This window comes from Phacochoerus africanus, chromosome 14 (assembly GCF_016906955.1).
Source record: "Phacochoerus africanus isolate WHEZ1 chromosome 14, ROS_Pafr_v1, whole genome shotgun sequence".
Taxonomy (NCBI): domain Eukaryota; kingdom Metazoa; phylum Chordata; class Mammalia; order Artiodactyla; family Suidae; genus Phacochoerus; species Phacochoerus africanus.
Genome location: NC_062557.1, coordinates 25440799 through 25496695, shown reverse-complemented (window position 1 = coordinate 25496695; position 55897 = coordinate 25440799). Strand labels below are relative to the sequence as shown.

Sequence of the window (55897 nt, the reverse complement as noted above, 5' to 3'; positions counted from 1 at the left end):
GTTTGTTTACTATAGCACCTCTACCTGATAGGAACTATTTGGGGACAGGAAAGGAGAGGGAAAGGGGAAACGAGGCAGATGGAAATAAAACGAGAGATAGGGAGGAGTTCTATTGTGGAACAGTGGAGCGAGTGGGGCCTCAGCCGGTCAATGCGGGGCGGTTTTGGGGCGAAGCCGGCCTGGGGAGCTTCCATATAGCCACAGGCTTGGCCAAAAAAATAACAGGGTAAACCCTGGAGCCCTGCTCTTGAGCAGGGACGTTCAAAGAGTTCACCCTCTTCTTCCCGTTCCATTCTTCTCCCTCCTCCTCGTAGCTTCTGCCTTATTCTTCCTTTCCGTCCTCTTACCCCCTTCTTTTATCTTTACTCTTTCCGTTCGACGTCCACTTCCCTTTTGTCCCTCCTCACTTACATTCCCCTTGTCCTTCTCACCCATGCCATACAGAATGTCCCGCAGCTCAGATTTCTTCCTTTTCTCCTCCCTCCCCTACCCACCCCGGCCTTTCTTTATACACCCTCTGCCATTTTTTCAACTCTCTTGTCATCTGATATTTTTACATTCACCTCCCTGTTGTATCGTGCTTTGTTATGACCCCCTGGTTGCCACCCTTGCATTTTCGTCTGTTGCTTGTTTTTACCTCCACTTCTCCTTTCCATACCTTATTACTTTTTTATCCAGGATTTGGGCCAGAAGAGCCTAGCTGGATCCCTGATGCCTACTGGAGAAAGGTACTTGACTCTTGAGACGGGAAAGGGCACCAGATCCGGGTCAGGGCTCCCCCCCCCCCCCCCCGCCGCAGAACTCTCCATCGCAGAGTCATCCTCCCCTCCCTTCTGCAAAGGTGGTCTGCACCCCACCCCCTGCAAAGGAAGCAGCTGGCCTCATTGATTTGCTCAGCTGGGGAGGAATGGGGGGGGGGGGCTTTGGAAAAGGCATCTCCTGCCCCACTCCCTGCAGACTTCTCCCTAGTTGCTCCTAGAGTCTAGCATGCAGGGCGCCAGCATCCCCATGGTTCAGGAAGGACCATTCATGGCACCCTCCCTCCGCCCTGCAGTGTAACGCTGTACCCATACACCGGCCAGAAGGACAACGAAACTCTCCTTCTTGAGGGCACCGTTATCGCATCACCGCCGCTACTCTGATGGCTGGTGTGAGGGCATCAGTCCGCGGGTTCTGGATTCTTCCCTGGAGGAACTTGTGGAGCACCAGCTGCTGACAGCCAGGGATCTTGGGATGCTGACCCAGGCACTGCCAGGAGCCCCCATGCCAGAGCCAGTCTCGTGAAGCCTGGAACTAGACCTGCACACTCCTGGGGCCGTGAGTGTGACTGCCCTTCCCACCACCCCGTTGAGGGAAGGATCTGGGGAGAGAGGAAGTACACGAGGCTCTATGCGACAGGAAAAGAACTGGAAGCCAAGTCCCCTTTACCCCATCTCCGGATGTTTTTTCTTCCCTGTCTGTCGTTTCTTCGCCTGTACTAGCCCTGAGCCTTGTTTTTTTTTTCCCTTCTGTCCCTCTTTTCTTTTCTTCTTCTCTCTCCCCTACATTTCTCTCCCCACCCCACCCGTGACCACTCCCACTCTCCAGACCTGCGCACCACTTCCCCCCCCAGAGCCCATTCTACTGCCTTCTCTTCCCGCACCCTCCCTGTTTTTAAGTACCACTTTCCCACTTTCCTTGCTTTCCCCCTTTGTCCGCTAAGCTATTTGGCACCCCCACGCCCGCCCCCGTGTTTACCCCCCCCCCTTCCTTCCCGCCCGTCTTTTTCATCACCTGACCTTTTCCCTCGTCCCTTTTCCTCCCCCTCTCGTTCTCTTCACACTAGCTATTACTGCACACATCCTTTCCCCCTTGATCTTTTTATCATGTATTGCTATTAAACATTGCTTTGTGATGATTCGTGCTGTCCGGCAGCCGCTGACCCGGCGCAGCGCGCACGATTGAGTCGTCGCTGTTTTCGTCTACGATGGTCTCGTCAAAGTCAAAGGTCAGGAGGAAGCGAGGCGAGCCCTGCGCGGCCATCCTGCCGTCGTCCTGGGAGCAGGGGAGAGAGGAGCAGGAGGAGGAGGGGGGAGCAAGCGAGAGCAGGCGCGGCGGGAGCCGGCCGGGAAGAGGCTGGTTAGCGGGCCACGGCCAGAGACGCTGGCACATCCAAGACCTGAGGAGGACCCAAGGCTGGTTAAGCAATGCCGCTGTCCCCACCCCCAGCCTTCCCTGCCCATCCCCTAGCTCCTCTCCCTTAAGGGTGCTGGGGTTTATCCTCAGGGGACCGTCCCCCTCCTGAACCCAAGAGCTTCTCTGGCACCTGTTTCTGCTACTCTCTTCCGTGGCCTTGGGGGCTTAACGAGGGTCGATTTCAAAAGAATGGAGAAGTTCCCGAAGGGGCGCACTGGAAACGAATGTGACTAGGAACCACGAGGTTGCCGGTTCGATTCCTGGCCTCGCTCAGCGGGTTAAGGATCCGGCGTTGCCATGAGCTGTGGTGTAAGTCGCAGACACAGCTCAGATCCTGCATGGCTGTGGCTGTGGCTGTGGCCGGCAGCTGCAGCTCTGACTAGACCCCTGGCCTGGGAACCTCCATGTGCCTCAGGGTGTGGCCCTAAAAAGCAAAAAAAAAAAAAAAGGGAAGCAGCCCAAGGGGTCACTCCTTTGGGACCCCTAGTTTCTGGACTAGACCATCCTGGAGAATTCCAGTGGCTCCAGGTGGTTGGATAAAGAGAGTGGCAGTTTTTTCTACCCCTCTCCCCAACAAAGCGTGGGGACACCAGCCATTCACCCCACTGGAGCAGCTGCCTTGTGTCCCCCTTCCACCGGGCCAAGCCAATGGCTTGTGGGAGTGTGGTGGACAGTAGGAGCCAGGGAAATGTGTTGGCACCGTCCAAAGCATGTGACAGTCGGTGTCTGGCCTGGAGAGTTAGTCCCCTGAGTTTCCGCACTGGCCAGAGAACGGTTTTGGCTCTTGGAAGAACCAGGTAGGTGGACTGCCCAACCAAGACCCAGGCAGACCCTCTGGGAGCTGCTTCCAGCCAGATGGGATGCAGATGCTTCCAGCCAAGGATGGATGGGACAGCTTCTCCAGAGTTTTAGGGCCCTGTGCTGACAGCTCATCACTAATCACTTGCCAGTTCCCAGGGAGGAACGTGTCAGCGGGTGGGGTTTCTGCCAGAGTCCGAAGCAAGCGGGCAGCAGGAGAAGCAGTGGGGCTTGGGGAGGTAGAAGCCTCCCGCGCCAGGCCACGACATACCTGGGAGACAGGTGAGGGAGAGGAAAGAGCAGCAGTGGCTGAAAAGGCAGAGGATGGAGCATTTAGCGGGAACATGGGCAGAGGGCATGAGGTGGGAGTGGGGGATTAGAGGGCCAGGGGGAAGTCATACTAGGGGCACACGGGGGGACAGGAAGATGGGGCCGTGGGCGGGGGGGAGTTCCAGGAAGGGGAGACCTTGGGCTCGTCATGTTGCTAGGGGGACAAGGTGGCGGCGGGGGACAACGGGGCAAGCGCGAGGGCAAAAAGGCAGGCAAAGGGAGAGAAGTCCTCTGCAGCTTGTCCCTGCCCCTTTTCGAGCCAGCGGCTTTAGGTGACAGAGGGGCAGCAAGCAGACTATGTATGTAGAGCTTCAGAATACCCACGGTGCCGCCTTTCTCCCTCTCAACCTCCCACCACAATTAGTTGAGTCAACCGCTCCTCTTCCTGGTTTTTTCCTAACTCCCTCTCCCAAATTCCTGTGTTTATAACCGGGCACATCCTGTGAAACAGAAGTCCAGGCTCCTCATTTCAGAGCTGGGATTTGAACCTGGCTCTTCAAACGCATCCCTAGAGTCACCCTCTTGTCTCAACATCTCTGGGAGTCTCAGTGGCCTGGGATCCGTGGAGTCTGAGGATGTAAAGCATCAGGGACCCCCCCCGCCCCCCCCCGCCTGACCTGGGATGGAAGCTTCCAAGGATTCGTGGGGGCCCAGCAGAGGTGTGGGCATGCCTAAAAGGGGCTGGGTGGGGCTCCTCCCCCCATGATGGGAACATGGGGGCTGAGACCTCATCCTAGGAAACCCCTGGAGGGACCCACTTACCCTAGACAGGCATCGGAGGCCAGCAACTGGAAAACACCCGCTCATTGTCAGTACATCACCCTGGGCACCGCTTGTAGTGACTGTTGGCCTCCAGCCGTCGTCCAGGGCCCCTGACAACCAGACAAGGTCTGTTTGAGGACCAGCTGGCCTTGTTTCCACCACTAACACCCACCTGGATCCTATCCCCTTCTCCTGAGCCCAAGGAACCACTCCCAGGGCTTAGTGAAAAACAGCCCCTCATGGAGTTCCCATCATGGCTCAGTGGTTAACGAATCCGACTAGGAACGATGAGGTTTAGGGTTTGGTCCCTGGCCTTGCTCAGTGGGTTGAGGATCTGGTGTTGCCATGAGCTGTGGTGTAGGTTGCAGACACGTCTAGGATCCCGCGTTGCTGTGGCTGTGGTGTAGGCCGGCGGCTACAGCTCCGATTCGACCCCTAGCCTGGGAATCTCCATATGCCATGGAAGCAGCCTAAGAAATGGCAAAAAGACAAAAAACAAACAAACAAACAAACAAAAAACAGCTCCTCATGGACTTCCCCTTGCGGCACAGTGGAAACGAATCTGACTAGTATCCATGAGGATGCAGTTTTGGCCCCTGGCCTTGCTCAGTGGGTCAGGGAACCAGCGTTGCCATGAACAGTGCTGTAGGTCACAGACACACGGTTTGGATCCTGTGTGGCTGTGGCTGTGGCTGTGGTGTAGGCTGGCAGCTGTAGCTCTGATTGGACCCCTAGCCTGGGAACCTCCATATGCTGCAGGTGTGGCCCTAAAACCAAAAGCCAAACCAAACAACCAAAACAAATCCCAAAAACAAACAACAAAAAAACCAGCCCATCAAATAAGTGTAGCACTTACAGACCACAGAGCCCTTGCTAGGCATTCTCTTAATCCCCCACGATGCTGGAGAGGTAACAGATGATACTATTGGAGACCTAGAAAGGTTAACCAACTTGCGCAAACATCAGCCCCCACTACACATGACGGAGACAGACCTCGAAACCAGATCTCAGGGGCTGAGACCAGGGCTTGCTTTTCTAGTATGGTCACTGCCCCTTTCTTGTGTGTGGCACCCCATCGCTTACCAATCACCTTCATTCATTCTCTCCCTGCCCAGCACAATCCCATGAATTTGACAGATGACAAAGGCTCCGAGAGATTTCACTTGCCCAAGGCTCCTCCTCCATGGGGCAGAGTCTGGTTCATGCACGCACACCTGGCCTGCCCTCTGTCCTCCAAAGGGAAGGGGCACATGACCAGGCTCACAGCACCACAGCTGGAGGACCGGGACGCCTAGGCACCCAGGTGATCTGGGCCTGCCTCCCTCCTTGGTGCTTCCAGACACTGGCAGTCAGCCAGGGAGTCGGGTGGCAATTCCTACTGGACTTTGCTGGGTGGCTTTGGAGGCAGGGTGTGGCTTTGTGGGGGCTTCAACGCAGCTACAAACCCACAGCTCCCCGTGCCTCTCCTGCATCTTAGAGTTAAATGAAAGACGACGTGCTCCTGGGACAGATCTGGACCACTCCTGAGAGCCAGACTGGGCAGGCAAAGCAGCGGAGGTCTGGCTGGCTGCTGCCCTCTGGTGGTGAGAGTGGGTAACACTGGGTACCCCTCTGACTTGGTCAAGGTGACTCCCCAGACCATCCCAGGACAGCAAGGAGGAACTGTTACCCTCAAGACAGATACTGGGACACCCAGGAGGAAGGTGGTGGGCAGAAGGGGGGGCTCTATCACACTCCAACTTGAGGTACCCGATCCCTCCCCACTCCCTGACCTTACATGCATTAAACACTTTTGCTAAGGATGGGATGTAGGTCTCAGGCGTTTCCCTAAGGACTTGTAATCTAGGAACTGAGAGTGGTGGCCAAAGCTGAGTGGGGGCAGTGGGCTGAAAGGGGGTGGGGTGGGGAGAAGGGACACTGGTCAAGAATGGGAGAGAAGGGGAGGGAGGCACGTGAAGTGAAGGAAGGGCGTGTTTGGGGGTTAAGTGGGAGGGCCGGTCCCAGGCTGCATCTGGAGGGAGCTCCAGCCTTCCAGAATCCTGGCTGATATCACATGTGCCCTCCACCCTGGGCCAGTCCAAAGAGAAAAGGTCAGGGGATGCCACTCCCCTTGTGAAAGCAAACATGGACGGACACGTGCCAGGCTGATCCGAAGATAAAAGAGGGTCTCCAGGAGCCACCCAGAGACCGACTTTCATTGCTTTCTCTGTGGTTCTTTTTCCTTCTCAACAGTTGGTGGGATGGTCTGGTTTTTAATCATGTTCAGAACTTCTCATAGCAAAAACACTCTCCCCCCCCCCATCTAACCAGAGTATGTAGGGAAATCAATGAAAACATTTACCGTTTGGTGAGGTTGCTCTTGTTTCTTTTAGTCCCAGAGCAGAAAGCCAGGCACCCTGGGCTTCTCTCCAGAGTAGCTCTTGTGATACCCACCCCTGCCCCACAGGAGTCAGAGGGACCCTGGTCCCATTGGAACCTGGCTCCTGTGACATGCAAAAGGGTTCCTTACCTCTGGCGGCTTTGCCTTGAGTGATGACGTCCTTTCGTGGTCCCCAGAAAGTCCCTCAGAAGAAAGGGGGACAGGACCTCCGAGCTTCTCCTGCAGGCTAGAGCAGAGAGGAGAGAAGGGTGTCACTGGGCTGGCAGGGGGTCCCTATCCTAGTTCCACCTAAAAGCAGCACCTGCTCCCTGCCCACCCCCACCCCCGGGCCTTTTACCCAAGTGCTGTTACAGGACCTCTGTGGGAATGGGTGGGAGGGCCCCTGGGGATGGGGGAGGGAAACAAACTCAGGCCCTCCTTTGGAAGTCCCCCCTTAATGGATGGATGGGTCACAGGACAGTTTGGGGAAAGTTTTCCACAGGAAATGTGCAGGATGGGATGTGGCAGGGGCAAGGTCCCCAGAGATATTATGGTAGCAAGTGCTCTGCCCAAGACCAGGTCTCCTGGTATCAGTCACTAGAAATCAGATTCCAGCACTAGGCTGGAATTCTTTCCCTTCCCCACACAGCACTCCCAACTTCCCCATAGTCTCTTGTTTACCACCAGCAGCAGTACATAGGAAAAACGGAGGCCCAGAGAGGTCAGGCTAACATCCTGGGGGTCCCCCTGCATCAGAATTAGGATTAAAACTCAGGGCTTTCTGCTGCCTTAGGAAAACTGCAGCCAGAACTTCCCCACTTGCCACGGAGACTTCCATGGGTTGTGAGCTTGCTGTCCAGACTAGCTAGGGTAAAGCCCTGGAGCCCTGGTGCCAGTGAGGAAGCTGGGACAGAAGTCATCTCTGGGCTCGCCCTGCCTGGGTGGACAAGCTGGGGGGGGGGGCATCCTCAATGGGCAAGGAGGTGGCAGCTGCCGGTGGAGTGGTGGGGGGGGGAGATATTTTTAGAGGTGGCTGGAAAGCAGGCACTCTGGCACACCCCCAGCTGGCGGGTGCTTCGCTCCAGTGCGGGGCGGGGCGGGGTGGGGGGGGGGGGGGTACGCAGCTCAGGAGCCGAGGGGACTCGTGGGTGGCAGGGAGCAAGAGAGCAGATTCCTTCGCCTTGTCCGAGTCAGAGACAGAGCGGTACCCGGACATCCCATTCCTGGGCTATAAGAACGGGAACTCCTTCCTCCGCTCCAGAGATTCCCCCACTGACACGCGTGAAGGATCCTTCTGCCTCCGCGCAGCCCCCATCCCACACTGGGACCCCAGCCCTCCCCTACCTCTGGGAGCCCAGGACTCACGTGGGGAGCGGCGGCGGCCGTGGTCTATCCCGGCTGAGTTTGGAAGAGTGGGGAGAGGGGCTAGCTGAGGTATTTGGGCGCAGGATGGAGAAAGGGGAATTGGAGGGGACGCGATGTCTTATCCACCCCCAGATTTCTGGGCTCCGGCTCACGAGTTCCTCCAGTCCCGAGGGGCTGTGGATGATGAGCGTCTGAACGGTACCCTCCACCTGGCCCCCATCCCCCCGGGCCGCCGCCGCGTCCCCTTTAAATACCCGGGAGCCGGAGCCGGGTAAGAGGGTGGAGAAGGAGCGCATCCCTTCAGAGGAGCACGGGCGGCGGGCAGCGTCATTAGAGCACCTGCCGGGCCCCGCGTTAAGTCCCGCCTACACACCTGGAGGTGCCAGAGCTGTGGACTCTCTCCACCGCCGCCTCCAGAGCGCTGATCCCTGAGATTTGCACAAGTGCACCCCCACCTCTAGCCCTCATTCCGTTCTGCGCTCCCAAGCCCGGGGCTAGGCATCGGTGGACCCAGCCCAGGGAGAGCCGTTCCTCTCCCGCGTGCGCAAGGCTGGGTGCTCTCTCCCCTCCAAACCGAGTCCCTGCGCTTCGCTCCTTGGGACCCTTCCTCCCGCTGCAGGTTATAGACATTTGCCGGGAAAGAGACTCTCCCACTCCCCTACCCTGCAAACACTGAGTTGGGGACCAAACTCTGCGCCTTTGCAAATAGGGTTGTAAAGAAAAAACTTACTTTCTCCCCGTTTCCTAAGTCGGTTCCGAGCCCCACCCGCCCCACCCTTATGCCCTCCCACCCTGGTGGTGAGGAAGAGAGAAGCTTCTGTTTACAGAGGCAGAAACTTCTATTTACCGACAACATACTGTGAACCAGGCATGGTACTAGAACTTAGGGTTGCATGTTGACAGCAGGAGAAAACTGAGTTCAAACCCAGGCACACTTGAGTCTTGGGGTTAAAAAGGGGTTGGGGGGGGGGCAGCGGCATCCCCAGGCCTGCATCTAACTTGAGGCCTCCCTCCCTAGTCTCCCCCTCCATTCCTGGAAGAAGAGAGCCAGCGAATGCAAAGCCCCTAGGAGATCTGGAAATCAGCAGGGCTGGAAACCAGAGAAGGAGGGAGGGCCAGCCAGGGAGTGCCCTGATCTCTTGTGCCAGGGGCTAAGGGTACAGTGATGAAGGCATGTTTTCATATGTACAAAGGGGAGTGAATGCTTTGAAGCTGCAAACCTGATCCTTAAAACCCTTGCCAGCAACTCTCAGGGCCCCAGCTCCTTAAACGGGTTTGCTGCTCCGCTTCATCTCCTACTCCTGTCTCCACTCCTTGGCCCTTCCTCCTGCTCCCCTGCATCAGGCCTTTCCTCCTCAGGACCATGCCTGACCCAGTTTGCTGGGCGAGCTCAGCCTTGGCATCATCTCTTGCCCTGTTACACATCACGCAGCTCCTTTTATTATACGGATCACGTGTGTGCTAAGAGCCTGTGGTAGGTGCTGTGAATATAAGGCAGACAGGGTGAGGGGGTCTGGGGAGAAAGAGAACCAGGCTTGGCTTTCTGGCCATAAGAGGAGGTCGTTTGGGGGGAGTTCCCTGGCAGCCTAGCGTTTAAGGATCTGACATTATCACTGCTGTGACTCAGGTTGCTGCTGTGGTGGAGGTTCGATCCCTAGCCCAGGAACTTCCACATGCCATGGGTGTGACCAAAAAAAAAAAAAAAAAAAGGCTGGAGTTCCTGTCTTGGCTCATCTGTAATGAACCCGCCTAGTATCCATGAGGATGCAGATTTGATCCCTTGCCTTGATCAGTGGGTCAGGGATCTGGCGTTGCCATGAGCTATGGTGCATGTCACAGATGAGGCTCAGATCCTGTGTAGCTGTGGTGTAGGCCGGCAGCTGCAGCTCCGATTTGATCCCCTAGCCTGGGACCCTCCATACGCCGTGGGTAGGGCCCTCAAAAGCCAAAAAAAAAAAAAAGGGGCCTTTTTGACTTAAGCCATTTTGTGATCTAAGCCTGACCACTGCAGGTCTTAACAGGCCTCAGGAGTAATTAAAGGTCTTAAGGAATGGGAGGAAATGCAGGAACAAAGGAAAAGCAGTCAAGAAACAATGGTTCAGAGATAAAATAGAGTCCGAGTCCCTCCTCAAGGCATCCACAGCACAATCTGATGCTTATCTCTGAGTTCTTCGGGAGGGGGCTAAGGGCCCCACCCAGGTCGAGGATGGAACGAGGACGGGACTTTCTGACTTCAGTCAACTAAAGCTCGAGCTCGGTTGACCTCTGCCCCCGTTCTGTGCTGAATTCTCCATGGCTCAAGCCCCTTCGTGAATATGTGTGTACCTTTAGCTTGAAAATGCCCCAGTTTTGCTGGGGAGACACACGGCTTTGGCAAAGATCGCTCGTGTTCAAATTCTTCCTTCTCCCGCGCTCTCGTTTGGTTGTCTCTTCAGGCCAACCCAGTTTTTAGGTGACATCGTTTTCCATGGGTCCGTTCATGCAGTCCCTACCACCCCATCACGTGCGTGCACGGCTCACTTTACTGTTGGGAAGTCAAGGCACAAAGAATGGAGCTAGGGAGTTCTTCTGATGCAGCAGAAATGAACTGGACTAGTATGCATGAGGACGTGGGTTCGACGCCTAGCCTCGCTTAGTGGGTCAGGGATCCGGAATTGCTGTGAGCTGTGGTGTAGGTCACAGACGCGGCTCGGATCCCATGTTACTGTGGCTGTGGTGTAGGCTGGCAGCTGTGGGTCTGATTCAGCCCCTAGCTGGGAACTTCCATGTGCTGCTGGTGTGGCCCTATGAAGCCAAAAAATAAATAAATAAAAAAATAAGGGATGGAGCTGGACCAGGGCCACCCATCTGGTGAATGGTGAGCTGGGTTTCCAAGCCGGTGGCCTTGATCATCACCCCATACCACCCATCCTTCTCCCTCATTGTCTGCTACCCTACTTCCCATAGGCAACAAGAGGGAGGAGACCATGTTGGCCTTGTGTAATCCTATGTCCCTAGGAGTTCCCCGGCGGCTCAGTGGTTAAGGATCTGGCATGTCACTGCAGTGGCTTGGGTCACTGCTGGGGTGCAGGTTCAACCCCTGGCCTGCAAACTTCCGCATGCTGTGGGCATGGCCAAGAAAAAGTCAGAGTTCCCGCTGTGGAGCAATGGGATTGGTGGCATCTTGGGAGCACTGGGACACAGGTTCAATTCCTGGCCTGGCACAGTGGATTAAGAATCTGGCATTGCAAAGTTCCCATCGTGGCTCAGTGGCTAACGAACCCGACTGGTATCCATGAGGACTCGGGTTCTCCCTGGCCTTGCTCAGTGGATTAAGGACCTGGCATTGCCATGAGCTGTGGTACAGGTGGCAGACTCGGCTTGGATTTGGCGTTGCTGTGGCTGTGGCACATGTAGGCTGGCAGCTATAGCTCTGATTCGACCCTAGCCTGGGAACCTCCGTAAGCCAAGAGTGCAGCCCCCCCCCCCAAAAAAAAATCCAGCATTGCCACAGCTGTGGCTTAGAGACTGTGACTTGGATCTGATCCCTGGCCTGGGAATTCCTTATGCCATGGGGCAGCCAAAAATGAAAAAAAAAAAAAGAAAAAAGTCCCCCTAGACACTGGCACGCAGTAGGCCTTAGATACTTGTTGTTGAATCAGTGTCCCCTGCCATGGTCACCTTGACATCACTGCTCCCTCCTTAAGCGAAGGAATGAGGGGACGCATTCCGTCTTCACACCAATAGGTCACTTCAGTATTATCCCCATTTTACAACAGGCCAATTGAGATCAAATGACTTGTCCAGGGTCACATGCTTCCAGGAGGCCCTAGAATCCCTTATGATGCAATTAGCAGCACTTTTAACCTTTATTTGGGGCCAAATTCACTACTAGGGCTGGGGGAGGGGTGTGCAGAGAACTTCCTGGAGCTGCTCATAGTGAGTTCCTTCTGCCTGATTCTGCCTTCCTGAGATGGGAATACCAAAGCTCCCAGGGACTTCATGCAAATCACCTTTGTGGAATAAATGTAGAAACTCCTAATTCCCCCTGCACTAAAAATTTCAGGACACAGGAGCTCCCTGGTGGCTCAGTGGGTTCAGGATCACAGCTATAGCATGGGTTTGATCCCTGGCCCAGGAACTTCTGCATGCTGCAGGTACTGCTTTACCCACACCCCCCCCCCACACAAATTTTAGGACACAAAATTGTTTCTCTCTCTCTCTCTTTTTTTTTTGCGTTTTAGGGCTGCACATGCTGCATATGGAAGTTTCCAAGCTAGGGGTCAAATCAGATCTGCTGCTGCTGGCCTATGCCACAGCCACACAGGATTCAAGCCACGTCTGTGGCATACACTGCAGCTCACAGCAACACGGGGCAATTTACCCACTGAGTGAGGCCAGGGATCCGAACCCATGTCTTCATGGATACCAGCTGGATTCCATTATCACTGAACTGCAGTGGGAACTCCCAAACTTGTTTCTCTTTAAACGTGCCCCTCTCATTATGCCAGTGAGTAAGCAAGTTGGATGATCCGTTTGTGTGGGTGTCTAAAGATGGGGACAGAAGGAATGGGAATCCCACCTCCCACCTCACCCCATCCCCACCCCCAGAAGGTTGAGGCCTCTGCCCAGCGCCCAGGCTGCAGAACTTCCTCCCCGCCTGTAGGGTTCACCTTAGAACTCAGGTCAGTCCATCTGGCAGAGAGCTGGCAGGGACGGGAGTCATCTGAGGTGACACACAGGAGTCCCTGGTGAACCCTGACTCAGGAGGCCAGGGATGGAGCGCTCCAGCTGGGTCTTCACAAAGAGGGCGTAACTCTTGCCTGGGATTCCGGTGGTAAAGCCTGGGAGTCCAGGAGTCCAGGAAAGTGGCCTCTGGTGTTGGGAGGGGCACGGGCCAGAGAGAGGAGCAGATCCAGATTGCTGGAGGGACAATTGCATTCGAGCACTGACCGGGTGCTGGGCACACGATTTCCACAGCCATCCTGACAGATGGGTTTTAGGATTTCCATTTTTACAGTGAAGAAAGCAGAAGCTAGGAGTTCCCCTTGTGGCTCAGCGGTAAAGCACCCAGCTAGTATTCATGAGGATGCAGGTTGGATCCCTGGCCTCACTCGGTGGGTTAAGGATCTGGTGTTGCCATGAGCTGTGGTGTAGGTGGCAGATGCAGCTCAGATCCCACGCTGCTGTGGCAAAGGCTCCAATTCAACCCCCAACCTGCGAACCTCCACATGCCATAGGTGCAGCCGGAAAAAGCAAAAAGAAAAGAAAAGAAAAAAGAAAAGAAAAGAAAGCAGAAGCTCGAGGCCATTAAGAAAGCACCTTGCCCAAGGGTGCTGTGTAGCAAGTAGCGGTCAGCCCAGAGGTTTAGGTCCGTCCTTCTCTGTCTGCAGAAGACACAGGACCCCCGGGGATCTAGCAACAGACGCAGGTGGGCTTAGTGGAAGAGGCCACGGGGAGTGAGCCCGTTGAGGCAGTTCGGCAGGATCTCTGGGTCTAAGGCATTGGGCTGGGGCTTAGGAATCAGGGCTGAATAAATCCCTGGCCAGGCCTCTCATCTCCTTCCTAGACAATAATTACTGACATTGACAGAGCGCTTAATGTGTGCCAAGCAGTGTTCCGAGAGCCTTCATTCTCACATCAAGACTATGATTAGTTCCTGCATTTTACAGATGAGCAAAATGAGGCACAGGTGTTCCCTGGTGGCTCCGTGGGTTAAGATCAGTATTGTCACTGCAGAGGCTGCGGGTTGCTGCAGTGACGCGGGTTGGATCCCTGGTCAGGGGATTTTGGCATGCTGAAGACGCAGCCAAAAAAAAAAAAAAGTTACTGAGGTTTTGTTTTTTTTTTGTCTTTTTGCCATTTCTAGGGCCGCTCCCGTGGCATATGGGGTCCAATCAGAGCTATAGCCGCCGGCCTACACCTCAGCCACAGCAACACAGGATCCAAGCTGCGTCTGCAGCCTACACCACAGCTCATGGCAACACCGGATCCTGAACCCACTGAGCAAGGCCAGGGATCGAACCCACAACCTCATGGTTCCTAGTCGGATTCGTTAACCACTGCGCCACGATGGAACTCCGTTACTGACTTTAGAGTTGCCTTTCTATGGATTGGAATCGATTGCCTCACCTTTTTCTAGACCTTGGGAAAATCTAGCGACAACATAGATCAAGGCTCAGATCTTCAGAGCTGGGTCCCATCAGCAGTGGTGGTGGTCTCCCGACCTCCAGATCATTATCACAGCACAGTATTGGGTGTTGTGTTTTCATTCATTTGGTGAGTATTACCTGCACTAGGCACTGAGAGATAGGACGTTGAACAAGACACTGGCCCTGCCCTCCAGGAGGTATAATTTAGAGAGAAGACCCAGGAGTTCCTGTCGGGACTCAGCGGTAATGAACCGGACTAGGATCCATGAGGTTGCGGGTTCAATCCCTGGTCTTGCTCAGTGGGTTAAGGATCCTGCGTTGCTGTCAGCTGTGGGGTAAGCTGGCAGCTGTAGCTCCGATTTGACCCCTAGCCTGGAAACCTCCATGTGCCGCCAATGGGTTCAGCCCTAAAAAGACAAAAAAAAAAAAAGTCTCAGAGAATTACTGATAGATCTGCTCTACCTGTGACCATCAGAACCAGTCTGTCTTTCTTCTGAGAGTGTGTGTGTGTGTGTGTGTGTGTGTGTGTTTAGGGCCACACACACGGCACATGGAAGTTTCCAGGCTAGGGGTGGAATCAGAGCTATAGCTACAGGCCTACACCACAGCCACAGCAACACCAGATCCAAGTCGAGTCTGCAACCTACATCGCAGCTCACGGCAACACCAAATCCTTAACCCACTGATCGGGGACAGGGTTCGAACCCACATCCTCATGGATATTAGTCAGAGTAATCCTCAGAGATAGGTTCGTTACCCCTGAGCAACGATGGGAACTCTAAGGCCATTCTGTCTTGTCCTTCACCAGATAAAAGGCAGCTGGGACCTGAGGTGCCTCTAGGAAAGTGAAGAGACATAATCCAAGGGTAGGAACCACCTGAGATGCCCCATTCCCTGGCCCACCCAACTCCTATTCTCGGCTGCTGCTCGCTCTCCCCTGCCCTCTCTCGCCACCTTCCCTGAGCAGCCTGGAACCACTCCAGAACAACCTCCCCTTCCCTGCATCTTTCTTTTTCTTTCTTTGCTTTTTTTTTTTTTTAGAGCTGTACTTGCGGCATATGGAAGTTCCCAGGCTAGGGGTTAAACTGGTGCTGCAGCTGCCAGCCTACACCACAGCCACAGCAACACCAAATCTGAGCTGCGTCTGCAACCTACACCACAGGCTCAGGGCAACACCGGATCCTTAACCCACTGAGCCAGGCCAGGGATCAAACCTGCATCCTCATGGATACTAGTCGGATTCTTAACCTGCTGAGCCACCATGGGAACTCCACCCCCATCCCTGCATCTTTCTGTAAGCAGAGTAGACGGTCCCTGGAGAAAGACAGCCAGGCGTGGCTCTCTTGCCAAGGCCATTTTGTGATCTAAGCCTGGCCACAAGGCGTGCCCTTAAACAGTCTCAGTCATTTTCATGATTTGAAGGACAGGAACAAAGGAAAAGCAGTCAAGAAACAATAGATCATCTATAAAAAACTGAGTCCTGGTTCCTCCTCAAGAGAGGCATGGAACAATCTGATAGAAATCTTTTGAGTTCTGCAGGAACGAAGGCCCCACCCAGACGGCGGAGGGTGACTTACACGCTGAGACCCTAGACTGGTCCGAACAGGAGTGATGACACCGATCAATTCTGACTTCAATCAACTAAAGCTTGGACTCTGGGGGCCTCTGCCCCATTTCTATGCCCAGACTCCTCTGCCCAGGTCCCTGCGTGGGGAGTTCCCCTGTGGCTCAGCGGGTTAAGGATGCGGCATTCTCACTGCTGTGGCTCAGGTTTGATTCCTGGCCTGGGGACTTCTACATGCTGTGGTTGCAGCCAAAAAGAAAAAAAAAAAAAAAAAAAGGCAAAATAAGTCCCTTCCGGAATATGTAGACACCACCCAAGCCCCTTCCAGAGTATGCCTGTACCCTTCACCATAAAGCTTCTCCAACTGTTTTTCTTTTATTTTTTTTTAGAGCTCCCAGGTCTAGGGCCCAGGTCTTTTAGGGAGAGAACAGGAGAGCAGTGGGGGGGTCCGATAACCACCCTTCTGCTCCGGGAGGCTGTGTGATGAGGTGGCCAAAACCAAGCCTGGTGAGGACAATCAATCTAGTGGCAAAACATGCAAAGTGTGACCTCTGGTGGGTCCCAGGATCCAGACATGCTCCCACCTCAGGGCCTTTGCACTTGCCGTTCCTGCTGCCTGATGCATTTCCCCCTGGGTTTCTCTAGAGCTCCCTCCCATGGGTCTTTTTTTTTTTTTGTTTTTTTTTCTTTTTTTTTAGGGCTGCACCCAAAGCATAGGGAGGTTCCCAGGCTAGGGGTCAAATCGGAGCTACAGCTGCTGGCCTACATCACAGCCACAGCAACACAGGATCCTAGCCGTGTCTTGCAACCTACACCACAGCTCACGGCAACGCTGGATCCTTAACCCACTGAGCGAGGCCAGGGATCGAACAGGCAAACTCATGGGTTATAGCTGGATTGTTTCCGCTGCACCACGATGGGAACACCAAGAGTCCCTCATGTTTTTACTGGGCTTTGGAGCTTACAAAACACTCTCTCATTCACATTATTTTCCTGATGAGGAAAATGAGGCTAGGAGAAGTTAGGTGACAAGTCCAAGGTCATAGAGTTAGTAAGGTGGATAAGGCAAAACTTGAACCTGGCCTTCTGGAGTCTTCCAGTTTTCCTGAAGCAACTTCACCAGAGGAAACAGCAAAGATTCCAAGATTTTGGCTGTTTTTGGCAGTTGGCACTTTTGTTTTGTTTTATTCATGCGTGCGCTCATTCCTTGGTTCAGGAAACACAAGCTCCTCATTGCCTTCCAGAAAGCCACCGGAGTTCCCTTTGTGGCTCAGCGGTTAACAGTCCCCACTAGGATCCATGACGTTGCAGGTTCGATCCCTGGCTTCACTCAGTGGGTTAAGCATCCGGCGTTGCCATAAGCTGTGGTGTAGACCGGCCGCTGTAGCTCCGATTTGACACCCAGCCTGGGAACTTCCATGGGTGTGGCCCTAAAAAGCAAAGGAGAAAAGGAAAGCCATAGTCCAGTGCTAGCATTTCAAATCTGTGGTTCATCTGTGAGCAGCCTGAATTTATTATATATGCTTTTTCGTGTGTTTACATACCAATGTGTATTTTTTGTGTAAGCTTTCAAAAGGTTTCCAGACACCACCTACCCACGTGCAAAAAGGTTAAGCACCACAGGTGTAACACATGCTACTCAGTGTAAGTGGACAGCAGCCCGTATGCTCAGCAGTCTGTCCTGCTTATTCGGGTGCCGAAGGCCCCAGCACGTGATCATCTCTGGCCCAAGTGATAAACCCGGTATCTGGACCGCGTGAGCCATCCTGGGTACGGAGACCCTGGACAGCTCCTCTCAGCCACTTCTCACGGAGTCAACATTGAGAAACACAAGTACACACGTGCCACACACAGCTCTAAAACTGCTTCAGACGCCAGGAAGATACTTTGGTTTTTCCCTCTGGTTGTGGTAACCCACCGTCCTGCCCACAGTGGCTGCATTTATTGAGGGCTGTGTGGGTCAAACGCTATGATGCTCACACCCGCATCCTCATCTCTCTCTTTTCTTTCTTTTTTTTTTTTTTTTCTTTTTAGGGCCGCACCCGAAGCATATGGAAGTTCTCAGGCTAGGGGCTGAATCGGAGCTACAGCTGCCGCCCTACACCAGAGCCACAGTCACGCCAGATCCAAGCCACGTCTGTGACCTACACCACAGCTCAAGGCAACGCTGGATCCTTAATGCACTGAGCGAGGCCAGGGATGGAACCCGCATCCTCATGGGTGCTGTGAGGATTCCTTAACCACTGAGCCACGATGGGAGCTCCCCCATCTCTTTTAATCCCCATAACAGGAGCTTGCCCAAGATCGCAGAGCTGGGCAGAGGTGGAGCTGAATTATAAGAGGACAACATGGGGACAGGGTGGGGGTTGAGGGAAGCTGAGTCGGGTTCAGATCCTTCAGGGATATGGCAGTGGTCACAGCTATTAGCTCCCCATGAAAACTGACTTCTGCTGAAATCATTCCTACCTTTATGCTTTCATTCTACCACTCTTTCTCTCCTTCTTTCTTCTTTTTTTTTTTTTTGCCTTTTCTAGGGCTGCTCCCGCGGCATATGGAGGTTCCCAGGCTAGGGGTCCAATCAGAGCTGTAGCCACCAGCCTACACCACAGCCACAGCAATGTGGGATCCGAGCCTCATCTTCGATTGACACCACAGCTCATGGCAATGCCAGATCCTTAACCCACTGAGCAAGGCCAGGGATCAAACCCACAACCCCATGGTTCCTAGTCAGATTCATTAACCACTGAGCCACTGTGAACTCCGGGTTGGTTTTAAGCTACTAAAATTTGAGGGTCATCTGTTACACGGCCACAGAGAAGTAAGCCATAAACCAGAGATACAACTGTACAGAAAATGGCTTCTACCTTCTATGGAAAGGGGGCAGACAGTGGAAGTAAGGGAGGGAGAAAATGCTGGAGGGAGAGAAGGAACCCTGCCTGCGAGAGAGCAGTAAGTGCTGCGGAGAAAAATAAAGCCGGAGAAGGGAGTGGGAGTGGAGTTCCCGTTGTGGCTCAGTGGCTAACGAATCCGACTATGAACCATGAGGTTGTGGGTTTGATCCCTGGCCTTGCTCAGTGGGTTCAGATCCGATGTTGCTATGGCTATGGTGTAGGCCAGCAACTACAGCTCCAGTTGAACCCATAGCCTGGAACCTCCATATGCGGAGAGTGCAGCCCTAAAACCCAAAGAAAAAAAAAAAAAAAGAGAGAGAGACAGTTTGGGTCACATTTTCCAGTACCTTGCAGACAACTGCATTCTAGTAGATGCACTTTTTGTAGTGGCTTGTATACATTGTTGGTCCATCAAAAATCAAAAACAGGGATCTTCCCAAGACTTGGGGAAAGAGAGCATCCAGAAAAACAGGCCCCAGGTACATAAGAAAAAGGCCCCTAGTTCAGTAGCCAATAGGATTCCTCCTTTGTGAAGGTCACAGCGCTTCTCCTTCCTGAGCAGAGTGGGGGGGGGGAATAAGTTGCGGCAACAGAGTGCACTTGAGCTCCCCCTGGAGGCCCAAACGATTATTTGCACCAACTTGTCCTGGCTTTTGGAGTTGAGCGGGAAGAATCCGAGGGTCTTCATTCACCGTCCTGGAAGGATAGTTTCCTCAGTGGTTTGGTCCAGGCTGCTCGGTTGTGCCTGAAAAGTCATGGCTGAAGGGAGCGCTGTGTGACAGTTATTGTTTCTGCCTTGACTTTTGCTTCCAAATCAGCCCAAAAGAAACTCTTTTGCTTTTAGTTTTTTGTCTTTTTGCTATTTCTAGGGCTGCTCCCTCGGCATATGGAGGTTCCCAGGCTAGGGGTCCAATTGGAACTGTAGCCGCCGGCCTACCTCACAGCCTCAGCAACACGGGATCCGAGCCGCGTCTGCGACCTATACCACAGCTCACGGCAACGCCGGATCCTTAACCCACTGAGCAAGGCCAGGGATCGGACCTGCAACCTCATGGTTCCTACTCAGATTCGTTAACCACTGAGCCACGACAGGAACTCCTCTTTTTTCTTTTTAATGACTGCACCCACACCATATGGAAGTGCCTTGGCCAGGGGTCAAACTGGAGCTGCAGCTGCTGGTCTACACCACAGCCACAACAAACTGGATCCAAGCTGTATCTGTGACCTACTCCACAGCTCGCGGCAACGCTGGATCTTTAACCAAATGAGTGAGACCAGAGATGGAACCCGAATCATCACAGAGACTGTGTGGGGTCTTAATCCACTGGACCACAATGGGAACTCCGAGAATATGCCTTTATGGTAGGGAGTCTGACGCCTGGGAAACCTTTATTCTGGCAGGGCGTGGTTTACCCCAGTGATCGCCTCCCTCTAATTGCCTGCATCCCCCCTGTGCCGGGCTCCAGGTGAGCTGACTCCACAGAGCTCTCCTCACCTGCCGGGGCCCTTGTGACTTCTCCCTTCTCTGGTCCCCCAACCCTGGCTGCTCAATCCTACTAGCGGACTGAACCGAACGAGGCTGCCACCTCCTCAAGGCAAGGACCCTGGGTTCTTCACATTATTTGAGTCCACAAGGTAGGACCAAAGGAAAATTTGTGGAGGACAGTGATGCTGGAGATGATCTGTGATATAATTTCCAGCAAATAACCTTCAAGGACCCAGCAGCCATCTTTTTGACGGAAGATACACTCTTCCCAGTGAGATGGAATCAGATGATGGGAGATACTATATGTACAAATGCTTCCCACATAGTAAGCCATCATAACACAGTAATTTTTGTTTTTCTTTTTTGGTCTTTTTTTTTTTTTATGGCCACACACTCAGCATCTGGAAGTTCCCAGGCTAGGGGGCGCATCAGAGCTGCAGCTGCCAGCCTATGCCACAGCCACAGCAACGCCAGATCCTTAGCCCACTGAGCAAGGCCAGGGATCCCACCCGCATCTTCATGGATACCAGTCTGGATTGCTACCTCTGAGCCACGATGGAAACGCCGCCGTAATCATTATGAATGAAGTCTCCATTGCCCACCTCAGTGACTGGTCCATTTCTAATGACCCTGAACTTTTATTGGTACTTCCAGTAACGGAGTCAGACCCACCTGCCTACCCTGCTCCCTGGGCATTACAATGCTTATCTTATGAGGAGTTCAAATATTGGTATCCCAGCCACCACATCCGCTGTCTTAGATACTTGCAACCAGGCAGCCCAGCGCTTTTCCAATGCCCGGATACCTTAGGTGGCACACTGGAGATGGTTCTTGAAGTAGTGGAGAGCCAACTTGAATTTGATCTGGGCTTTGGTGTTGGCCCGATACCTGCTGTAGTTCCCCTCCAGGGCGGCCAGCTCTGGGTCCGTCACTGGTAAATGGGGCTGGTGACCTATGATCACGTGTGGGCAGGACCCCACGAGCAGGCTCCCGAGCCCATCAATAAAGAACTCTGCCAAGAGAGGGAGAGAGCGCGAGAAGGAAACGTGAGCTTCAAACCAGAGACCCGGGGCCAATACTGCGACTCTGGGAGGAGGGCCGGGGGAAGGGACATAGCTTCTATTCTGGGGAGGTTCAGTCCCATGCCAAAGCCACTGAGTTGGAAGATCAGAGAGATATCAGCAGAGAGACACAGATTAGCAGACCCCAGGACTGGGAGGAATGAGAGGGGAAGAGGTGGGGTGCTGCTCACCAGCTGCAGCTAAACAGAGAAGGATGTCTGGAAAAGGAGGAGCAGGAAATTCCGGTCATGGCGTAGTGGTTAATGAATCTGACTAGGAACCATGAGGTTGTGGGTTCCGTCCCTGGCCTCATTCAGTGGGTTAAGGATCTGGCGCTGCCCTGAGCTGTGGTGTAGGTCACAGAGGCAGCTCAGATCCCGTGTTGCTGTGGCTCTGGCATAGGCCGGGAGCAAAAGCTCCAATTCGACCCCTAGCCTGGGAACCTCCACATGCCATGGGTGCAGCCCTAAAAAGGCAAAAAAAAGGAGGAGCAGCAGCAAGACAAGGAAAGAGGGAAGGGGCAGAGCTGCAGGGAGAGGAGGTAGAAGGGTGTCTCGGAGAAGCAGGAATAGCCTATGGGAGACACGAAGGTGGAGGGAGGCAAGAGAGACCAAGAGCTCCCTAGTTTGGGGAGAAGGGGCCGCTTCCCTGAGCAGCGGGGCCCCGCCCTCCATCAGAAAGAGACTTCTGAAGCCAGCGCACAGCCCAGCTTGCTTCTTGCCCTTCCAGTCTCCCCACCTGAGTGCGCCACTCGCTGCAGGCGGGGGTCGAAGCCAACTCTTTGGAGTCGCTCTGTGTGAGCCAGGAAGAAGTTGACAACGCCGCTGGTCACCACGCAACCGGGGAAGCCATCCACGGGCCGGAAAAATCCTGGCTGCCTGTGGAGACAGTCCCCATTCTTCCCCTGCTCCAGCAACAGCTTGAACTGGAATGTGTTGTCAATCACGCTGCCACCTACCTAGCAGTGGGAGGAGAAATCTGTTAGAGAACAGACTCCATATCCATGTAGCCTCTGCCAGGAAGCCTTCCTGGACTGAACCTCAGTCACGACAAGAATTGCACTCCCTGGAGTTCCCGTTGTGGCTCAGTGGTTAACGAATCTGACTAGGAACCATGTGGTTTCGGGTTCCATCCCTGGCCTCCCTCAGTGGGTGAAGGATCCCGAGTTGCTGTGAGCTGTGGCATAGGCTGGCGGCTACAGCTCCAATTGGACCCCTAGCCTGGGAACCTCCATATGCTGTGGGAGTGGCCTAAGAAATGGCGAAAAGACCAAAAAAAAAAGTAATAATAATAATAAAAAAAAAAAAAATAAAAAGAAAAAGAATTGTACTCCCTCTCTCATCTACTCTTCATGCTACACTTACGCCAAGTCCAAAGGGCAGCAAAGTCTCTGCTGCACTCACCCTCCAGCAAGCGCACTCTTTCCAGAGGGCCACTCCCTCCCCTCCCTTCCGACAAGGATCAAGGATCGAGGATCGAGGATGGGGGATCGAGGATGGGGGATCGCGTTTGGGTGCAGGTGAGAGGCAGCCAGCGTGCAGCCGTCCCTACGTGGACTTCCTGAGCAAGCCTTTGTCTCAAGTTGTCTCCCTCCCATTCTCTGCCCTGGCTCACTTCTCTGCACTGTCTGTCCGCACACCACACACTCCTGGGAGCGCGCAGCTATGTGTGAGCCAGAGCACAGCGGGACAAGCAAGTACATCTATTCCTGAACCATCATAATCACCTAGGGAGGCAGAGCAGAATCTGCCAGTTGCCCCCCACCCCCTCGCCTGTTCCTTCCTTCCTCCTCTTAGGAAATGAGCCCCCTGAGGTGTTTTTTGGCTTTTGTTTTTCCTTTTTCAACTGCCCCTGCAGTTCCCAGGCCAGGGATGGAATCCAAGCCAGAGCTGCAACCCACCCCACCCCCACGCAGCAACGCTGGATACTTAATTTAACCCACGGCACAGGACTGGGGATTGAATGGGCACCTCCACAGAGACAAACTGGATCCTTAACCCCCTATGCCGCAGTGGGGACTCCACAAACTCCAAACCCTCTGAGATTTAAGTGGACTAAATTAAGCCACAACGATCCTACAAAAGATGAAATTTCCCCACTTCTCTGGAGTTCCCAATGTGGCTCAGCGGTAATGAACCTGACCAGTATCCATGTGGACGTGGGTCCACTCCCTGGCCTCCTTGAGTGGGTTAAGGATCCGGCATTGCCGTAAGCTGTGGTGTAGGTCACAAAATCGGCTCAGGTCCCATGTTGCTATGGCTGTGGTATAGATGGGCAGCTGCAGCTCCAACGGGACCCCTAGGTTGGGAACTTCCATGTGCCCTACAAAGAAGGGAGGAAGGAAGGGAAAGAGGGAGGGAGGGAAAGAGGAGAGAGAGGGAGGGAGGAAGGGAAGGAAGGGAGAAATGGCCCCACAGCATATGGCTTGAATCCCAGCTGCAGCTGCAGCAATGCCAAATCCTTTAACCCGCTGTACTGAACCAGCACCTCTGCAGCAACCCGAAATGCTGCAGTCGGGTTCTTAACCCACTGTGTCACAGTGGGAACTCCCTGAAAGGATGTGATTTAGAACAGATGTCTCCAATTTTTAAGAAGACCACATTCTTTTCGTCTTTCCTTTTTTTTTTTTTTTTTTTGGCGTCTTAAGGTTGAACCCACAGCATAGGGGGTTAGTGGTTAGTTTCCAGGCTAGGAGTCAAATTGGACCCACAGCTGTTGGCCTACACCACAGCCACAGCAACGCCAGATCCAAGCCTCGTCTGTGACCTATACCATAGCTCACGGCAATGCTGGATCCCCGACCCACTGAGCAAGGCCAGGGATCGAACCCACATCCTCATGGATATTAGTCAGATTCATTTCTGCTGCGCCACGAAGGGAACTCCCAAGACCACATTCTTAAAAGAAAACTGCTGTCTTCCACTCCCTCTCTCCCCTTTCTTCTGACCGTGCAGCTGAGGGCCACAAAGATGGATGAACAACAGGGAAGGAAGCTGGACCAGGATGACCCTGGAAAGAGAGGATAGGGCCAGCTTGCATTCTTACACGGGTAGGAACTGCACTTTTTTTGTCATTTATGCTATTGTGACTGGGTCTCTAGAAGAGTAGCAAAGAGACATCTTCGTCAATCCAGATGCTTTGGGGGACTGTCCACCTGGAATAAGAGATAACTGTGGTCACGGTGCTACTTATCCACTTTCTTTCCAGGCCGGGATAGAACCAGCGCCACAGCAGTGACAATGCTGGATCCTTAACCCTATGAGCCACCAGGGAACTCCCATCTTTCTTTTTCCAAACAGCTTTATTGAGATATTTTTGATATATTAAAACTGTATGAAGGAGTTCCTGTCGTGGCTCAGTGGTTAACAATCCGACTAGGAACCATGAGGTTATGGGTTCAATCCCTGGCCTTGCTCAGTGGGTTAAGGATACAGTTGCTGTGAGCTGTGGTGTAGGTCGCAGACGTGGCTCAGATCCTGCTCTGCTGTGGCTCTTGAGTAGGCCAGTGGCTACAGCTCCAATTGGCCCCCTAGCCTGGGAACTTCCATATGCTGTGGGAGCGGCTGAAGAAAATGGCAAAAAGACAAAACAACAACAAAAAAATAATAACTGTATGCATTGAAGGTGTACAGCTTGATTTTTTTTTTTTTTTTTTGGTCTGTGGCATGTAGTGGCTTGATGTAGGATCTCAATTTCCACACCAGGGATTGAACCTGGGCCACAGTGGGGAAAGCACCAAATCCTAACTACTACACCACCAGGGAACTCCCTGCAGCTTGATGTTTTGATATATGTAGACACTGTGAAAAGATCACCACACGCAAGCTAATTAATGAATTCATCACCTCTACACAGTATGGTATCTTCACAAATTTCAAGAACGCAATGCAGTATTATTAACTAGCATCACCTTTTTTCCCCCTTTTCCATGTGTAAATTAACTTTTGATATTTGTGGGTTTTTTGTTCCGTTTTGTTTTGTCTTTTTAGGGCTGCACCTGCAGCATACGAAAGTTCCCAGGTTAGCAGTCCAATTGGAGCTGCAGCTGCCAGTCTACGCCACAGTCACTGCCACAGCCACAGAAATGCCAGATCTGAGCCACGCCTGGGACATACACCACAGCTTATGCAACACCAGACCCTTAACCCACTGAGCAAAGCCACGGATTGAGCCCACATCCTCATGGACACTAGTCAGGTTCATTACTGCTAAGCCACGACGGGAACTCCTGTGTTCATTTTTTATTGTCATTAAGGCCACGTGTGTGTGCTTTAATAGCTTTGTGCCATTTTCATTTTTGTGATGGTGTGTGACAAAACCAGAGCAGCACTCACATTCCTCTCCAACTCTCACCAGTCCAGAGAGGAAGTTGGAAGTAGTGATGCATACAAAGAAAACCACAGTTTTCAAAAGATACATGCACCCCAATGTTCACGGCAGCACTATTCACAATAGCCAAGATGTGGAAACAACCTAAATGCCCATCAACAGATGAGTGGTACACACACACACACACACACGATGGAATATTACTCACTCATGAAAAGAGTGCAATAATGCCATTTGCAGCAACACAGATGGACCTAGAGATTATCATACTAAATGAATTCAGAGAAAGACAAATATCATATGATATCCCACATATGTGGATTCAAAAGAGATACAAATGAACTTATTTACCAAAGAGAAGCAGACTCATAGATTTAGAAAACAACCTTATGGCTACCAAAGGGGAAAGGTGGCTGGCGTGGGGAGGGGGTGGAGGGATAAATTAGGAAATTGGGATTAATATATACATACTACCATATATAAAATAGATAGGAGTTCCCATTGTGGCTCAGTGGGTTATGAACCCAACTGTGATCCATGAGGATGCAGGTTCAATCCCTGGCTTTACTCAGAGGGTTAAGGATCCAGTGTTGCTGTGAGCTGTGGTATAGGTCACAGATGCAGCTCGGGTATGATGTTGCTGTGACTGTGGTGTAGGCCAGCAGCTACAGCTCCGATTTGACCCCTAACCTGGGAACCTCCATCTGCCTCGGATGCAGCCCCAAAAAGACCAAAAAAAAAAAAAGATAACTGACAAGGACCTACTGTATGGCAAAGGGAAGTACACGCAATTATTCTGTAATATCCTAGGTGGGGGAAAGAATCTGTAAAAGGAATGGGTATAGCTGAATCACTTTGCTGTACACTTGAAACTGATACACCATGGTAAATCAACTCTATTCCAATAGAAAATACAAATTAGGGTTTTATAAATTTTATAAAAATAAAATAAAACCTAGGCCACCTGGTGGCCTAGAGGTTAAGGATCCAACATTCTCACTGCTGTGGCACAGGCGGGATCAGGCTGAATCCCTGGCCTGGGAACTTCTGCATGATACAGGTGTGGCCAAGCAAAAAAAAAAATTCAATTAAAAAAATGACTGGGGAGTTCCTGTCGTGGCGCAGTGGTTAACTAATCTAACTAGGAACCATGAGGTTGCAGGTTCGGTCCCTGCCCTTGCTCAGTGGGTTAACGATCCGGCGTTGCCATGAGCTGTGGTATAGGTTGCAGACACGGCTCGGATCCTGTGTTGCTGTGGCTCTGGCGTAGGCCGGTGGCTACAGCTCCGATTAGACCCCTAGCCTGGGAACGTCCATATGCCGCAGAAGCGGCCCAAAGAAATAGCAAAAAGATCAAAAAAAAAAAAAAATGACTGGGAGTTCCCATTGTGGCTCAGTGGTTAAGAAACCCGACTAGTAACCATGAGGTTGCAGGTTTGATCCCTGGCCTCACTCAGTGGGTTAAGGATCTGGCCGGCATTGCTGTAAAGTGTGGTGTAGGCCAGCAGTTACAGTTTCAACTGGACCTCTAGCCTGGGAACCTCCAGATGGGGCAGGGGTGGCCCTAAAAAGACAGAAGACAAAAAAAAAAGATTGAAAAAAGTGCCTAAACACACTTTTTTTTTTTTGCATTTCTTGAGCTGCTCCCTTAGCATATGGAGGTTCCCAGGCTAGGGGTCCAGTCAGAGCTATAGCTGGTCTATGCCAGAGCCGCAACAACAGGCAATTCGAGCTGCATCTGCAAACTACACCACAGCTCACAGCAATGCCGGATCCTAAACCCACTGAGCAAGGCCAGGGATCGAACCCGCAACCTCATGGTTCCTAGTCGGATTCGTTAACCACTGAGCCACGATGGGAACTCCTAAACACACTTTAAGGACAGAACAACGGTGAGTCTGGGGAGTGGGTTGGTGTGATTTGTTCAAAGAAAGTAAGAATGGAGGCAGAAGCAGAATCCGAGGGTCTCATTTCCCTGAGATAGTCTCAACCCCAGAGCTGCTCTGCATCACCTCCTGCACCGCCCTTCCCCTCCCCTCTCCCTCGCGCCTCCCCCCCCACCCCCCCCCCCGTCCCTTTTCCTCTCCTCTTCCCTCCTGTCCTTTCCTCTCTGCCCTCTCCTCCCCCTCCCCCTCTGGCTCGTCAGATGGCAGTGGGGTAGAACTGGCAGCGCTCACTTACCACGTCCAGTTCCGTTTTCTCTAGGACGTCCACCAGCACCTCGATCCTGGTCTTGCTGTTGAAGACGAAGTCATCGTCCACCCAGAGAACATATTTGGTGGTGACCTGAGATATGGCCAGGTTCCTGCCAGCAAACCAGCCCTGCGAGGGGAGGGAGGTTAGACCCGTGGTTGCCCGCCCCGCTGCCTCCTAGCACCACCTGGGGGCTTTCTCAGCTCCCAAGGGTCAGGCTGCCCCCCAGACAGTGGCTGAGAACCTCTGGGTTAAAGGGAGCCCATGTCTCAGAGACCCTGGAAGAAGGAGAGGGACTCTCTGGAGACGAGAAAGTCCCTCCTTGGCCCTGTGGCTTGAGGGATGGATGCAAGTCCCTTTACACCTGACAGTCTTTGTGGCCCTTTCGCCCTGTGTTGCCTGGAAGATGCTGGAGGGTGGGGCTCTCTGGAAGGGGTAACATCCACTTCCTCCCGGTGTGCTCGAGGGAAGGTGTGGGCGCGGAGAGAGACGCCCCAGCAAGGGTGAAATCATGAGAGAGGTTTCTCTGCTGGGAGACCTGCGTATCAGGAAACCTTAGAGCGTCAGACACCACCAGTCGCTTAGAAGGACCTCCATCAATTTCCACACCAAGCGTGAGGAAAGACGGATTACCCACCCCGTCACTGCAGGAAAGGGAGAGTGACCTGATTTCTCCGGGAATTTGGAGGCAGCCAGGGGACTCAGAGGAGTCCTACCCCACCACCACCCCCCGCCCCCCAAGGATCCTGCTGCCACGGGAGGGTCCCCCCCTCCCCCGAAGCAGCCCCAACCAGGGTACCACTTGACCCGGGGGCCCTCTGGTCCCAAGGTGCCCGTGTCTCCCCCTCTGGGAGGGATATACCTTCCCAAATGGCATGGTGTAATACTCCACGTGGCTGTCAGTGATTTTCAGGGGCTCCTTGCTGTCATCGGCCACAATCACCGTCAGGTCTGGGTAGTACTCACGAACACTCCGGAGCATGGTCATGAGCTTGTGGGGACGGAGGAAGGTTTTGGTGGCAATGGTCACCAGGTCTCGGAGCTTCCTCTCTGGGCAAGAAAGGGTAGGTGTCAGAGCTCTGTCTTCAAGAATCCTCACTGACGTGCATTGCTCTGGAGGTTTCTTTACACGGCGATGGCTCGAGTGTTTGTGGCCCTCATGCCTCTTGTTCACAGTTGATGTTAGTTGGATCAGAAAATACATTTTATTATTATTTTGTCTTTTTGTCTTTTTAGGGCCGCACCTGCAGCATATGGAGGTTCCCAGGCTAGGGGTCAGCTCAGAGCTACAGCTGCCGGCCTACACCACAGCCACAGCAACACAGGATCCGAGCCTCATCTACACCACAGCTCACAGCAACGCCGGATCCCTAACCCACTGAGCGAGGCCAGGGATCAGACCTGCAAGCTCATAGTTCCTAGTCGGATTCGTTTCCACTGCGCCACGATGGGAGTTCCAGAAAATATGCATATTTAAAACATACCCAATCTGTTAAAGGTTTCTTTTCTTTTTTTTTTTAGGGTGGCACCTCGGCACATGGAAATTCCCAGGCTAGGGATTGAATTGGAGTTGCAGATGCCAGCCTCTGCCAGAGCCACAACAATGCCAGATCTGAGCCACGCCTGCAACCTGCACCACAGCTCACAGCAATGCTGGATCCTTAACCCACTGAGCGAGGCCAGGGATCAAACCTGCATCCTCATGGATGCCAGTTAGATTCGTTTCCGCTGAGCCATGGTGGGAACTCCATGAGTCAGATTCTCAACCCACTGAGCCACAACCCGAACTCCCAATTTGTTTAAATGGTTTCTGTCTTCTAGAGTGTCTCCCGTTTTTTTTGTTGTTTGTTTGTTTGTTTTTGCTTGTTTGTTTTTTCTTTTCTTAGTAGCTGCACCTGCAGCATATGTAGGTTCCCAGGCTCCCAGGCTCCCAATTGAATCAGAGCCACAGCTGCAGGCCTATACCTCAGCCACATCAGATCTGAGCCGCATCTTTGACCCACATCACAGCTGGCAGCAATGCAGATACTGAACCCACTAAGTGAGGCCAGGGGTTGAACCTGCATCCTCACAGACACCATGTCAGGTTCTTAACCCACTGAGCCACAACGGGAACTCCCTCTTCTGGTTCTCTTGGCTCCAGTCTGCTGTTTCCTTCTGTCGAGTGGGATGCTTCATGTTATGCTTGCCTATCTGCACTTGGTTTGCCACCGGCTTTCATGCTGTTACTGGGAATTGAGACGCATAGAGTTTCGCCCATCAAGGGATTCAATATGACCAGTCATGAGGCCCAGGAAGAGGGGAAAAGATTTAAAGACCTGAGACCAGCCCTGTCATCAGCTGCAATCCTACAGAGATGTGCCTGGCCTGGTTTGGTTTTTGTTTTGCTTTTTTTAAGGCCGCACCCACGACATATGGAGGTTCCCAGGCTAGGGGTCGCATTGTAGCTACAGCTGCTGGCCACAGCCACAGCCACAGCCACAGCAATGCCAGATCCGAGCCGAGTCTGCAACCTACACCACAGCTCCTAGCAACGCCGGATCCTCAACCCACTGAGCAAAGCCAGGAATCGAACCTGAAACCTCATGGACACTGGTAGGGTTCGTTAACCACTAAGCCACGACGGGAACTCCTTGTGGTTCTTATTCATGTTCTTTTCTTACTGATTCATAAGTCCTCTGAAGTAAAATTAGACCTTTGACTTTCGTGTGTGTTTATTTTTCCCCAGTTTGTCTTTTGCCATTTGACTTTGCATATGGTAGGCTTCCGTCATTAAAAACATTAAAAATTGTTATATAATTTATGTTTTTAGTCTTTTTCCTTTTAGTCTTTTTCCTAGGTTTTGTGTCTTATTTAGAAAAGTCATACTTTACACAGTTATTTTTAAACTCCAGGCTGATTCCTAGTACTTAAAAAAATTAGATATTTGCTCTACCTGGAATGTACCTTGGTGTGAGCTATGAGATGGATTCAGCTTGTTATTTTCACACAGCTACACAGTTATCTCACACAATCTCTTGAACAATCCATCTTTTTCCCCTTTAATTTGAAAAACTATCTTGATCACACGGTAAAATTCCAAGATGTCTATTCCTGGGTTTCTTTTCTTTTCTTTCCTTTTTTTTTTTTTTTTTTGTCTTTCTAGGGCTACACCCACAGCATATGGAGGTTCCCAGGCTAGGGGGTCAATTGGAGCTGCAGCTGCCAGCCTATGCCAGAGCCACAGCAACATGGGATCCAAGCCGCGTCTGCAACCTACACCACAGCTCATGGCAACGCCGGATCCTTAACCCACTGAGCAAGGCCAGGGATCGAACCCGCAACCTCATGGTTCCTAGTCAGATTCGTTAACCACTGAGCCATGACAAGAATGCCTAGGTATCTAATTTGATTCCACTGACATAGCTCTTCATGGTCCAATACCATTCTATTTTTATAATTATTACTTATTAAAATGTCATAAATCATTAGATTTTTTTCAAAATAAATTCAACCATACAGTAAGTAAGTTAAACGTAATGAAGCAGTATTAAGAGCGTATTCTAGCATTTTTTTCCTCCAAAAAAAGCTTGTTGGAGTTCCCTGGTGCCCTAGTGGACTAAGGATCCAGTGTTGTCACTGCTGTGGCTTGGTCACTGCTGTGGCACAGGTTCCATCCAAGGCCTGGAAACTTCCACTCTGCGGGCACAACAAAAAAAAAAAAAAAAAAAGCTTGTTAACAGGAATCCATTGGAGCTTTTATTTCATCGAGTCTCCTCCTCCATCTCAGAGGGGATCCCTTCTGCACCTCACCCAATAGTCTCCAGGGACCCACCATGGAGCCCCAGGGACAAGGGTCTTACCTGGTCCAGGGTCATATAACTTGGGCATGACAGGATAGCGGATGGTCACCGGAAACTTGGCCACTGAGGACTTGGACTCCAGACTCACTGGAGGGAGAAATCAGGTCAGGGCTGGTGCACGGTATCTGGGTCACTCCCCACGAGGCCAGGGAAGCCGACGCGATGGGGGAGTGAAGGACTGAGGACCCCACAGAGTCTATGGCATTCCGGCTCCTACCCTGCTGTGTGTTCCAGAAGCAACCTGCTGACTGCCTCTGAAACGCACATGTCTGCCCCCGTGAGACTCTGTCGGGTGAAGTGGGCTTGGAATCAGAGGGGTAGATGAAGTTTGACTCTGCATCTATAATTTGAAATACCTTGGGTAAGTCACATCACCTCCACCTCCACCTCCAAAACCAGGGTAATACTACCAGCCCAGTTCACCTCACAGTGCCCCCGCCTTTTTTTTTTTTTTTTTTTCGAAGGGGTGCAAGTGCAGCATATGGAGGTTCCCAGGCTAGGGGTCAAATCGGAGCTGTAGCTGCGGCCTACACCACAGCCACAGCCACAGCCACATGGGATCCAAGCCGCATCTGCAACCTACACCAGTGCCTGGCAACACCAGATACTTAACTCACGAGTGAGGCCAGGGATTGAACCTGCATCGTCACGGATCCCAGTCAGGCTCGTTTCTGCTGAGCCACAGTGGGAAGCCCCCTCACAGGGTCATTCTGTGGTAAGACATGTTTAAAAATCCCAAGGTACAGAGAACTCTCTCTCTAGCTTATGCTCATGGAAAATCTGCCTCACATTCACTGGGGTCCTGGGAAAGCATCCTGTGTATCTGGTCAAAGCAGAAAAAGGTAAATGTCTTTTTTTTTTTTTTCTTTTTACGGCTGCACCTGCTGCATATGGAAGTTCCCGGACTAGGGCTCAAATTGGAGCTGCAGCTGCCGGCCTACGCCACAGCCACAGCCACAGCCAATGGAATCCCAGCCACATCTGCGAATTATGCCGCAGCGGGCCTGGGAGCAAACCTGCATCCTCATGGATTCTAGTTAGGTTCTTAATCCACTGAGCCACAAGAACTCCGGAAAAGGGTAATTTATTTATTTATGTATTTATGTATTATTTTTGTCTTTTTCTTTTTAGGGCTGCACCCGTGGCATATGGAGGTTCCCAGGCTAGGAGTCCAGCTGGAGCTATAGCCACCAGCCTACACCACAGTCACAGCAGCGCAGAATCTGAGCCACTTCTGCAACCTACACCACGGCTCACGCAATGCCGGACCCTTAACGCCCTGAGCAAGGCCATGGATCAAACCCGTGTCCTCATGGATACTAGTTGGGTTCGTTAACCACTGAGCCACGATGGGAACTCCCGGAAAAGGGTTTTAATTCATCCAGAAGGTAAGTGGGGCTGCCCTGAGGGTGGCAGGAATTGGTCTCCCATGAATTCTGGGAGTAAGAGTCGGGTTTGGGATGGGAGGGGAGGAGGAAGACAAAGCCATTGCCCTTGGGACTGACAGCTCCCCCACATCCCTCTTTCCCGTAATGCTCAGGACAAGCCACTGACACATGGACTGTGCTCTCCTCTACTGTAGCTGAAACCTTCAGCTTTTCCTTTTTCTTTCTTTTCTTTTGCTTTTTAGGGCCGCACCCGCGGCATATGGAAGTTCCCAGGCTAGGAATCGAATAGGAGCCGCAGCTGCCAGCCTACACACAGCCACAGCAACGCAGGATGGGATCTGAGCCACGTCTGCGACCTACACCACAGCTCACGGCAACGCCGGGTCCCCGACCCACTGGTGAGGCCAGGGATCGAACCGCCAACCTCGTGGATACTGGTCAGATTCATTTCCACTGCACCACAACCGGAACAGGGAACCTTCAGCTTTGATCACTGATGAGAACGGGGAGCAGAAGGGGATGGTTTCCAGGTGCAGAGCATGAATGATCTGTCCTCATGTACAGACAAGCAGGCATCTCACTGTCTTTCTTTCGGGTCCCTCCACGGGCTCAATGGCAACACGGGGATAGTACCAGGTACACTAAGTGGGAAGTTAGAAACAGGAGCCAGGGAAGCAGGCTTCCTGGAGAAGGAAGACCTTGAGAGCCGGGGGCGGGGGCAGTGGTGGTGTTTATGGGGTCCCTCAGCATTTTGCCATCCGAGGACGGACTCACCCACATCCACTCTGTGGAGGTGGTACTCTGTGCTCGTGTATGTCACATGCTGGAGGATGAAGTTCAAAAGCTCCCGGCTACTGGTCAAAATGTTCAGCTGCTTCTGGCCTCTGCCCTTCACCACATTGTCTGGGGCGTCAGCAAGGGTGTTCAGTGTCCCCAGAGAAGCTGTCAGGGTGACCTAGGGTAAAGGAGGTAGAAAGCCTAAATGCAGAGAGGCACATACCCAGGATGGCCAGCAGGGGGCAGCATGCATAAGGGTGCGAGGAGAAGAACGCTTCATGCTCCCGAAAGCTAGGGTCTGGCTCTGATGGAGTGTCTGCCCCAGCCCCAAAAGCCTAGGACCTAGGACCTGGTGTGTTCAAGGGCCATTTCTGAAACATTCTTAACTCTTGGCATGCAGAGTTAAGTGGCATCCATTCTTAAAGATTTCTTCTGGAGTTCCTGTTGTGGCTCAGTGATAACGAATCCGACTAGGAACCATGAGGTTGCAGGTTCGATCCCTGCCCTTGCTCAGTGGGTTAAGGACCCAGTGTTGCTTCGAGCTGTGGTGTAGGTTGTAGATGCGGCTCGGATCCGGTGTTGCTGTGGCTCTGGCGTAGGCTGGCAGCTACAGCTCCGATTGGACCCCTAGCCTGGGAAACTCCATGTGCCACCGGATGTGGCCCTAAAAAGACAAAAGACAAAAAAAAAAAAGAAAGAAAGAAAGAAAAAGAAAACTGCTGAAAACATTTCAGTCAACAGATCTTTTCTTTTCTTTTCTTTCTTTTTAGGGCCGGACCTGCAGCATATGGAAGTTCCCAGGCTAGGGGTCCAATCAGAGCTACAGCATCTTTGTCTGCCCCATCTTTGTCTCTCTGTCAAACTCTGAGACCAGCCACCACCACGGGGAAAAGCGCATGGGCAGTGAGCCAAGGACAGGATGCTAAGTGCAAAGTGGGGCTGGGAAGGGGACTCTTGCCTCATAGGTGGGAGCATCTGGTCCTTCAAACCGGAGGCCTGGAGGTCACAGGAAAAAGGAGAAAGGAAAAAAAAAAAACATTTGAGAGGATGCCAAGAGTTCCCTGATGCTCTCAGCTCCCTGGCCAATTCCTACACATCCCTCCAGAGCCCCTTCGAGTGTCACCTATCCAGGTGTTTGCAGACCGCTCGCCTCCCCACTAGAGCTTGCTAGATGGTGTCCAACGGACCTCTGCAAACTCCAGCAAACCAAAGCCTCTGATGCCCTCCCCTAGTTTGGGTTTTTTTTTTGTCTTGTTGTTGTTGGGTTTTGGGGGGGCTTGGGGGCTTTTTAGGGCCACACCCTCTGCATAAGGAAGTTCCCAGGCCACGGGTCGAATCAGAGCTGCAGCTGCCGGCCTACGTCACAACGTCAGCAACACAGATTGTCAGCTGAGTCTGCGACCTACACCTCAGCTCACAGCAACACCGGATCCCTGCCCCACTGAGCGAGGCCAGGGATACAACCCGAAACCTCATGGTGCCTAGTTGGATTCGTTTCCGCTGCACCACCACAGGAACCCCTAAATGGTAAATTTTATGTTACATATATTTTACACACTAAAGAGAATTATCCAAAATGGCAAATCATTTTTTAAATGAGTACTTAAAAACACGAGCAACTCAGAGTTCCTGTCATGGCGCAGTGGAAACGAATCCAACTAAGAACCATGAGGTTGTGGGTTCGATCCCTGGCCTCGCTCAATGGGGATCCAGCATTGCTGTGCGCTGTGGTGTCGGTCGCAGACGCAGCTCGGATCTGGTGTTGCTGGGGCTCTGCTGTAGGCCAGCAGCTACAACTCCAATTCCACCCCTAGTCTGGGAACCTCCAGGTGCTAAAAAGACAAACGACAAAAACAAAAAACAAAAAACAGAACAAAACAAAAAAACCCCAAAACACCAGCAACTCATCTCAAATGTTTTTACTTTAAAATCTATCTCTGTTCTTATGACTAATGCAAATCCTAACTCAAACACATCCTCCTTCTGTGGCCTTAGCTAACATGCTAAACTTATTTGGGAAATTGGCCAAATAACATTTACCTCACAGGGATGTATGCTGGACGAGAGGTGTGTGTAAAAACCCCTCGCGGAGGGAGCTGTACCGACAGAAATATTCTTTCCATATGCAGTCCCTGGAGATGGGCTGAGGCTTTGCCTGCTCCCTTGATGCTGGCGGACACCAATAAGCCAATAACAGCCTGAGATTCCTCGAGGCACCCAGATCTCCGTCCTCTCCTATACGATCCCAGATGCCCAGGGAGGCGACAGCTCCTAAGTGCCATTCCCAGTGGTGGAAACAGTGAGAATAACATCAAATGAAACATGTCCAGCTTCAGGACTGTGCTGGGTATCCGGGAAGGACTCAGCGGATAACTGCTCCCTTCTGCTCCTCTCTTCAGAAGGACTACGAGAGCTGCCTGTGTCCTGTCTGGGTGGAGATGCACCTACCTGGGATGGGGATGGTGTGTAGAGGCATCACTTCCACCCCGTGGACCGGGTACCCAAAGGGGAGGTTGGGCTGAGCCAGCAGGGGCGGTGGGCGAGGGAGCCCTTCTCTGCAGGGAAACAAAACCATTAGCAGCTGCCTTGACACCTGTCCCTGACTAGCTCTTTTTTTGGGGGGGAGGGGGTGCGACCACACCCACAGCATAGACGTTCCCAGGCCAGGGATCTCACCCACCCCATGGCAGCGACCTGAGCCAATGCAGTGACCATGCCAGATCCTCCTTAACGTGCTGAGCCACAAGGGAACTCCCACTGCTCCCACTGGTTCGTTCTTTTTTTTTTCTTTCGCTTTTGGCCTCCCTGAGGCATATGGAGTTCCCAGGCCAGGGATCAGACCTGAGCTGTGGCTGCGACCTAAGCTGCAGCTGCAGCAACAGATCTTTAACCCACTGTGCTAGGCCAGGGGTTGAACCTGCATCCCTGTGCTCCCCAGATACAGCTGATTCCATTGAACCACAGCAGGAGCTCCTCACTGTCCCCATGGCTAGTTCTTTTCTTTTTTTCTTCCTTTTTTTGCTTTTCTAGGGCCACTTCCCGCGGCACATGGAGGTTCCCAGGCTAGGGGTCTAATTGGAGCTGGAGTTGCCGGCCTACGCCGCAGCCACAGCAACGCGGGATTCGAGACGCGTCTGCGACCCACACACAGCTCACAGCAATGCTGGATCCTGAACCCACTGAGCAAGGCCAGGGATCGAACCCACATCCTCATGGATACTAGTCAGGTTCATTAACCACTGAGCCACGACAGGGAACTGCTGGCTAGCTCTTAAAGGGGCATCTGTGCCCAGAGCTTTGGGGCTGCAAAGGGGGAGAATCCCAAGTTAAATCGTTCGGATTGGTCCTGCATTCTCCTCCTCTTCTTTATTCCCGCCCCTCCCTCCAGCCTTGAATTCCACAAAGAAACTGAGGCAGATTACAACAACACACATTAAAAATAAAAATCACGGAGTTCCTGTTGTGGCTCAGCAGGTTAAGAATCCAATGCAGCATTCTTGAGGTTTGCGGGTTCAATACCTGGCCTCGCTCAGAGGGTTAAGGATCCAGCGTTGCCCTGAGCTATGGTGTAGGTCGCAGACGAGGCTCGGATCCCACGTGGCTGTGGCTGTGGCTGTGGCGTAGGCCGGCTTCTGTAGCTCCGATTGGACCCCTAGCCTGGGAACCTCCATGTGCCTCGGGTGCGGCCCTAAAAAGTAAATAAATAAATAAATAAATAAATAAATAAATAAATAAAATGAAACATAACATAAAGAGAACAAAGGTAACACCTGCTCAACACTCACCACGTTCGAATTATTTTAATACATTTTCAATTGCTGGTTTTCAATGTGAGCCATTTTAAATAAATCTTTACATGCAATATTAAAAATACATTTTCCTATTATCTCTGCTCTTGAGGTTATTTGCATCAATCTACCTGTGGATGGAGATATTATATAACCGGCATGCAATGATATCTTGTGGGAGACTTGAAATCAGCCACAGTGTGGTTTTCTTGTAGGGTGGTTTTTTTTTTAATTTTGAACTTTTTACTAAAGCAGGGTTGATTTACAATATTGTGTACAGTGTGATTATTAAACCGTGGAAATTGGCAAGCACTACAAGCCACTACCAAAAGCCCATGGTTAAATATTACCACCACTATTCATACTTCTCCCTCAACGTATAAACGCACCTACCCACAAAACACTTATACACACAACTATCCCCTCCTCTTTTAAAACCACAAATGTGCAGTTCCCCTTGTGGCGCAGTGGAAATGAACCCGACTAGGATCCATGAGGATGCAGATTCGATCCCTGGCCTCACTCAGTGGGGTAAGGGATCCGGCATTGCTGTGAGCTGTGGCGTAGGTCGCAGACGTGGCTTGGATCCTGCATCACCGTGGCTGTGGCAAAGGTTGGAAGCTGTAGCTCCCAATTCCACCTCTAGCCTGGGAACTTGCATATGCCCCTTCCTAACAGAGTCTCTTGCTTTGTCACCACGTGTGATTCCTCGGACAATTCATTTTCCGAGTGTTAGACCCTGGGAGGGGCCCCCCTTTCTGCAACAGTTCCAGAGCCAGGGGTCAAAGCCATGCCACAGCAGTGATAACGCCTGATCATGAACGCACTGCAACCGCCAGGGAACTCCTCTTCACTCTTTATTATGAAATGCTTTAGACATGCCAGGTTTTAGAAATCTTCATTTAGGAACTATTTCCTCAGTTCCCTTTACTTGGTTTCTTCCTAAGACTTCCTTCCAGGGACCCCCTGCAAAAGAGGGCATTCCGGAGTTCCCGTTGTGACGCAGTGGTTAACGAATCCGACTAGGAACCATGAGGTTGCGGGTTCGGTCCCTGCCCTTGCTCAGTGGGTTAGGATCTGGCATTGCCGTGAGCTGTGGTGTAGGTTGCAGATGCAGCTCGGATCTGGCGTTGCTGTGGCTCTGGCATAGGCAAGAGGCTACAGCTCCGATTAGACCCCTAGCCTGGGAACCTCTATGTGCCATGGGAAGTAGCCCTAGAAAAGGCAAAATACAAAAAAAAAAAAAAAAAGAGGGCATTCCCTCCCCCTCCTTGGAGCCACACCCTCGGGAATGAGAAGAGAGCTTCCGCTCCATCTCAGGGCGCAAGAGCCCTCAGCATCTGCACTACCTCCTCTGAAAGTGTTCGAGCTCAGCCTGTCTCCTCAGGTTCACTGCGGGGAGGTCACGACCGGTCATAGGCATCCTCCAACTTATAGCTTCCCTGATGCCCGAAGGTGTCACATTGGCACTGGTTTTCGGGAACAGCCTAAAATAAGACAAGGTCAAAGATCACAGATTGGGAGGGTGGGCTGGTAGGTGAGGGGGAGCCGCAAGCTCAGTCCAGTGTATTTTTTTTTAACTTTTTATTTTCTTTATTTTGTCCTTTTTAGGGCTTCGAGGTTCCGAGGCTGGGGTCTCATCGGAGCCGTAGCCACCGGCCTACGCCAGAAGCCACAGCAACGCAGGATCCGAGCTGCATCTGCGACCTACACCACAGCTCATAGCAATGCCGGATCCTTAACCCACTGGGCAAGGTCAGGGATCGAACCCGCAACTTCATGGTTCCTAGTTGGATTCATCTCCGCGGAGCCATGATGGGAACTCCCAATCCAGTGTATTTTTCCCCCTAGGCTTTCCCATACCTAGCGCCAGGGTTGGGTTGAGACCCTGGAATCCCAGCAGCGGCCGCTCCCAAAGACACAGGGAAGGAAGGGAAGAGAGGAAGGAAGGAGGGCGAGAAGGCCCCCCTCTGGAATCAAAGTCCTTTATTTATTATTATTATTATTATTATTATTATTATTATTATTAGCTTTGTAGGGCTGCACCCGCAGCACATGGAGGTTCCCAGGCTAGGGGTCCAATCGGAGCTACAGCTGCCAACCTACACCACAGCCACAGCAAGATCAGATCCGAGCCGCGTCTGGGACCTACACCACAGCTCACGGCAACCCCGGATCCTTAACCCACGGAGCGAGGCCAGGGATCAAACCCACAACCTCATGCTTCCTAGTCGGATTCGTTTCTGCAGCGACATGACAGGAACTCCCCAAACTCCTTTAAACTTGAGAGTCACAGGAATCTCGGAGGCATTGCAGCCCCACCCACCAGATGAAAAGGCCAGAGGGCCAGAAAGGCCACATCTTTCCTATAATTTTGTTTAGTTTTTGGGGGGTTTTAATTTGTTTTTGTTTTTTAGGGCCACATCGGCATATGGAAGTTCCTAGGCTAGCGGTGGAATCGGAGCTACAGCTGCCGGCCTACACCACAGCCACAGCAACACGGGATCTGAGCTGCGTCTTCAATCTACACCACAGCTCACCGCAACCCTGGATCCCCGACTCACTGAGCGAAGCCAAGGATCAAATCCGCATTCCTCATGGATCCTAGTTGGGTTTGTCACCACTGAGCCACAACGGGAACTCCTACAGTTTTGGTTAAATAGGCCCTCCAAAGTCCTAAAGAACTTTGCTGGGTGCTGTAGAGGCCGTGCCCCAGCAGACCAAGCCCCTTCCTAGTCCCGCCGTTTGCACTCAAATGCTCTACCCCTGAGCTATGCCCCCACCAGGTCCCGCAGTCAGGATTCACATTCCCAATCAGCACAGGTGCAGAAAGGTAAGGAACTGGCTGTAAAGTGGGCATAAGAGGACACAGTAGGAGTTCCCGTCGTGGCGCAGTGGTTAACGAATCCGACTAGGAACCATGAGGTTGCGGGTTCGATCCCTGGCCTTGCTCAGTGGGTTAAGGAGCCAGTGTTGCTGCGAGCTGTGGTGTGGGTTGCAGATGTGGCTCGGATCCCGCGTTGCTGTGGCTCTGGCGTAGGCCGGCGGCTACAGCTCCGATGGGACCTCTAGCCTGGGAACCTCCATATGCCGCGAGAAGGGCCCAAGAAATAGCAAAAAGACAAAAAAAAAAAAGGACACAGTAAAGCCACAGGAGGAGCCAGGGAAGTGTCAGAGCAAGGCGGTCTTCTTGCCATCTCACCAGATTCCACTGTAGGTGAAGAGGCTCCTGACATGTTTCTCAGGTAGAAGCTTCAGCGTCTGCGCTTCCAGGGTGGGGGAAGGGATGGGTGAGTTGAGGAGACTGAAGTCTGTGTCGAGGAACACGCTTCGGAACATAAAGAGGCCAACACTCAGGAGCAAAAGCACCATCGCCATCTTGAGGATCGACAGATACCTAGGGCTGTTGGGACACAAGAGAGCAAACGCTGTTAAAATCTCTTCTGAGTATGTTAAGAAAGATTTCGTTGTGCGACATAGATGGGAATAGCAACTTGAGCAAAAATGCAAGTCAAACCTATTTCGTACACTACGTATCAAAATCGATTTCTTCCCGAAGCAAAAGAGAAAGAAAAGCAAAAATAAACCAATGGGACCTAAGCAAACTGACAAGCTTTTGCACAGCAAAGGAAACCATAAAATAACCCAAAAAGATCCTGCTGGGATCCACTGGGAACGATGTCTGGTCACTTGCGATGGAGCATGATCATGTGAGAAAAAAAGAATGTATACATGTGTGTGTGACTGGGTCACCTTGCTGTGCAGTAGAAAATTGACAGAACACTGCAAACCAGCTATAACGGAAATGATAAAAATCATTTAAAAAACTGATTTCGGATAAATAGAAAAGTAAAGAATCAAATTTGCAGAGAGTTCCCTGGTGGCTCATTGGGTTAAGGATCTGGTGTGGTCACTGCTGTGGCTCTGGTCACCACCGTGGCATGGCCTCCATCCCTAGCCCAGGAACTTCTGCATACGTGGGCATGGCCAAAAAACTATACTCAGTGGAAAATGTGAAGCTTTTCAAATACGTACTTCTGATCACAAGTCCTAAAATTAATAAATGAAGCAATAAAATATGAGATTTGAAAATGGACAACAAAACAAACCTAAGAAAAGCAGAAACAAGATTTTAGAAATAGCCAAATAGAAAGTGGTGAATTAAAAAAAAAAAAACTAAAATGGAATCATCGTTAAATCTAAGCACAGAGTAGACAACTGGTTTTTTCTTTTATTTTTTTTTAATTTTATGGTCACAGCCATGGCATGTGGAAGTTCCCAGGCCAAGGACTGAATCCAATCCATAGCTTCAACCTACACCTTTAACCACCGCACTGGGCCCAGGGATCAAACCTGCACCTCTCCAGTGACCTGAGCCACTGCAGTCGGATTCTTAACCCACTGTGCCAGGGTGGGAATTCCAGACAACTTTATAACCTCCTTGCTCTAAGACTCTCCTCCTGACCCAGAAGCGACGCCTACAAACGAGTCTGGTTATATCACATGACGCTCCCCTGGTCCTGGCTGAGTGGACCACGGGTGTTCACCTCATCCGAATGGGGCTAATCAGCCAGAATTTCCTTCCCAGAAATGGGGAACCAGAGATACTGTTTGGCTAATCCTAATCCCCTGAACTGAGAATAGAGGGGAGGAAAGAAGAGAGAGAAGACAGAAGGTGAGAGAAACAAAGAGAAGCCTAGAAGGACTTCCCATTGTGGCTCAGTGGGTTAAGACCATGATCAGTGTCCATAAGGATGCAGGTTCAATCCCCACCCTTGCTCTGGCATTGCCACAAACTGGTGGCAGATGCGGCTTGGATCTGGCGTTGCTGTGCCTGTGGCATAGGCTGGCATCTGTGGATCCAATTCAAACCCCTAGCCTGGGAACTTCCGTGTGACACAGGTGTGGCCCTAAAAAAAAAAATCGTTTTTAATTTAAAATTTTGGGGGCAGTGTCTTTAAGGCATTAGTCTGCTATGGCTCCCTTTGCCTGAGAAAGCAATAAAGCTATCTTTTTCTCCTTCACCCGCCCCTCCTCCAGAAAAGAGTTCCCATTGTGCCGCAGCAGAAACGAATACAACTAGTAACCATGAGGTTTCAGGTTCGATCCCTGGCCTTGCTGGGTGGGTTATGGATCCAGCATTGCCGTGAGCTGCGGTGTAGGTTGCAGATGTGGCTCGGATCCTGCATTGCTGTGGCTGTGGTGTAGGCCTAGCCTTGGAACCTCCGTATACCATGGGTATGGCACTAAAAGACAAAAAAAAAAAAAATTTTTGAATTTAAAAATTTTTAATTTTTTTAAAATTAGAAAATTTTTAATTTAGTTTTTTTAACTTAAAAAAATTTTTTAATAGAGAAGCCTAGATCCTGAATACCTAGATGAAAGGGATGACTTTCTACAAAAATGCAAATGAATAATGTATTGGGGAAATAAAATAAACAAATAAACAAATAAATAAAAGAATTCCCACTGAAGCCCCCCCCCCAAAAAAAAACCCACAAAAGACTTAAACAGACCTGTAAAAATTAAAAAAAAAAAAAATCAAGGAATTCCTTTCATGCCTCAGGGGTTAATGAATTAAACTAGGAACCATGAGGTTTTGGGTTCAATCCCTGGCCTTGCTCTGTGGGTTAGGGATCTGGCGTTGCTGTGAGCTGTGGCTGTGGCGTAGGCTGACAGCTGTAGCTCCAATTAGACCCCTAGCCTGGGAACATCCATATGCCACGGGTGCGACCCTACAAAAGACCAAAAAAAAAAAAAAATCCAGGAATTTATCAAAGGTCTATGTACTTTTCAAAGTCCCAAATCCACACTTCACAAGTAACTCCAGACTGGTTTATAAGAAACCAGCTTTGCAGTGATGCAAATATAGGTACAGACGAATAACGATGTAAATACGCCAAACAAATATTAACCAGTGGGACACAACAGTATCTTAAATGAATGAGTCACCGTTAATGAATGCTGTTCTTGGAGTTCCCGTCATGGCTCAGCAGATACGAATCTGACTAGTATCCATGAGGACACAGGCTCCATCCCTGGCCTTGCTCAGTGGGTCAGGGCTCTGGAATTGCTGTGAGCTGTGGTGTAGGTCACAGACATGGCTCAGATCCCGCATTGCTGTGGCTGTGGTGTAGGCCGGCAGCTGTAGCTCTGATTCCATCCCTAGCCTGGGAACCTCCATGTGCCGCAGGTGTGGCCCTAAAAAGACAAAAACAAAAGCATGTTCCCTCTAGGAGGGCAAGGATAACTCAATGCCACTGTGGGGCTGAACCACACCGACTCCATGCTGTCAGCTCATCTTAGGCCCACAGTCTCATCTGCTCTCCCTCCTTAAAAAAAAAAAAAAAAAAAAAAAAAAAAAAGAACAATCACATCCTAAGTTCCTAACACAATTTTCAGACTATCAGATAGAAACAAATCACTGACAACCTGGGTGGGGGGCGGCATTTGAGGGAAGTGAGTGTGGTCTTGGCCTTTTTGAGGGTTGGGTTTGTTTCCTTTTGCTATTAGGTACTAAACTTAAAATCGCGTCACTTAGTGAAAACAGAACAAAAATAGGGTCGGACTTTCTCTGTGGCTCAACAGGTTAAAGACCCAGTGTTGCCACTGCAGCGGCCCTGGTCGTTGCTGTGCCATGGGTTCCATTCCTGGCCTGAGAACTTCTGCATGCCTCGGGCGTGGCCAAAAAAAACCCAAACAAAAACAAAAACAGAAACAGGAGTTCCCGTCGTGGCTCAGTGGTTAACGAATCCAACTAGGAACCGTGAGGTTTCGGGTTCGATCCCTGGCCCCGCTCAGTGCGTTAAGGATCTAGCGTTGCCATGAGCTGTGGTGTAGGTCGCAGACACAGCTCAGATCTGGCCTTGCTGTGGCTCTGGCGTAGGCCAGTGGCCACAGCTCTGTTTCAACACCTAACCTGGGAACCTCCATGTGCGGTGTGTTCAGCCTTAAAGAGAAAAGAAAAAAAAAAAACAAAACAGTAGTGAGGAAAAGTGGCATCATTTTACCTTTTTGCCTATTTAATGTTTAGCTTAATAGATAAAATGAACCATCTGTTAGGACAGGTTGTTTGGCTGAAGAATATGAAGAAAATACAGCCCCACACAGGTATGTCACCAGAAAAGGGAGAAACACTTTAATTGCTTTTCAATATTGTAGATATTTATCTTTGATACTACACCAAAAGTCAAGAAGTTAGTAGCAGGTTTTTGTTTTGTTTTGTTTTGCCTGTGGCATGCATTAGCTCAATGTGGGATTTTTTTTTTTTGGCTTTTTTTGGCCTTTTGCCATTTCTAGGGCCGCTCCCAGGGCATATGGAGGTTCCTAGGCTAGGGGTTCAATCGGAGCTGTAGCTGCCAGCCTTCGCCAGAGCCACAGCAACGTGGGGGATCTGAGCCGCATCTGCGACCTACACCACAGCTCACAGCAACGCTGGATCCTTAACCCACTGAGCGAGGCCAGGGATCGAACCCGCAACCTCATGGTTCCTAGTCGGATTCATTAACCTCTGAGCCACGACGGGAACTCCTCAATGTGGGATTTCAGTTCCCAGTCCAGAGACCGAACCTAGGCCACAGAGGAAAAAAGCGTGAACCTGAACCCCTAGGAGCCAGGGAACTTCCAAGAAGTGGTACTTTCTTAAAAAGTTAGTTAAGTGTGGACTCTAAAACCATATCAATGAAAAAAAATTTTTTTCGCTTTTTTTTTTTTAGGACCCCACCTGGTGCATATGGAAGTTCCCAGGCCAGGGGTGGAATGAGAGCTACAGCTGCTGGCCTACACCACAGCCACAGCAACGCCGGATCCTAAACCCACCAAGCAAGGGAACAAATAGAGGGAGTTTCCACTGTGCCCAGTGGGATCGGTGGCATCACTGCAGCGCCAGGGACACAGGTTTGCTCCTTGACAGCATAGGTTACAACTGTGGCTCAGATCTGATCCCTGGCCCAGGAACTCCATATGCCACTGGCACGGCCCCCTCCACCCTGCCAAAAAGAGTTTGGAGGCGTCCCCTGGTGGTTCAGTGGTTATGGATCTACACTCTCACCACTGTGGCCCAGGTTCAATCCCTGGTCTGGGAACTGAGATCCCACATCAAGCCGCTGCACACCTTGCCCAAAAAACAGGGTTTTTTAACCTTTTTTTTTAAACTGTTATTCCCCAATACGATTTTTTTTTCTACTGTACAGTATGGTGACCCAGTTACACATACATGTACACATTCTGTTTTCTCACATTATCATGCTCCATCATAAGTGACTAGACAGAGTTTCTTTCCTTTTTTCTTTTTTTCTTTATTTTTTTAATTACTTCCCCAATACAATTTATTAAAAAGGTTTTTTAATCCTGATAATAAACACATAAAATTTAGTACCTTGGAGTTCCCGTTGTGGCTCAGCAGAAACAAACCTGACTGGTATCCATGAGGATGCAGGTTCAATCCCTGGCCTCACTCAGTGGGTTAACGATCCCGCACTGGCCATGAGCTGCGGTGTAGGTCACAGATGCAGCTCAAATCTGGCATTGCTGTGGCTGTGGTGTAGGCTGGCAGCTATAGCTCTGATTTGACCCCTAGCCTGGAAACCTCCATATGCCATAGGTGTGGCCCTCAATAAAACAAGAAAGAAAGGAGGGGAGGGGAGGGGAGGAAAGAAAGAAAGAAAAAATTTACCACCTTAACCACTTCTAAGTGTCCATATACTTTCGTAATGTAGATTGTTCACATCGTTTTAGAACGGATCTCCAGAACTTTTTTCTGCTTTTTTCTTTGCTTATATTTTTGCATGCAACCATTTTTATCCATTTTTTCTGATTATCAAATTTTAATCTTTTACCCATTGAAGAAAAAAAAGTTCCTCTTTACAAAAAAAAAAAATATGTAGGAGAAATGATAGAAAATCACCACTTTGCTACCAACAATGTAATAAATGATTCTGGCCAGGATTGTCCAACTGTTCTTTTTTTTCTTTTTTTTTTTTCCTCGTCTTTTTGCCATTTCTTGGGCCACTCCCTCGGCATATGGAGGTTCCCAGGCCAGGGGTCCAATCCGAGCTGTAGCCGCCAGCCTCTGCCAGAGCCACAGCAACGTGGGATCCAAGCCGCGTCTGCGACCTACACCACAGCTCATGGCAACGCCGGATCGTTAACCCACTGAGCAAGGCCAGGGATCGAACCTACAACCTCATGGTTCCTAGTCGGATTCGTTAACCACTGAGCCACGATGGGAACTCCAGGATTGTCCATCTGTTCTAAAACATTTGCCAGGTGCAGGATTTTACTTTGTTTTGTTTTGTTCTGCTTTTTGTGTTTTTCTTTTTTTTTTTTTTGTCTTTTTAATGCTGCACCCACAGCATATGGAAGTTCCCAGGCTAGGGGTCTAACCACAGCTGCAGCTGCCAGCCTATGCCACAGCAACAGCAACAGCAACGTTGGATCCAAGCTGTGCCTTCAACCTACACCCCAGCTCACAGCAACGCCAGATCCTTAACCCGCTGAGCGAGGTCAGGGATCAAGCCTGCATCATCATGGATACTAGTCGGGTTCATTAGCCACTGAGACACGACAGGAACTCCTGGAGGCAGGATACTGAATGGTGCCATTCCAGAGATCACATACTATTTTACAAAGAGATAAAAATGAATCCTTGCAATGAAAGGATCATGCATCACTACCTTAACCACATGATCAAATAAACATCCTTAATAGTGAGGCAGCCTGACCAACTGTCCTCCGGATATGATGATAGGAAGCACACAGATCATTTAAAGGAGTATTACTGCCAAAATATTTAACCGAAATGTAATCAAGCCTCAGAGACCTCACTGCCAATTTATAGGAAAAAACAGGGGATAAAAATTTAGTAACACCATCAAGAACAATAGACAAATCAGGGACATCAGAATGTTTTTCTGCAAGACAACAGGCCTGAACTCTTGACAAAGGAAAAAAAGTGGGAGTTCCCGCCATGGCACAGTGGGTTAGAAATCCGACTACAGCAGCTTGGGGCATTGTGGAGGTGCGGGTTTGATCCCTGGCCCGCTATAGTGGGTTAAAGGATCTGGTGCTGTCAAAGCTGCAGCCATTAAAAAAAAAAGAAAGAAAAGAAAAAAGAAAAAGCAATTGAAAAAAATAAAAAGAATGAGAATGAATGAGTAATATTTCTAGTAAAGGGTTGCCTGTATCTTGTGCAGCACATACAGAATATATCTTTCAACGATTTTAGTCAATTTTTTTTGCATTTTGTGAAATTTCTTTTTTTTTAATTGTGGCATAGTCAATTTACAATGTTGTGTGAATTTCAAGTACACAGCAAAGTGATGCAATTACATATATACATATATACACATACATATCCTTTGCAGATTCTTTTCTATTATAGGTTGTTACAACATTTTTTTTTTTTTTCTTTTTAAGGCTGCATGTGTGGCATATGGAAGTTTCCAGACTAGGGGTCGAATTGGAGCTACAGCTGCCCGCCTACACCACGGCCACTGCCACAGCAACACGGTATCCGAGCCATGTCTGCAACCTACACCACAGCTCACAGCACGCTGGATCCTTGACCCACTGGGTGAGGCCAGGGATCGAACCTACACCCTCATGGATACTAGTCAGATTCCTTTCTGCTGCACCACAACAGGAACTCCCTATTATAAGCTATTGAGAATAGCTGTCCTGTGGCACAGTGGGTAAAGGATCTGGTGTTGTCACTGTAGTGGCTCAGGTTGCTGCTGTTGCACAAGTACGATCCCTGGCCCAGAAACGCTTGGGATGGCATTAATAGGAATTGCTTGATAGGAGATTACTAATAAAATGTTCAACCGCCCAATTTTTAATAGATAACTACAAATGTTCTCCACTGTTAAAACTGCACTTTATGTACTTAAGTGGGGATGTTAAAATTATATGGGTCCATTATTATAGTTGAACCACATTTGAGACACATTCAAAAAAGGGTAAAAATCGGGAGTTCCCACTGCAGCTGAGTGGTTAATCAACCACTAGTAACCATGAGGTTGCGGGTTCAATCCCTGGCCTCACTCAGTGGGTTAAGGATCCGGCATTGCCGTGAGCTGTGGTATAGGTCGCAGTCGCGGCTCAGATCTCGTGTTGCAGTGGCTGTGGTGTAGGCTGGCAGCTACAGCTCCGATTGGACCCCTAGCCTGGGAACCTCCATATGCCGCAGGTGTGGCCCTAGAAAAGACAGAAAAAAAAGGTTATGTTGAAGTTCCCGTTGTGGCTCAGCAGTAACAAACCGGACTAGTATCCGTGAGGACACGGGTTTGATCTCTGGCCTTGCTGAGTGGGTTAAGGACCCAGTGTTGCCACAAGCTGTGGTTGCAGTGCAGGTCACAGACAAAGCTTAGATCTGACACTGCTGTGGCTGTGACACAGGCCAGCAGCTACAGCTCAAATTCGACCCCTAGCCTAGGAACATTTGCCCACGGGGGGCGGCGGCCCCCAAAAAATATATACAAATATTATGTTAACATTGAGTAGGTTTAAGTCTCAACTGGGGCTCAGATCTGATCACTGGCCCGGGAACTCCATATGCATCGGGGCAGCCAAAAAAGAAGAAAAAAAATGTCTAATATGGTAATAGGAATAGATACAACCCATGTAAACAAAAGTTTTTTGGGGTCTTCAATAATTTCGAAGAGTGTAAGGGGTCTTGAGACCAAAAGATCAAGAACGGCTGGACTACGTTCTAAGCAACTGCTGTGGTTCTTGTTAAGTTTTAATACTGAAGATGAGTTTTTACAAGGACAAACAATATAATACAGGGCATGTAGCCAATATTTCGTAATAACTATAAATGGAATATAGCCTTTAAAAAGGCCAATCATTCTGTTGCACCCCTGAAATTTATATGATACATGAACTGTACCTCAATAAAAAAATTTAATAAGATAATAATAATATAGGTGGGCTTCAATTAGCACATTCTATTATTTATCTTTAATAAAAGTTATATTCTGGAGTTCCCGTCGTGGCACAGTGGTTAATGAATCCGACTAGGAACCATGAGGTTGAGGGTTCGATCCCTGCCCTTGCTCAGTGGGTTAAGGATTCGGCGTTGCTGCGAGCTGTGGTGTAGGTCGCAGATGCGGCTCGGATCTGGCGTTGCTGTGGCTCTGGCGTAGGCTGGCGGCTACAGCTCCGATTGGACCCCTAGCCTGGGAACCTCCATATGCCCCGGGAGCGGCCCAAGAAATGGCAAAAAGACAAAAAAAAAAGTTATATTCTGTGTGCAAGGTAATCCGACGAACTCACCGGTACAACTGGTTTCCAACATAGACCTGGCTCAGCTGCAGAGGTTCCTTTCAAGAGTAAACACACAGGGCTTTCCCCGCTGTGGCGCATCAGAAACGAATCAGACTAGCATCCATGAGGATTCAGGGCACAGAAACGGTTCGGATTTAGTGTTGCTGTGGCTGTGGCCATGGTGTAGGCCAGCAGCTGCAGCTCCAATTCGACCCTTAGCCTGGGAACTTCCATATGCTGAGGGTGCAGCCTGAAATGGTAAAAAAAAGAAAAGGGAAAAAAAATAGTAAACTTGCAATCACAGTAAGTATATAACGGAGTTCCTGTCATGGCTCAGCAGGAAAGAATCCAAGTAGGAAGCATGAGGTTGCGGGTTTGATCCCCGGTCTCACTCAGTGGGTTAAGGGTCCAGTGTTGCCGTGAGCTGTGGTGTAGGTCGCAGACATGGCTTGGATCTGACGTTACTGTGGCTGTGGTGTAGGTCAGAGGCTACAGTTCCAATTAGACCCCTAGCCTGGGAACTTCCATATGCCGCGGGAGCGGCCCTAAAAGGACAAAAAGACCAAAGGGAAAAAAAAAAAAAAAAGAATGTATATATATGTATGAGTGGGTCACTTGGCTGTACAGCAGAAATTGGCACAACACTGTAAATCAACTATACTTTAACTTTTCAAGAAGATTAAAAAAAAAAAAAAGCATTGGCTTTATCCTCAAGTACAGCTGGATTCCCACCTGCTCCTTATAATGCTGCCCTTGGGCAACCTCCATTCTCCGTGTTCACAGCTCTGAAGTGGACATAACTCTTCCAAGATTGTTGCTGGGAGCATTAGAGGCACAATCTAGAACAGGGACTGTACGTAACAAATAAGTGCTCCACAGTGGATGAAATGAAATGAATTCACCAACTAACATTTATTTTAGTTTAGTGCATGCTTCTATAGCGATCATTTCCTGGGTTGGTAGGGTGTGTTATAGGGAAATGTCCTTTCTCAGAGGGACAAAGATCAGAAACGCCCATTTCAAAATCAGACACTCTTTAATTAAAAAAAAAAAAAGAAAAGAAAGACAGAAAGAAAGAAAAGAAAACGAAACAGGCAAGCAAACATTTAAAAGAGTAAGTTTCTTCTGAGGAAGAAACCTGTTTGTTTCCCAAGGTCACCCAAGCCAGCAGCCTTAAAATCTTAGAGACATAAACACAGCAATATGGACTTGCCAGAATGTTCGGTTGGCACCAGTTTGGAGCCTGGTACCAGGACTCCTGGTCATTCTCCTCATTCACTAAGGAATGTGGGATGAGATAATTTTGGGGAAGTGCTGGAAGGAAAGCCTTAGCAGAGACTTTAGGTGGTAACGCAAGAGCTACCTCCCTTTGCTGAGTTCTGCCATAGCCTCAGTACAAACATGTTTCTTGGTTTCCTTATTTGTTTCGGCAGCGCCAGGGCATGAGGAAGTTCCCCAGGTGGCCAAGGATCAAACCCTTGCCACAGGAGGAACAACGCTGGATCCTTAACCTGCTGCAAGACCAGAGAACTCGTATACTTCATTTTAATCCTCATAAAACATCATCTAACCAACACGGTTTCCCCCCCACCCCTTTTTAAGCCCTTTAGGGCCGCAGGTGCCTGTGTATGGAGGTTCCCAGGCTGGAGGTCTAATTGAAGCTGTAGCCATCGGCCTACACCAGAGCCACAGCAACGCGGGATCCGAGCCACGTCTGCGACCTACACCACAGCTCACTGCAACGCCGGCTACTTCACCCAGGGATGGAACCTGCAACTCCTAGTCGGATTCGTTACCCACTGAGCCACGACGGGAACTCCCACAAAATGTATTTCTGATCCTTATTCCTGATTATAAAAATTAGATGAGCTCACCAAGTCCGCATTTCCTCCGTTAATTATTATGCTACTCAGAGGGTTTTTTTTAGCGCCCCAAACCACAAAACAGACGCTCACTCTGCCCCGAGGCTGTCTTCTGGAGCAGAAAACTGACCTTTTTCTTCTTTTTTTCTTTTGGTCTTTTTAGGGCCGTACCCTAGGGCATATGGAAGTTCCCAGGCTAGGAGGTCTAACCAGAACTGCAGCCGCCGGCCTTACACTGCAACTAGATGCTACGCCAGGTCCGAGTGCGTCTGCCACCTACACCACAGCTCACAGCAACATACCCACTCAGCGAGGCAAGGGATCGAACCCGCGTCCTCGTGGATACGGGGGGGGTGGGGGGAGAGGGGTGTAAACCGCTGAGCTAGAATGGGAACTCCTAGAAAACCGACTTCTTCAAAAACTCTGCCTCTAAAACCCCCAAGCTGTTATTTAATGCAGCGTAAAGGACGCAGCCTCCGCTTCCCCACAGCCTGGGGCCCGCGGCCTCCGCGCCGGGGACCCACATCCCCCGAGATTTACATCCCCAGCCCTGGTCGTAACCTCCGAGTCCGGGCCGCCCCCCGTGCTCTGCGCCACGAGAGGCAACCTCCACGTCGAATGTTCCCCTGGAAAACCAGTGTTCCTTGGGGCGCAGGGCGGGGAGACGAGCAGGAACTCTCAACAGCGTCCCGAGGCGCAGTCTCCTTCTCGCTGCCGCACCGACGTAGGGAGCCGGTCGGACTTAATTTGGAGACACCCGCCCCCTCCCTCGGCTCCGGGGTCCCGGGACCTGGCCGCTCCCGGGTGGCGCCACTGGCTGGCCAACTTTGACTTCCCATTTGTCTCTGCTCGAGGGACACTCACCTGTACGAAGTCATCCTTAATCCCGCCGCCTCGGGACACTCTGGGCTGGTGGTGCCACTCCGCGGATTGGACAGCCCTAGCACCAACCCCGGCAAATTCTTCCTGCTAAACCGCGAGAGCTTGGGTCGGACCCGCCCACGTCACCACCAACCCCCGCCCACCTTCTAGGTCCTGCCTTGGGCGCAGCTGGGCGCTGTCGGTCTTTGCAACCTTGTCATCGTTTGGGGCTGATTGAACCTCACGCCAACCGACCCGCCACGGGTCACCACGGCCTGGAGAGGCCGAAAAGGTGACAGTAATGACCACAGCCCCTGCTTACGGCACTAGGTACGAGCTTGGGGCTAAACGCTTTGTTTACTTTGTGCCATTGATTTGTCACAACTGACTGGTACCGTTATTAGCCTTACTTTTAGGACAGGGAAGCTGAGACAAAGTGGGGCGATCAAAGACCTGGAATTTGAACTGCGTCTGAGTGACTCGGCAGCCCCGGACGAGTGGCGCCCCCGAGCCGGCAAAACTCCACCTCGATGGGGGTCCGAGTTGATGGACGGGGCCTTTCGTCGAAGGACCGGTGCCGGTTGCACCGCGCTTCTCTTCTCCCGCCCGGGTCACCACGCAGGGCGGTGGGAGCCGGTGCAGGCAACGCGCTTTGATCGCGGAGCGCACCCTGCCGGAGGGCTGCAATCTTGCTCGCTCGCTTCCCTCCCCATCCCCCAGTCTGTCTGGGACCACCCCACTTCTCCTTCTCGGTAGGTAAGTGGAGTTCCCTCTATGCCTTAAAGAACAACAAAACCCCTGTGCGCATCGCTTTCTTTCCGTTTGAAAATGTCTCCCCTTGTCCAGGAACCCCACTGTCTCCCCCGCAGTTTACAAGCGGGTTCTCCAAGCTCGGTCTTTGCCCTGCCTACGTGCTACTCCGCCACCGGCACTCTTGCTCCACTGTTCTAGCAAAAGACGCCGGGAGGAAAGCGGGTTGAAGCGGGTTGAATCCCGGTAGCAGACCTATACAGCTACTTAATGCCTCTGAGTATGGAGGGGTCTGATGACTTTCAAATGAAATTAGCACTCGCCGAACCCTTTTCAAACCCCGTGTTTGGTGCTGGAAAGCTTCCTGTGGTTCATCTCAACTGTATTGTATTTCACAACGCCCCAGCTTAAGTCGCAAACAGAACATTGACATTCAAAAATGATTGCAAAAGAGGAGTTCCCGTCGTGGCTCAGTGGTTAACAAATCCGACAAGGAACCATGAGGTTGCGGGATCGATCCTGGCCCCGTTTAGCCGGTGAAGGATCCGGCGCTCGGTGAGCTGTGGTGTAGGATCACAGATGCGGCCGGGATCCCACGTTGCTGTGGCCCCGTCGTAGGCCGGCGGCTACAGCTCGGATTCGACCCCTATCCTGGGAACCTCCATATGCCGTGGGTGCGGCCCTAGAAAAGAAAAAAGGATTGCCAAGGCGTTCTCTTGTGGCTCAGCAGAAACGAACCCAACTAGCATTCATGAGGATGCCCGTTCAATGCCTGACCTCACCCAGTGGGTTAAGGATCTGGGGTTGCCAGTGAGCTGTGATTTAGACTCCCGCTCTGTGTGTGTGTGTGTGTGTGTGTGTGGTGCAGACCAGCTTCCATATGCTGCGTGCGTTCACACACACACACACACACACACACACAAAATGCTTGTAAAATGACCAGTGTTTTTACATGTATACAGTATGTACTTTACCCTGCTAGGTTCCCAAAAGGAATTTAAGACAGAGACACATAAAATAGAACACAGTGTAGGGCGTTCCCATCCTGGCTCAGAGCTAAAGAATCCCACCAGTATCCATGAGGATGCAAGTTCAAACCCTGACCTCTCTCAGATCTGGCAGTACCATGAGCTGTGGTGTAGGTCCCAGATCCGGCTCGTATCCCATGTCGCTGTGGCTGTGGTGTAGGCCGGTAGCTGTAGCTCCGATTGAACCCCCAGCCTAGGACCTTCCATATGCCACAGGTGCAGCCTTAAAAAAGCAAAAAAAAAAAAGCAGACGGCCATGTAAATAAAAGAAAAATCAATCAAACCAAGTAAGTCTGGAAAGAGTAGGAAGAAATGCCAGAGTCCCCAACCTTAGTGCAAGTGAGTCCCAAATTCAGCTCAGAGCTTCTTCGCAGGCAGCAGAAAAGAGAAACCCTGCTGGAGGGAGTTCTGAAGTGGCTGTTACAAATAACTATTTTTCTAGGAACAGCTGTGAAAGGGAAATTATGCTGCCCTGGTTGGCCAAGTGTTGTACTGCTTGCCATGTGCATGGAATAAAAAGACTCCATTGCTTACCAAGGGCTTTCACATACATTCTCCCCCTTAATTCAACTCTCATAATAGGAGTTCCCTTTGTGGCTCAGTGGTTAACGACCCCCAACTAGGAACCAAGGGGATGCAGGTTTGATCACTGGCCTCGATCAGTGAGCTAAGGATCCGGCGTTGCCATGAGCTGTGGTGTAGGTCGAAGATGAGACTCAGATCCCAAGTTGCTGTGGCTGTGGTGTAGGCCGGCGGCTCCAGCTCCGATTAGGCCCCTAGCCTGGGAACCTCCATGTGCCACCGGTGCAGCCCTAAAAAGACAAAAGAGGCAAAAAAAAAATTAAAAAATAGGGGAGTTCCCATTGTGGCGCAGTGGTTAATGAATCCGACTAGGAACCATGAGGTTGCGGGTTCGGTCCCTGCCCTTGCTCAGTGGGTTAACGATCCCGCGTTGCTGTGGCTCTGGCGTAGGCAGGTGGCTACAGCTCTGATTCGACCCCTAGCCTGGGAACCTCCATATGCTGCGGGAGCGGCCCAAGAAATAGCAAAAAGACAAAAAAAAAAAGAAAGAAAGAAAAAATAACATAGGAAGTGTAAAACTTGACAAAACTGCGTGGTGGATTTTGACATGAGTGGAATTTGAGTAATGAGGGAATTGGGGAAATCACCTCAGGCTTGGATCTGAAATGGGTCTGGCTGCATCAACCCCAACCACCCTCCAGGTGGGAGCCCCTCCTGCAGCCAAGGCTATTGATAGAGCTCAGGGATGAAAAGAGGCCCCCTGCATATTCAGCAACTTTTCTTTATACCCGGAGTTGCCTGAGGAGCCCTTATTTAGCCCAGCTAGCACTTGCCATAGTTTAAATTACCAACCAATTGCCCCTAATGATACTGACAGCACCAGCTGCCTGACCCTAGCCAGAACACAGACTGGGACTTGAACCCACGTGCCGGGACTCGAATCCAGCCTAAACCCACATTGGGACTTGAACCCAGGTGCTCAGACTCACACCCAGCCTAAGCCCAGATTAGGACTATGTTTTGTTTTTTTGTTTTGTCTTTTTAGGGCTACTCCCACAGCTTGTGGAGGTTCCCAGGCTAGGGGTCGAATAGGAGCCAGCAGCCTACACCACAGCCACAGCAACGCCAGATCCAAGCCGCGTGTGGAACCTACACCACAGCTCACGGCAACGCCGGATCCTTCACCCACTGAGCCAGGCCAGGGATCAAACCCACAACCTCATGGCTCCTAGTCGGATTCGTTTCCACTGCGCCACGACGGGAACTCCTAACCCACGGTTTTGAAATAGAAGCACGCGCCCTGTGTCTGGACTCACTAAGGTTCCGGTTCTTCACGTCTCCACGCAGAAGGAATTCAGCGAGAGACAA

The 55897-nt window shown here is 50.9% G+C and overlaps 1 protein-coding gene and 1 pseudogene across 1 annotated transcript; both read right to left on the bottom strand.

Annotated features, from left to right (window-relative positions):
• The window catches only part of LOC125113847 (phosphoethanolamine/phosphocholine phosphatase-like), an 18612-nt pseudogene extending 10558 nt beyond the window's left edge, over positions 1 to 8054 (bottom strand).
• Positions 8055 to 20336: 12282 nt separating this feature from the next.
• On the bottom strand, positions 20337 to 52469 carry LOC125115030 (beta-1,4 N-acetylgalactosaminyltransferase 2-like). The gene is given in 13 exon segments (XM_047758762.1): positions 20337 to 20873; positions 21661 to 21880; positions 27433 to 27573; positions 28307 to 28494; positions 31287 to 31373; positions 33449 to 33629; positions 34410 to 34447; positions 35900 to 36006; positions 38589 to 38650; positions 38652 to 38726; position 39786; positions 40442 to 40642; positions 52233 to 52469. Coding segments are annotated over 13 exon segments (1521 nt in total). The 5' UTR covers positions 52247 to 52469; the 3' UTR covers positions 20337 to 20667.
• Positions 52470 to 55897: the final 3428 nt, after the last annotated feature.